At 30.4% G+C, this 57,076-nt stretch overlaps 2 protein-coding genes across 2 annotated transcripts; both read left to right on the top strand.

The window, feature by feature from the left end:
• Positions 1–36,583: 36,583 nt before the first annotated feature.
• LOC130982700 (protein SPEAR3) lies at positions 36,584–39,104 on the top strand. Its single transcript, XM_057906768.1, has 5 exons — positions 36,584–37,042; positions 37,136–37,255; positions 37,930–37,997; positions 38,191–38,260; positions 38,814–39,104. The coding sequence occupies exons 1-5, from the start codon at positions 36,800–36,802 to the stop codon at positions 38,904–38,906; spliced, it is 594 nt and encodes a 197-aa protein (XP_057762751.1). The 5' UTR covers positions 36,584–36,799; the 3' UTR covers positions 38,907–39,104.
• A 13,648-nt stretch (positions 39,105–52,752) lies between these two features.
• On the top strand, positions 52,753–55,399 carry LOC130981294 (aldehyde oxidase GLOX1-like). The gene is made up of 3 exons (XM_057904893.1): positions 52,753–53,268; positions 53,958–54,127; positions 54,223–55,399. Exons 1-3 carry the CDS (start codon positions 52,753–52,755, stop codon positions 55,397–55,399), a joined length of 1,863 nt encoding a protein of 620 aa, XP_057760876.1.
• The last annotated feature ends 1,677 nt before the right edge of the window (positions 55,400–57,076 follow it).

Below are 57,076 nucleotides of genomic sequence, written 5' to 3'. Positions count from 1 at the left end.
CCAAACTACTACATGCCAATAGCCTAGCATCGTCCGAGCCGACCGAGTCCAACAATAAGCTAAGGTTTGCCGGCATCATTCTCAGGTTGGCCGGCGGGGCTAGGATTTATCAATGCTGGATATGTAAAAGACTATATTGATGTGATGTAATTTATTTTCATATATTTATGTCCACCTTTTGTTTTCAATTAGCAAAAATTATTATCGTTCTCGCTTCCTGTATAACATTAGAGAAAGTATAGATAACCAACTCTATATGTAGTCAAGTGGTTAATTTAGTAGCTGACTTTTTTAAAAAACCTAATTTTCAAAAACTAAGTTTGCGCTAAAAAAAAACACACACACTACTACTCCAATCCATAGCGGTGTAACGCTGGGATCTTCCTCTCTAACTCCTGTTGTCACGACACCACGCCCTTCCTCTCCAAGTCGTGCCGTCGTGCTGCTGTGCCCTCCTAGTTTGTCTCCTGTTGTTGTTATGCCGCCGAGCCTCTCCTTTCTTAATATTCTCTCTGTGACGCCGCATCCTCTCTTCCAATCCTTCTCGTCACGATGCCGCCCCATCTTTCTCCAACTCTCTTGCCCTGTCGTGATGCCATCGTGTAGAAATCCTCTCGCTACTACGCCATTTAGTGTCTCTCCTCCACCCCGCGCATCCGCTGTGCCACACTAAATTTGCGCGACAGTGCCATGCTGCCCATCAGCGTTCGTCGGGCACCAGTCATCCATCGGCAGAAGCAACGCGTCCTCCACGGTCGACGATGCACGAGAGAGCGACTGCCACGTACTACAGGAAAAATGATGAGTACCGCTGGATTTACCATCAGATTTAGTGTCGGACGTTAGTAATAAGTTTTTCGTCGAATTTCATAATAAATTCGTCACCTGAAATTAATGTTCTAACAGTAACATCTACGGTAATATTTGGCAGGAAGAAAATAAGTTTTGGTGCACTTACTACCGTCAAATTTACCGGAGGCTAGATTCGACGGTAACGTTGTTTAGTAAAACGTTGCATTTTGGGCATGCAAATTACCGTCGGATTAAATCTAACGGTAAATTTGGGCTAAATTCAAAACACGAAGCCCTTCTCCCTCACTTTACGAAGCTATTTTCTTTCTCTCTCTCTCTCTCTCTCTCTCTCTCTCTCTCTCTCTCTCTCTCTCTCTCTCTCTCTCTCTCTCTCTCATCTGCTCACAACACCTCCGCGGGCAGCCATCAACGTGGCCACCGCCAGAGCTTGTCGCCGACATTGCCACCGAGGAGGAAGCACCCATTGTCCCTGCCACTGCACATGCTCGACGAATCTGCTACTGCTGCTGTCCCGATCTAATCTTCCGTCGCAGTTGAAGTTCACGTTGCCGTTACCACCGCCTCTGTCCCCACGATATCAATGAGAGACTGCAGCCACTATCATCAGAATGGTTTGTTGGTATGGTTATTATAGTTTTTTATAATATTTTGTTAGTTTAACATTTTGTTAGGGTTAGTTATTGTTAAATCAGTGGTTAAATTTGCTTAATGAAGTATATTATTAGGAATTGTTGTGTTAATTTTAGGTAAGTGAAAATTAAATTTGTCATGCCTCCTATTAGTTTGGTTAAGTTAAGAATTAGATTTTAATTAATTAGAAGAATGAGTTTTATGTATTTTTAAATTAATTATCGAATTAGTTTCAGCTTGTGAATTTTATAAGTAATCTTTTTTGTTAGGATGGAGCAATTGCCTCTAAGCTCAATAGAAGTTTTCTTCTTTTGTTGTCTATGCAGTAACTGTTCATGCCCTAGGTCGAGATGTACGACCCGGGCTAAGTTGGCCGACCTTCTCAAGACAGGACTACCCGATCTCTTCTCAAAGAGAACGACCAAATTACTAGGAGAGCCCAAAAAGAGCCCTAACAGAGAAACACGACCCAAGTCCAAAGGCAGCCCAAGCCTAAAAGGATAAGAGCGGTTCCCTTAAAGATAAGATAACCCTGCTTAAAGATAAGATAAGATAACTATCTTATCTCCAGAAAAGGTCACTCTATAACATTATAAATACACTGGAGCACCCAGGTATAACTCATACTCTGATTCTACTAAAAACTTGCTTAATACCCTTGCTAACTTAAGCATCGAAGTCCCTTGCAAGTACTACCACCCTCTGGTAACAAAGGGTCAGCACCACCACCAAGTCCAATAAGTTGGACACGGCGGCTCCGGCCACCATCATCAAGTCGGACACAACAGCTCCGACCAGTACAGAAGATCTCGTCCGAGATCGACCTACAGTTTCAGGTAACCCTTGGAACATTGGCGCTGTTGTCGGGGACCTGGAAGTCATCCCATCATCATGACGGACAATCTTGACAATGACCACGACTCTGATCTAGAGAACAGAACGACGCACAAGAACGCGGACGCCATACCAAAGGATACTCCTCAACCAAACAAAGATAAGATTCCACCAAATATAGAAATTCTAGTGGCACTTCAGGTTCAACAAGAATACCTCAACTTGAAAAAGAGGCCGAGCATCAACGAGAAGCCGAGAAGGACCTCAGAAGGGAAACTAGGCGACATAAAGAGTTGGAAGAAAAACTATTACAACTTGAAGCAGATCTAAAAGCCAAGACTACTCAATCCAACCACGAAGATAACTCCCGCAAAGACCAAGACCCATTCACCAAAGAGATTATGAAAGCCAAAGTCCCAAAAGACTTCAAAGCTCCCGACATGACCCCATACGACGGCACATCAGATCCAAGCCATCATCTCAGTAATTTTAGAAGCAGAATGTATCTCACCGATGCTTCAGATGCAATTCGATGCAAAGCCTTCCTAACTACCTTAACAAAAACAGCAATCAAGTGGTTTGATAGTTTGCCGCCCAGATCCATCGCAAGTTTTGACGACCTAGCCAAGAAATTCCTCGCTAGATTCTCCATCCAGAAGGACAAAGCCAAGCACGCCCCAAGCTTGTTAGGGATCAAGCAAGGAGATCAAGAAAGTCTTCGCAACTATATGGAAAGATTCAACAAAGTCTACCAACTGAAGCAGCCATTATGGGTCTCATCAATGGCCTACAAGAGGGACCTTTTAGTCATTCCATATTAAAGAAACATCCCACATCTCTGAATGAAGAACAAGAACGAGCAGAAAAGCACATCAACATGGAGGAAAATTCTCGACTAGGAGAGACCACGAAATCCGGGTCTTTTTACTCCTCCCGAGATAAGGATAAAGAGTCCAAAAAAAAGAAGATCAGCATGGAGAGAAGATTAAGAAATACCACAATTACACCCCCTCTCCGGGTGTCTCTCGTGAAATTATACCGAGAAGTATGTCACACTGAGAAGATCCCACCACCTCGCCCACTTAAAAGCAAAAAGGGAGGAGGAAATCGGACGGAATACTGCGAATACCATCGAATCTATGGACATCCCACCAACGAGTGCTTCAACTTGAAGAATGTCATAGAGAAATTGGTATGAGAAGGGAGACTAGATCGGTACCTAGCCAGTAAAACAGATGAGCCCAGAAAGAGAAGAAGAGATGAAGAGGTCGGGCAAACAGAACGACCACCTCGTACCCCGGAGAGGAATGTTCACATGATACATGGAGGATTTGCGGGAGGAAGAATCTCCAAATCATCTCGCAAAAGACACCTCAAAAAAGTATATCACATCGAGGGAGGAGAAGAAGCACCCGACCTCCCTACTATTACTTTCACTAAAGAGGACGCAGCCGGCGTCATCTCGGGACATGACGATCCCACGGTCATCACTATCATATTGGCCAACGCTAACCTCCATCGCACACTGGTGGACCAAGAAAGTTCGGCTGACATCTTGTTCAAAACTGCCTTCGACAAACTCGGCCTGGAAGAAAAAAGAGCTCAGAGCATATCCGAACAACTTATTTGGATTATGAGACACTCCAATCCAACCACTTGGATACATCTCGCTACACACAATCTTTGGAAAGGAAAACCGGTCAAGGACACTCAACATAGACTACATTGTGGTCGACGTGAGCTCAGCCTACAACGTCTTAATAGGTCAGACAACGCTAAATCAGCTCGGGGCAGTATTCTCGACTCCACATCTATGCATGAAGTTCCCAACTACAGAAAGGATCGCTACGATAAAAGGAGACCAGAAAACAGCACGTCGTTGTTACAATGAAAGTATAAACCTTAAGGGCAAAGGAGAAGAAACCCACGCCATCGAACTCGGGGGAATTCGAGGTCGAGAAGAACACCGTCCACAACCTAAAGGCGAGATAGAAAAAGTCCAGATCGGAGATGTCCCAGATGAAACGACCAATATTGGCTCAATCCTAAAGGGAGAAGTAAAAAATTCCCTCATACAGTTCTTAAAAGATAATGCCGACCTCTTTGCATGGAAGGCCGCAGACATGCCGGGAATATACCCCAAGCTAATGTGCCACAAGCTGGCAGTATATCTAGGATCTCGGTCAGTACAGCAGCGGCGTAGAAAGCTCGGACCAGAAAGATCCCAAGCTGTGAAAAAACAAGTACAAGCTCTACTAGAGGCAGGATTCATCAGAGAAGTCAAGTACCCACTATGGCTAGCCAATGTTGTCTTGGTGAAAAAGTCAAATGGGAAGTGGCGGATATGCACTGATTACACCGACCTCAACAAAGCTTTCCCAAAAGATCCTTATCCACTCCCAAGTATCGACACTCTAGTAGACGCCTCATCCGGATACAAGTATCTCTCATTTATGGATGCTTATTCAGGATACAATCAAATCCCGATGTACCCACCTGATCAAGAAAAAGCCTCATTCTTAACACCCAAGGCAAACTACTGCTACGTCGTCATGCCATTCGGGCTCAAAAACGCAGGAGCTACCTACCAAAGGTTAATGAACAAAATCTTCGCAGATCACATTGAAAAACTAATGGAGGTATACGTGGACGATATGTTAGTAAAAACACAAAGCGAGGAATCATTACTGTCTGACCTCGCCTAAGTGTTCAATACCATAAGAAAGCATGGCATGCGACTTAACCCTGCGAAATGCACCTTCGTAGTAGAAGCTGGCAAATTCTTGGGATTCATACTCACACAAAGAGGAATCGAAGCAAACCCGGACAAGTGTCAGGCCATACTCGACATGAAAAGCCTGACCTGTGTCAAAGAAGTGCAACAACTCAATGGGCGACTGGCAGCCTTGTCCAGATTTCTAGCCAGATCAGCCATAAGATCTCTCCCCTTCTACGCTACGCTAAGAAAGGGAAAGAAGTTTGAATGGACACCAGACTGCGAGCTAGCTTTCTAGGATTTCAAAAGATTCCTAGGACAACCACCCATTCTTACCCTACCTCGGGAATGAGAAACACTCATATTATACCTCGCAGTAGGAAGCCGGGCAGTAGCTTCAGCACGAGTCAGAGAGGATGAAAGCGGACAGCAACCTATATACTTCATCAGCAAAGTGCTACAAGGGTCCGAACTGAACTATCAAAAGATAGAGAAGTTCACCTACGCTCTCATATTAACCTCTCGACGACTTCGCTCATACTTCCAGGCTCACACCATCAAAATTTAGACCAACCAGCCTATAAAAGGTATTCTACAGAAAACAGATTTAGCGGGGAGAATCCTACAGTGGGCAGTCGAGTTATCCGAATTCGACCTCCAATATGAAGCTCAGACGGCGATCAAATCACAGTATATGGCCGACTTCATTGAAGAGTACACTGACACCCCAGAAACCCCTACAAATTGGAATCTTTACGTGGATGGCTCCTCAAATAAAACCGGGAGTGTAGCAGGTGTGATAATAGAAAGTAATTAGGAAACCCAAATCGAACTCTCACTAAAATTCGAGTTCCCTGCTTCCAATAACCAGGCTGCGTATGAGGCGCTATTAGCTGGCTTGAAGCTGGCTAAAGAAGTCGGAGCCCAAAAACTTGTCATCTTTAGCGATTCACAGGTTGTCACCTCATAAATAGCAGGGACCTACGAAGCCAAAGATCCTGCTATGAAAAAATACCTGGACAAAACCAGGGAACAACTCGGGCAATTCCAGGAATATGAGATCCAACATATACCTCAGGAACAGAATGCTCGAGCTAACGCACTCTCAAAATTAGCCAGCACCAAACTAGGGGGCAATAATAGGAGCCTCATCCAGGAAGTACTGCGGAACCCGTCAATCTCAGAAGAAGAAAAAATCCTAGCCATATCAGGCCAGGATCAAGGATGGATGACTCCCATAATCAACTACCTCAAATTAGAGATACTCCCTGTAGATAAGAAGGAGGCAAAGAGGTTAAAGCGGGAGGCACAGTATTACACCATCATAAACGACATTCTATACAAGAGAGGAATTTCGACACCTCTGCTAAAATGTGTACCGACCTCTAACACAAAAGAGGTCTTGGAAGAAATACACAATGGCACCTGTGGAAACCATCTTGGAGCACGAGCCCTTATAAAAAAAGTACTCCGAGCCGGATTCTTTTGGCCGACTTTGCAAAAAGAAACCACCGAGTATGTTAAGACGTGTTCACCATGTCAGAAACATGCCAACTTCCATATCGCCCCACCAGAGGAGCTCATTAGCATAACATCACCTTGGCCATTCGCAAAGTGTGGACTTGACCTTCTCGGGCCCTTCCCCCAAGGGTCAGGACAGGTTAAGTTCCTCATTGTAGAGGTAGATTATTTCACAAAATAGATTATTTGACGTTATGAAACACTTAGCAGTCCACCTACCGTACGAGGCAATACTATGTGGGTCAGTCCAATTTAGGCGAATGTACCCATTTGAGAGGATGATTGGTTCCTTCAAGCCCACCGTGAAGTACAAAGATTGGATTGAGGGCAGCATATAGAAGCATTCCTAACTAAGAAAATATCTACATTTTGTTCATTCTATTTTCAGTCTCATGTAGAGCCATGTAGAACAAGGGTTGCAAGAAATAATGAAAGGGAAGATTCCTCGTCAAGTGGAACAACATACCCAATCTTTTTGCTGGAAGGAGCTGCAACGAGTGCGGGTAGTGACTATTGGATAGAGTAGAAGGAAATTGATGCTGCACATCTGCATGTGTTGCGTAACTGTGACCAAATTTTATCCTACCTCATGTGAGTTTTTTAAGTTTTGGCAAATACTGCGATCAGTAAAATACTAACTTCTTAATCTAATTAAAACTTCTTTATCCTCTAATGAATCATGCAGGTTATTCCAAGATGCAAATCCTGATACCTCATTAAATAACTTTTTACATTGGTTCAGAGAATACGTCAAGGTGCAGCTAACTGACACAATAGATTCGGAACTAGTTGTACTTAGTTAGGACACAATGAATAAGGACACTAGCTACCTGATGTACACTGTTAATGGATATCAGTTACATACCTTACAGTGGTCGATCGGAAAGAAAACAGTTAACACCAGAGTTTGGATTTGCAGAAATTCAGGTGGGGTCACTCTGATTAGTTTGGTGTCTTGCACAACATAGAGTTAGAGTATTTCTGTTGCACTACATACAAGGTGTGCGTATTTAAATGTGAATGGTATGATCCCAGTTCGTGACAAGGACACGAAAGCACAAGGACTACGATATCCCTGAAGTTAATATAACCAGGAAATATAGGCACTATGATCTTTTTATTCTCCTCAAAATGCACGACATGTATACTATTTGTCTTATCCAGGTTCATGCAAGTCTAGTTGGCTAATTGTGATTAAGACTAACTCAAGAGGCCGTATCGAGTCTAAGGATAGGACATAGGGTCAACAACCTTACCAGATTGATGACCCTACTCCTACGAAAACGGTGGTTAATACTGGTGAACCCATCACCCTTAGGTCTACTGTTATGGATGATGACATCATTGACCTTGGACTAGATGTCCACGCACTTCCGCCACAGGACAAAGATCTTTAAGAAGAAGACGGGGTCAATGGCGACGAAGAAGAGCAAGACGAGTTCGATGATAATAAAGAAACTACATTGGAAGAGGAGGATGATGAACCAGAGGAAGAAGATGAGAATCTGATTAGGGTTAATATAAACATTGTTCTGTAATATGTATTTCTTTAAAAAACCTAATTGTATTTGTATTAAATATTTCAGTGACTGTAAACATAGTTTTGTGATTCTAAAATAGTTAGCATTGTTTCAGATATTTCAGTTACCATCATTCAGTATTTGTAATTTATATTTTTTGTGCTTCACATCAGGTTTAAAGCATTATCTCAATTGTTAATTATTATGGTACACTATAGATTGACGGAAAAGATAATAAAAAAATCTACTGTCAAAATATTCCGACAGTAACATTATTTTTAAAAATATATCTCCGGCATTACCATCGGATGAATCCGATGGTAATGTGGCAGGAGAAGGAATGATGTGGCGCCAAATATTACTGTCAGAAATTTCTGACAGTAACGCTCAACATGATTCATTTTCGTATTCACGACATTCCGCCGAATGAAAAAAATTTGATGGTAAATATTTACTGGCGGGGTTTGTACCGTCCGATTATTTTCGATGGTAATTCTAACAGTAAATCTGACGTATTCAGCATTTTTCTTGTAGTGATGGTTTTGCCACACACAACGTTCTTCTTCTTTTTCTCCTCTTTCTTCTTCTTGTAGGTTTTGGATGATTCATTTTACTAGTTATGGATATTTCTTTCTCCTATATTTTGGTTGTGTCTTTTTTATATGTTTTGGATTTTGTTTTCTTATGTTTTAAATGTTTCTTCTTTTTAGGTTATGGGCGATTTTTTTTAATAGTTTGAGATTTTTTTTTCTTAGTCATTGGATGTTTGTTTTCGTTTGAGTTTTGATTATTTTTAGATTTTGGATGCTTCTTTTTATTTGGTTTTGAATATTTCTCATGATAATTTGAATTCGCGTTTCCTTCAAAGAGAAAATTAAAAAAAGGACTTAACGGTCAGTGATGGACAGCGCAGATAATTCCGAGCCGCAGATGGTGGTGGGCGGCGTGGACAACTTTTGAGCAAGGAAAGGTGGTGGGCGACGTGGCGCAGCCGCGCGATTTCGGATTGCGGTGTGTGGATTTAGTTTGTTTTTCTCTTTGTTAGATTTCTTTTACAATCTTTCTATTAATTGGTTGTAGTTGGCTAATACCCTACTTAATTATCTAGCAAAATTAATAACATTATAGTGTTCTCCATTATTTGCCACATTTATTCAATAATGTTAAAAAAATAATATCTAAAATTATCTTATATAACATATCTATAATTTTATACACATAATATGTGTAATTATGTATTTACTACATCTAAACTTATATAATTATTCTTACGATAATTAATAAATGTTAAATGAAATAATTTTGAACTGTTTAAGTTAATTTTTTCATTGTCTTTCAAATATTATTATTTTTATTCGATCATATAAAAATGAAAGAAAAGAATATATACATATATTAATCAATGTCCAGCTTTATTTAACAAGTAGGTTGAAAAATAGCCACAAAATAGTAAAAGAGATAAGAGTATGATGAGCACATGCATGCATGGAATAATAATAATCAAGACTTTATTAAGAGGAAGCTAAGTATGGTTTGGTTTTGTTAGGCACCGGAACTAATAAACTAATCAAAACTAAGCATAAAGCATCCATGTTTTTAAAAACTCTTGAATAATAATTAAGAATTTCACCGTTAAAGGAAATGACATCATCCATATGGTTGAGATTTTGTTAATTTAAGTGTAAGTACCAATTTGTCATTTAAATTTATCCAACTAAATTAAATTTTATAAGTTAGACGCTTTGATTTCTTTTCTTTTTCTTTTTCTTTTTTCTTTTCTTTTTTTGTTGGTAGATATGATTTTTAAACAGACCAAATTGAAGTATACATGAGAAGAAAATCTAAACGCACGTGAAAAGAAGGGACGTGGATGCTTCGTGAGTCAAGATTCGAATACTAGACGTAACTGATTAATCAAAACAATACGATTAAGTTTTCATTAAACTCTTCTATTTTTCAGCCATTTTTAGAATAATTTCAAATATATAATTACAATAAATATATATTGATTTGACGTTTTTTTTTCTCTCTAACATTAAACAAATCAATTTTAAAATTATTATAATTAAATTATTATTAGATTCAAATGTTATTTAAAAATTATTTTCAAAGGATGAATAGCATTTCTTGATTTCAAATTATTTTATTTATTGGCTCCCACTTTTTTTTATTTTTCATTTTTACTACTAAAGAAGGTAAAAGAATTTAATTAATACTTGTTAAGCTTGTGTGTGTGTGTAATATATATATAATTGGAACAAGAATAGAAGGTGTCAAAAAATGATGATAACAATTAACAAAGGTATTTTTTTTTCTTTTTTGTCGTGGTGGTTGATGATAAAGATTCTTGATACTGAACGAGAAAATTCAAAATCTTAATGCATGTAACGACTTTCTCTGAAGAAACAAGAAGTGCAACAAGGCTCATAAGACCATCTTTATTGAGAACTCATTCCAGTTCTTATGTATAATTCACTTGTCATAAAAAGTAATTTCATATCAATTTTTATGTCATAAATAGTAAATAGAAACTTAAAATATCTTTTTCTTTTTCATTAGGAAGAACTAATTTTAGTTCCTATTATAATCTCACTTAATTAATTAATTAAAATACTTAAAACTAATATAATTATTTTTTTAATAATATTATTTAAATTTATAAATTTAAAAATAATTCACTATTAAAAGATATTAATATTAAAAAATTTATATATAATAATAATACAGAATATATTAAATTTAATTTTTTAATATAAATAAATTTAATTAATTATAATTTAATATAATAATATAAATAATATTCAATATTAATTATGAAATAAATAATTAATATAAATTATTAATTAAACAAAATTAAAATTTAAATATTTAATTAAATTAATTATTATAATTATCAATAAATTAATTATGATTTACTTATTTAATTAATTATTATTTAAATAATTAATATAATTATTATTTAAATAATTAATATAATTATTTATTATAATTATCATTGATTTAATTATTATTTAATTATTTAATATAATTATTTAATTATTTTAGATTTTATATAATTATTTATTTTTATAATAATTTGCCAAATAGTAAGTTATTATTGGTGAATATGAATCCCCATTCAGAAGGACTTTTCCTTCTCAAAAACTGTGCAGGAACTCATTCTCTTATCTCTCCAACGGTGCTATTTGTGTCAGAAATAGGGCTTCAACTTTTTACTCATTGGAGTTGCTCTAACTATAATAAGCTATATAGCTACTAGGGGTGGCAACGGGACAGGTAAAGGCAGGTTTTTGCTCTATCCGACCCCGTCCTGCCGTACAACAACCCACATAAAATCCGTCAATCTTCTACCCGTGAATAGTAAAACGTTGAACCCTAATCCACTCCTATAGATACCCGTCCTGTCCCTACTCGCCCTTATAATTATTAAAATTCAATAAATAAAATTAAATTTTAAAATTTATATAACCATCATCACATATATAATATAATTAAAAAAAATTTAAATATAATATAATATTATTAATTATTTACTAATTATTTTATATATATTATACATATTATATATTAAAATTATATATATTATATATATAACGGAACAAATAAAAACGGATATTACCTAAATCCAATCTCGCTTCGTTTCTCCCAAAAACTCACTCTGCAAAAGACCCATCCCAAATAAATAAAGACAGAATGAATACCTGCAAATTCAGATGGTATTGCCATCGTCCTAATAGCTACCAGTGCTAGCAAGGGAGAATAATAACTTAATCAATATATATAGTGATGTTCAAGCAGACCAAGATTCTTCCATATATACCATAATTCTCTTATACGAAAATGCCATATGTAAATATAATAACTCATTTTTTTTTATATTATGGGATGAAATATAATAATCCTGCCTTACATTGACACAGCAATTCATCACCATATATTTATGTTGATGACACTATTTCTTTCAATATAAATATATAATGAGTGCAACAAACTCTTTTTTAAATTGGTTTATTCTATTGACTTCAAGTCAATTTGGTTTAAGTAATAATTTAGACTAATCTATTTTTCTATGGTGCAACAAACTCACCCAAGTCCGGTGTTAGTTTTAAATTTTTTAAGCTTATTCCTCTATATTAATAATACCTTGCTTATTCCTCTATATTAATAATACCTTATATATATATATATATATATATATATATATATATATAGGTAAAATTATTAATTTCGTTCAAAATAATAATGAAAAATATATAAGTAAATATATTAGATGTATTTTGATAATTATTCTATATATATTTTCAGAATGTATGATATATAAACTAAAATTTTTTAATTTACTCATAAGAATTTTAAAAACATTCACAAAAATTCTTAATGCTAATCAGGGGCGAAGCTACATACATAGAAAGGGGGGGGCAATCGCCCCCCCTAATTTTAATTTTTTACATATAAATTATATGTAAATTTCAGTTTAGCCCCCCTTAAAATTTTATTTTAGTCTTTTTTTAGTGTGTAAATATTTTTGGCCCCCCTCTAATATTTCTTCTAGCTCCGCCCCTGATGCTAATGAAGTCTAGGTCTAAACAAAAAATATATATTAATTTTTTTTAAATATGATTTAACTTTCAAGCAAGTACCAATAAGAAGTTAGAACAATTTTAATCCAAATTGAGAACAATATAACAATATTATCATTAATTATTGTACGATGTAAAGGTACATTTCAAATTAAACATATATTTATATGTTATTTAATTTATTTTTAATATATATTTTATATATATATCTGATTTAATAACTAATTTTTTATATATACATAGTATAATTAAAATAAAGACAAATACATAATGATAAATTTAGTTTCTTTATAGAAAAGATAATAATAATTGATCCACACAGAATAATATAATGCAAAGCGGATATTGCGCTCTCCAAATCAATACAGCGCACATAAGAAATGAAATTTAAAGCGTACCAAAAAAAATTAAAAGATGGGAGATTAAGTTAATAATAAGGTGGAAATTCAGGTACAACGATTTTATGTGAAGTTGATAATTGAGAGCTGTTAAATAATTTAACTGATTTGATTAAATTTTTATCTAAGGCTCTCAGTTATCATTTCACGTGAAATCGACTGCAATTGAGTTTTTACCTCATAATAATAATAATAATAATAATAATAATAATAATGATGGTTGATATGATAAGAATGAAGTGTATCAGAAAATGATATCCAAGATAGATTATAAGAGCACTGGGGGATGTTGGTTTTGTTAGACAAGGAGGCCCAATTGCATTAATGGTGCCACATTTCCAAGTAATGAGTGGGACCTTACGAATATTTTTATAATAAGGTTTTCATATCTAAATTGCAAACAAAATGTTTGAATTTTGCAACATGTGGGTCATCACCATTTCCTTGTAGCTTCCAAGGTCCCAATTCCAGTTGTTCCAATACGTATACTCCTAATTATTGTTATTATCATCATACTATAATAATGTGTATAATAGTACATAGAGACTTCCTATGCTTATATTATATTCCAAGAAAATCTTCCATTAAAGCAAAACATGGATTGCATGAGCATCAAAATATTTCTTAACATCTTAAATAATATACGGAGTTCTAGGTTATATTATAAGGTATCCTGCAAATTTTAAATTAGACATATGGATCAATCATGCATTTTAATTAAAGAGCATGGCAGGGGAAATGGGGGGGGGGGGACCTCATTGATTGAGAGATCAGACATCCAAAGTTTATATCCAATAAATAAATAAATAATTTTATTTAATTTAATTTATACAAATTTTATACGGATATCTCATTAAATGTTATCTTTTCGTGTTTCATAAGTCAGTAATCATTTATTAATGAATAAGTTTAATTGAATATCATTTGTTACTACCCTGACCCAACGCTATGGCCCAAGTCCAAATACGCCAAAAGGCCCAATCCAAAGATTGGCTTTCGTTATTCACCGACCTCTTCAAAAGAGGTCGGACTCAACACAGACTTCTTTCCAAAGAAGTCGGGCTCAAGAGATAGCTGGCAGATAACACTTATTCAAATAAGTAACTGCCCCTAAAATCTCTCTAACCACTTCTAGAAGCCATATCCCAACAATCCTTAGATAAAGGGACGGTTATCCACCTAAAAAGGTGGCACTACTCCAACGGTGGTTATTGGATCACCACTATAAATACCCTGACACCCCTCAGGTATCTCTAAGTTCCAATACATTCTAAACCTGCTTTACCCCATGCTGACTTAGGCATCGGAGTGTCTTTGCAGGTACCACCCCCATCTCTTGGAACACACAACTCGGAGGCGGCTCCCAGACATAACCAAGTCGGAGACCACACTCCCAGCGCTTGGGCCTCAAACAAGTCAACCACCGTCCGGTTCTAGGTAAGCCCCGGAACATTGGCGCCGTTGCCGGGGACCCGGAGCTCAATCCTTGATAATGGCGGATGATCACAAGATGGTCGGACAACCTCTCGACATGAATAAGATGAAAGCATGTTAAAAAGAAGCTGGAGTACAGCTTCTATGGATACCAGAAATCCCGTAAAAACTTCTCCCAATGGGCAGAGGATATCAAATAGGGATGACGATTCTACTTCTACAGTTAAATTGGATTAAAAGAGAAGAAAACACCGTCCCAAGGCCATTGTAGAAGGCAACCAAAGACGACTTGAAAGCCAATTGAATAAAAGAATTTCAACTCAGAAAATTCAACTGGCAAAAGAAGTTACGTGAAGAAAAAAAAAAAAAAAAAAAAAGGAAAAGGGAACGTGACTAATCCCAACCTCTTCGTGAATAGGATGGACAATGAATCTGTGCCGACTTACAATCTCGAAAAGTCCATGATACCCATGGAATGGAGCAGTTGCATGTTCCAAATTCACAGGTTTTATAAATAAATAAAATATCCCATATTAGTCAGTAATTGAAGAAGAAGGAAAACGTTGTTGATAAAAACAATGAAACCTTTCTTTTCAACTTATGCCAAAAGTGCAGCATCAATCCATTTGAATGCAACCCAATCCGACAATGAAGTGATGAATCCAGTTTTTTCTTCGTTGGATTCACATATCAATTAAACAGAGTAGTGAATAACACGAAAAATTCACATGGTACATCTTTCGTTGGTTGCTCACAAATTACATCACTGCCAATGAATATGGAAAGAAATATTCCTGCGGTAGAATTTGATGTTGTTTGCACACCAATAAAGATGGATGTTCCAGGAAGAAACTGGAATCTGATCCAAAGAAAAAAGAAAGTCGGAGCGACAAAGGCCCAGTCTTCATTGGAGGGAATAATGGTCAGACTTTTCTTTAAAGGTCGGATGAGTTGGGAGCTCACCAAAGAAAATCGACCTCTTTTAGAGAGCTCACAAATAAAAGTCCGACCTCTTTTAAAGGTCAGACTTTACAACAAAGTCGGATGAGTTGGGAGCTCACCAAAGAAAATCCGACCTCTTTTAGAGAGCTCATGAAGAAAGTCCGACCTTTTTGAAGGTCAGACTTTAAAATCCGACCTCTTTTAGAGAGCTCACAAATAAAAGTCCGACCTCTTTTAAAGGTCAGACTTTACAATAAAGTCGGATGAGTTGGGAGCTCACCAAAGAAAATCCGACCTCTTTTAGAGAGCTCACAAATAAAAGTCCGACCTCTTTTAAAGGTCAGACTTTACAATAAAGTCGGATGAGTTGGGAGCTCACCAAAGAAAATCCGACCTCTTTTAGAGAGCTCATGAAGAAAAGTCCGACCTCTTTAGTATCCGACAAAGAAAAAATCCGACCTCATTTTGGAGTCTGTAAAAAATCCGACCTCTTTTACGATCAACTCTACAATGAGGTCAAAAACCTCGAAGAATATCAGAAAGAGGTTCCGACTTCTTTTAAAGATCAGAGTCTACAATGAGGTCAAAAAACCCCAAGCTTAGAAAGAAAGCCCGACCTCTTTCCAAGCTTAGAAAGAAGAATCCGACCTCTTCTAAATATCCAAGCTTATGAAGATAATTTGACCTCTCTGAGGATTCAAGTCTACAAATAAAAACCCGACTTCCTTAAGAGCTTACAAAGAAAAGTCCAACTTCTTTCTTGAGCGGACGAAGAAAACCAACACCAAAAGGAAAAGATCCAACAAAGTCACTTAAGACTTGAAAAAGAACTACTACAACATACTCAACTTATTCGAAAACAATCTACCTAGATTGTGCCATGTTTACAACAAAAGGGATACTACAGCTAGAAAGTGCACCTTACTCTAATGCACACTTTTTCTGACTTGAAGTGATGAGATCCAAAGTGGCATAAGAAGTTTAAATGCAAATCGTGGTCCGACCCCATTAAGCCACTTGTACTAAATCAAACTGGCAAGGGGCAAAGCCTAAAACGAATTGCACAAATAACTTAAGGGCAACGTGATCATAATCAAACATCAACACGAAGAGGATGTAAACCCGACGTCACAACAATTTGTTTAAAACAAATTGAGAAAGGATGGCGATTTATAAGGATGCCTCCTCAAGCCAAGAGATAAGTATCCAACCTTGCTAAGTTGACACAACAAGTATAAAACAAGTTATCCGACCTCCCAAAAAGAGAGTCCAAAATAACTTGTAAAAGTCATAGCAACAAATAGTAAGATTCAAGAATGGCATGACTGAATACTCGAGTCCGACTTTATGAAGCTCGACCTCGAGTAGGGGCACTGGCTTATCATGAAAGCTAAGTCCAAAATTATTAAAAACTAAAGACAACATTCTACAATGATGCTAGAGCACGAAAGAAGAACGTGGCCCCCTTCCAGAAACCTGAGAGCAAACTCAGATAAGGAAAGAGCTCTTGAGACAAAGGATGGCTACGAGATTCGCTGCAAAAGACCTCATCTTGATAAGAAAAAATATCAGGCTACTGAGTTCGGGCGAATGAAAGCTGACAACAAAAAGGATAGGACCCTACAAGATTACTGAGATCTTAGGAAAAGGTTATTACAAGGTGACTGACTTAAACAGCACCGAGCTACCAAGGTCGTGGCATGAAAAGGTACTAAAAACGAACTCTACTCCCTGATGTACTCTTTTTCCAACTTCATGATTTTTTCCCCAAAAATTAAAGGATTTTTTCTGAAGAAGGGTTTTTAACGAGGCATCGTAGTAGAGACTAAGGGATCATAGATAGTGAGAAACCCTTAGTAGCAATAAAAGTACCTTCGCAAATAAATAAAGATCTTTTATCTCTTATAAATTCCTTCTCGTTTTTCTTTCTTTCTACGAAACGCGCCGACTTAAGCTCGACAAAGCGTGAAAATCCCATGAACCGACCTAGATGGTCGTCAGGATAAAACGACGAGGTACAAGTCGGTGTAAAGAGGTTATAAAAGTCGATCGTAATAAACTCGGAAATTATCTGACTTACAAGTCAGAAAAACCGAGAAAAAAGGAAACGCATCGCAAAAATAACCTAAATCATAAGAGCTCAATAAATCAAAAATTGAGTGTAAGGAATACCAAAAAGAGATTAGGAAACCTATTGAAAGCACTAAGGCAAAAGGCTGTCCCGAGTTGTTAAAGAAAACTTAAAGAAAGGGACAGTCAGCCAAGTAAAAGGTTTTCCAAAAACAAAGATCAAAAAGGTTTTTTCTAAGATTACTGAAATCTTAGAAAAGGGCTACTACAAAGTGTCTAACTTCGAGGGTGAAAAACTACCCAGGTCGCAACACACCTCCAACATAAGGAGACAAAACAATTCCTTATGAAAATTGATTTTCTACAATTAACACACACCAATTGAAGCTCGATAAACCGCAAAAATCACGGGCCGATCATATAGAAATCGCCTGGATAAAGCGACGAGGAACCAATTGGTGGAAAGAAGTTACATATGCGAATTGGAAAGAAAACACCTCGAAACAGCTCGGGCCAAACGGGTTGAAAAAGTTGTGTTTAGAACAAGTCGCAAAAGTAACTTAACTAAATATGCCCCTTGAGGCATAAATACGATCTAACAACTCGATCCACATAGATAACAAATGGATCGTACAAAATCTCAAGCCCACAATCTCATCTCTACAAGTTCTAAAAATAAACGACCTAGTCGTATAAAATGGAACACTTTCACAAAAACAAGTTGTTCCAAGAAAACTCGTTCTAGCATTCACAACAACATAAGGATAACTTGGATAAAACGAGTTATGCCAGTCAACCATATTTTCAACGAAGTTGTGTCAAGCACAAGTCGTGTCTATCTAAAAGCAAAGCTTTAAAAGTGATTTGTATCAAAATGAATCACTTCAAACGACTCGTATAGAAACGAGTTAAAAAGGAAGGATTGTAAACGTTTTTGAACAAAATCGAAACGTAAAAACTATCCTCCAAAACAACTTGGATAAAACAAGTTGTATCATACACAAGGACGACAACCTTGTAAAAACTAGAAAAGGGAGGGAATAAGCATATAATCCCTTCACCTAAGGCGCCAATTTATGCCCGATAAAGCGCAAAAATCACAAGCTGGCCTTTTCAATGGTCGCTCGGATAAAGCGACGAGGTATAAATTGGTGTCCAATGGTTATAATACGGCTTGATGATTTAAAACAACTCAAGCCCATGAGTTGAACAAAATCGAGTAAAAAATAACCATATGATCCAAGTAATTTAAATTGTGCAAAACAACTTGATATATAACGAGTTGTGCTTCAAAAAAGTGACTTGTATAAAAAACAAGTCATCTAGAAAACTCAGAATGAATGAGTTCAACAAAAAAAGGGTTCATTCGAAAATCCTTTCTGCTTGATTGCTCGAGTCCGACTTCATAAAGCTCGACCTCGAGCAGGGGCATAATGGATAAAGCAACGAAGTCCGATGGTTATAAAGATGATCTGATAGTTTAAAAGGACTCAAGATAAACAATTTGTACTTGAAACAAGTTGTGAAGTCCTAAAAAACAGCTCGAATTTAAATGAGTTGTATGAAATTAGATCAAGAAATAGCCACGTTTTAATTAAACGATTTGAAATAAAACAAATCGTAAGACCTTAAAACTACTCGCATCGAACGAGCTAGATGAGGTTATACTAAAAAATAATTACGAGTTTTGAAATAAACGATTTGTATCAAAACAAGTCGTAAGAAATCAGAATAAGTTTCAGAAAGGTGATTTGTATTAAAACAAGTCATGCATCCTCAAAACAGCTCGAACTGAACGAGTTGTACAAAATTAGGATAAGAAATGTTTTCTGGTTAAGCACGATGTGCTAAAACCAGTCATACAAAGCCTACAAGCCTTAAATAACTCAGAAAGAACGAGTTGTACCAATCAGTCTTAGAAAAAAGACTTGGCCAAAAACAAGTCGTTTAAAGAGGGAAAAGTATTTATAGCACGCCAGGGGCATAAGGGTAAATTGACGCGATCATTAAAGAAACGCGCTGTTACCAATGTAACTGCTCCCACGTGTAAATGCGAAAACCCCAACAGACGTGACGTTTGATTAGACTTGGCGGTTAAGAAATTTAAAATCACGTCAGTTTTAAAAGTCACGTCAGCTACAGACCAAGTTCAATACTCGAATCCAACTCATAGGCAAAAGAGATTGGACTCGAGTAGGGGCACTGTTACTACCCTGACCCAACGCTATGGCCCAAGTCCAAATACGCCAAAAGGCCCAATCCAAAGATTGGCTTTCGTTATTCACCGACCTCTTCAAAAGAGGTCGGACTCAACACAGACTTCTTTCCAAAGAAGTCGGGCTCAAGAGATAGCTGGCAGATAACACTTATTCAAATAAGTAACTGCCCCTAAAAATCTCTCTAACCACTTCTAGAAGCCATATCCCAACAATCCCTAGATAAAGGGACGGTTATCCACCTAAAAAGGTGGCACTACTCCAACGGTGGTTATTGGATCACCACTATAAATACCCTGACACCCCTCAGGTATCTCTAAGTTCCAATACATTCTAAACCTGCTTTACCCCATGCTGACTTAGGCATCGGAGTGTCTTTGCAGGTACCACCCCCCATCTCTTGGAACACACAACTTGGAGGCGGCTCCCAGACATAAACCAAGTCGGAGACCACACTCCTCCAGCGCTTGGGCCTCAAACAAGTCCAACCACCGTCCGGTTCTAGGTAAGCCCCGGAAAATCATTATATCAATATAAAATGTTTCACATTATTATTAGAATCTCGTAATACACCTTATGGGTGCAACTGCAAATTAAATTCAACATATATTATTATTATTATTATTATTATTATTATTATTATTATTATTATTATTATTATTATTATTATTATTATTATTATTATTATTCAGGCTAACCCCATGTTTTTTTGCACATGCAATAGTTTGGCAGATGGTATCTTCATCACCAAAACCGAAATGAAAAAAAAAATCTTAGAATTGACGGATTCCTAGTTCAGAGTTGATTGAGAACCACCATTGAAATGATGAATGACAGTGAAATCTGATCCATGGACGACACATTCTTTCCCCACTAATAGCTCATGTTATTCGTTCATAGATTTAGAAGTCAATTGATTAAAATATCTAATTCATAATAAAATAATATATTTAACTTTATACATATATAATTCATAATATTATGTTATATATTATAGAATAATTAATAAAGAATAATATATTACTGAAAAATATCTTTATTAATTTAATAGTATTTTTATTTTTTTCTTCAAACAAAATTATATCTCATATCTTTTTTACCATAAATTTATTTTAAATTATATGTATTGTATTAGTATTTTAGGGACAAGTGTAATTCAAGATAAAAAAAAGATATTACCAAAAATAAATCAAGCCTTATGAAAAAAAAAATAAGTGTTTTATATGAAGTCTAAAGAGAAAATTGATATTACCAAAAATAAAGGTTTTATTAAGCCCAAATGCCAATTGACATTAAATGTGTAAAGAGAAATCTTAGTTTTGTGATTGAGGTTGTAAGAAAATATTTGATAATCAAAGAAAATCAATCAAAAACAGTCATAACTTGCCTTATTTAGTATTTATTAATTGTTGCGATAATCACATATAGGTTTGAGACAAAAAGTTAGAGACGAAATTTTTAACCTTGTATAGAGTCTCAAACAAAAGAATTGTAATATTAGTGAGTGTGGTATATAGATTGGATCATCATAGGTCTAACAACTTTAATGGAAGAGAGAACTTTTCGAGAGGGAAAAAGCACAAATTAAAAGATTAGAGAGTATTTTAAATTCTGTTTTTCTTTGTGTAGGTTACAAAGATAACATGACATGGACACATAATACAGATGGTGAGTACAACTCTTAAGTCATTCTATGATGCTGCGCTTGAAAAAATACATGAAATTTCAAATAGGAAGCATATCTTTGACGGATTTTAGAGATGACTAATTATACCAAGGATAGATGACGACATGGTTTGCAATTTTGGATGGTTTGAATACAAAAGAGAAGCTATTAAGGAGAGAAGTACTTGCTTAAGCAGATAAGTGAGCTTACTACTCGACCAATTCAAATTAGTTAATAATTCATATGATTTAGTTAAATATTTTTTGGGAGGTATGATTACTGAAAAAATCTAATAAAAAAGTTATTTTTGCAAGTCTGGAAATAGTACTACAATTTATAATTGAGGATGTGAGACTAAAAGAAAAAAAAAAGTGGCATTTATACTAGAGAACAAAGATATTCTAGATTGGATGAATGGCAAAATAGGAACAAGTTGGGACTTGAAAATAGTGAAAAATAAAACACATATGGTTCGGCAAGTAATACAAAATGTGGGAGTGAAGTTCATGGACACTAACATATTCAAAGAAAAAAAAAGGCAAAAGAGTACAGTAAACATTGAGTCCATTAGAATCATGAAGGTGAATAAAAGTGGCTACAGGACAACTCCATGGTGATACAAATAGGTGGCTGGAAGTGCTATATTAATTGTAATTTTGTTTTTGCTTTGCTTGTTTGCATTTTCTTTTTGGAACCACTTAAATAGACGCTGAAAATCTCTCTTTATAAAGATATTTTTTAATAATTAAAATTTAACATTTATAATTGATTAAATCGTGCTATTTTTGTCAAAATTAAGTTAGACAAATTAATTTGACTAAAAAATAGTGAATTAAATTTTGAACTGGTCTAAATTAATTAATATTATTTTTTATAAAAAATAACTACAATACCTTATTATAGAAAATAACTAAAATATTTCTATTATATATATTAATTTTGAAAATTCTATATTAATTTTAATCATTCTCTATAATAAGGGTATTGTAGTAATTTTTTATTAAAAATAATATTAATTTAGACCAGTTTAAGATTTGATTCATCATTTTTCGGTCAAATCAATTTGTCTAGCCTAATTTTGACAAAAATAACATGATTTAATCAATTATAGATGTTAAATTTTAATTATTAAAAAAAATCTTTATAAAAAGACATTTTCAGCGTTTTTATCTGAGTGGCTCCTTTTCTTTTTTCTTTTGGTAATACTGAAAGGAATAGTCTATCTACTTCTGATTCTTCTACTCCTCTTTCATGGGTTGAGTTTCGTTTGAAGTATATAAAAAAAAATTTTAAAAAAAAACTTAGTCCATCTCACCATTATTCTTACGAGTAAATGGTCAAATTAATTTCTAAAATATCACTCATTTTTTAAATTGGTCTCCAAAAATTTTTTTTAGTCAAATTCGTCTTTTAAAATTTTTAAATTAGTCATGTTAGTCCTTCTGTCACTTTATTTGTTGATAATGTCAAAATTTATATGTGACACTCCAATACATAGTTATGAGTCTTAATTGACTATTAACATAATAAGTTTATAAAATTAGATCAAATCAAAACCTACTTAGGAGGAGAACTTGATATAATTGGAATTCCTCAATTCGAGATTCATTTTATCTAATTTTATAAATTAATTATGTTAATAGTCAATTACGACTTCTAAGTGTATGTTATAGTGTTACTTAATGTGTCACATTAGTAAATTTTGACACAATTAATAAATAAAGTGATGAAAGTACTAACATGACTAATTTAAAATATTTAAAGATAAATTTAATTAAAAAAAATTTTTAAAGACCAATTTAGAGAATAAATAATTTTTCAAAAACTAATTTAATCATTTACTCTTATTCTTTCCTCTCCCTCAAAACTTCACTTCTCCCTTATGGATGTCCACTGTCTTCCTTCTTTCATCGTCTATCCTTTCAAGTCATTCTCGTTGCTCTGCTACCTTCTCCCTCTTAGGCTCACTCATTATTACTCTGCCTCTCTATTCCACTCATGTATATGTCGTTGTTGTCCACAATGGCAGAACTTGAAATAAAATTTTGGGGGGCCACATAGAAGATAATTGTCAAAATGCTTTTGATATGGACTCCATTTAAGATAAGCTCGTCTAATCTCATTTCTCTGGTTTTGGTGATATTGCCAAATTTAAAGCCGTTTTTCAGGGTCTCGTTCCAAAAAATTAAGGTCAAACTTATCAGATGTAACTTTTTGAACTTTTAAAAGTTGTATCTCACTTTTTTCGCGATTCATTAAAGTAGAAAAACTATTTACATGTGTTGATATTGTAAAAATTATATGTTCTCCTTCTTAAATATTAGTCTTCCTCTTAAAAAATGCATCAATTCTTTAATTTTTCATTATTATTTTATAATAAAATTTGAATATATATCCTGTAGAATATGTAAAGAAGAAGTTAGAAGAACAAATATTAAAATTTATAATATTTATTTGAATATATATCCTGTAGAATATGTAAAGAAGACATTAGAAGAACAAATATTAAAATTTATAATATTTATTGAATTTTTTATTAATTTATACAAATACAATAATATTAATACTTATTGAATATTCAATTATTTTTTATCATATAAAAAATTAAATTAAATAAATAGTAAAATATAAAATAATATTAAATTAAATAAATAAAAATATCTAATTTTTTATATTTAAACTTAAAGGTAGAAAGAGTGTTGCTTATTAAATTTATTGGGTACTTTAAGTCATAATAAAGTATTTAAACCAATTGAATTATTTTTTATCTTTTGAAAAAGTACTACTAATTTTTGTATAAAAAGTTTGGGGGGCCGTGGCCCCCTCTTGTCTGAACTAAGCTCCACCACTGGTTGTCCACATATCTATATGTACCTTATTCATTTTGTTCTCTCTCAACGTACGCATTTGAGGTCATAGTGTTTGCCACTCTCTGATTTGTAGTCAATTTGTTGTTGAGCTTCTAGTCTTTTAAAAATATGTGTTTTTATTCTACTCCTGACAAGAGGAGATGTGACGGAGTCTTAGAGAAACAAAGTAGAAAGAGGTATTGTTCAAGGATGTTAAGAATGAGTTTGGTGGGTAGATGGGTTAGGGTTGGAAATCTTCTTTTTGTCCCTTTTTTTTTTTGTTAAATTCAAGCATCATCTAAGTTCTAATTTTTTTTTTTACTTAAATAAACTAAATAAAAAAACTGCTTAAATAAAAAAATAATTTTGTTTAAGACTATTCTTAAACTCCTCACAAGGTGAAGAAAGCTCCACATGAGGAAGTTGTAACTTCATCGCCATCTTTGTCATAGTGTCCGCCACCATGTTTGCATCTCTCATAATCAAACGAAAGTCAACATGCTGATTCCAGTGCATGATATCTCTTATTTTGAGCACCAATTGATCAATAAACCCAAAATCATCTTAGTGATTAGTAACAAGATTAAACACTTTCACACAATCCATCCCACAAATAACATCTCGTTAACCCACATCTCAAACTAAGAGATATCTTCTCCAAATAGCAAATAATTGAGTAAATTCCATTTCCAACTTATTAGTCTACTCCAAATCTTATCCAGAACACTATTAAAAACTAAACGGATCACCTAAAATCTAAGTTTTAGTTTCGTTTGATTTATTTATTCTCCATCGATTTTTTAGCTTTTCATTGGTTCATTAATGCTGGGATAGTTTTGGTTAAAGACCAAATCATATTAAATATCGTTTTTTTGTTGAACTAGTGGTTTGATCGACCAATTTGCTTCGATTCTATTGGCGAATTATTATAAAATATATTTACGATATATATGAGTTTCAAATTCAAATTTTATTACTAAAAATACATTACAGGAACCTAAAATAATTGTCACGATTTTATAAGAGTTTTGTGACGGTTTCAAACTATCACTAAACAGTTTATGACACTTGATGAAACACCTTAAGTTAATAAAGGATTTCATACCTATTTGCATTAATCTCTAGTATAACCACTACTATTTTTTCCTTGTTTTTAAAAATAAAATTGTATGTACAAAAAAAATAAAATAAAATTGTGACAATTTATAACTATCTGTTTTATGCAAGTTTTTCTTTTTTTTTTTTTAAATTAATTGTTATCCGCCAATTTGATCCTAGAAAATAGAGGATCGGAGTTGATGTTAGATCTAGTTACAGTGAGGAACGATGATATTGATTCACGGTCGATATATGTTCTTAAAAGAATTTTGGAAGATTCTTTCTGTTATTCTTCTTTTTTTTTTTCTGTATATCTCCAAAAGTACAGATAGTTGTGGCATAAGGATCTGTCAAATATTATTTTGGTCAGTTAGGTAAACAACTTAATTAAATTTATTTTGATAAAATAATTTAAATAATAAATAATTATATTAAAAATAATTTATAAATAAATTATTTTATGTTTAAATTTTTTATTTTAAAAATATTTATTTTATAAAAATATAATAAAAAAATAATAATATTATAAAAAAATTATTTTTTAACTTTTTTATAAAATTTTAAATAACTTCTTAAAAAGTTATATCAAATATTAATACTGCTACTTTCAAAATTCAATAATTCTTAATAACTCTCAACCTTAACAATTATGAGATATTGAAAGTTAGGCTCAAGTCCCCGTGTGTATAATATACACATATCCGAATCCAATTAAAATAAATAAAATTAAATTATGAGAATCTGATGATATATAATATACTAATTAAATGGGATTTTGGTTGAGTTGTTTGGATTTGGAACTGGTGGTGGTGCTACGTGGTGGAAAACTTTTATAGTTTTATTATTATCATTAATTCATTACTATTATTGTAATAAATATTTTTTTATTTTAGAAGTGTTTTATATATCACAAATATTTTATAACAAAAAAAATTAACTAAAAATAGTTAAAATATTAAAATTTATTTTATTTAATATTTATTAATTATAACAATAATTAATAAATATAAAATAAAATAAATTTTAACTTTTTTTTAATCTCTCTAACATTATATCATTTTAATATTTGGTTTTCTCTTAATATAAAGCATGTGTAAGAGTTTGCATGTGCCTATAAATCTACAGTAGATACCATATATTCCCTACATCTCTTTCCACTTCCTCTTGTCTTCGTTTTTTTTTTTTTTCCTTCTTATATTACCAAAGCACTAATTAAATAAACCCTAGAAAACAAAATCAAATCCCAATCAACATAATCCCTTCTTTTCATCCCTACTTTAATTATATGATTATTATGGATGATGAGATTGTGATTGTGTCTTGATTTCTCTTTTCTGAGTTTATAACTTTATACAGAATCTATTCTTTTAGTTTTTTAATAAAATAAAATTGGCTAGAACTTCATTTCAGCCATTTTGTAATATATATAATGGAATCAAAATATTAAATCTTAAGGAAATGCACATTACATGAATTTATGGGAACGTAAAATTGATAACGTAAAATTCTTTTATTGAATGTGAGTGATTTAATTTAGTGCTTGTTCACATATATATAGCACGACCTCATCAGTTTTGAGTATGTATTTAATTTCCAATAAAATTGATAACTTTTTTTCAATGATGATTGACCGACACAAACTCGATTCAAACTAGGTAGAGTTTTAAAAAGAATTTAATTTTGATATATTATCAGTATAAAATAATTTTAAATGTATATTTAATTATATAATATTACGTTAATAAAAATAGCTATTTTTTATATTAACTATGTGAATGATCATCTAAAAAAATGAATATGATTATATAGCTGTATAAAGTATTTTATATTATCAGTATATTAAAATTAAATTCTTTTAAAAAAAATAATATACCAACATTGCATTTATAAAGTCATAGAGACAAATTAAGAAAAAAAAAAAGAGAGAATCGAAGAGACAACCCCACACATGTTTTTTGAACTAAATTGATAAGATTCATACTAATAGACTAATATATATATAGGATATGGTCATGGATAATAGTATAAAAAAAAATTTAAAACAATGAATGACATACAGTTTCTCATTTATATTATATATGCTAAAGATTTTTACTTAAATTGAAAGAAAAGAATATTCAGTCTTTATCATTAATCATAATTTTTTTTTTCCACAGAATAAAAGTTATCAAGTATTTATTTGGGTGTCATTATTGAAATATGAAAATATTCTTTTAATAAGAAAATTTTAAATATGTTTGAAAAATGATTTTTAATAAAAAATAGAATCACTAAAAAAAAGATTTTAAAAAGGAGCAATTTTTTTTAAAAGTAACCATTTTCATCACCTAACAAATATCTTTTTGACAATCATATAAAAATATTCAAAGGTAAAATAAGATCTTTTAATATTATATTCAAATAACAAACAACTCTTATTTTTTCAAATATTAAAAAAAATATTTAAAAAAAATTCTTTAAGTAATAATAAAAGTTCATCTAAAAGATTGACAAATAATTACATTTATAAACGACTAAGAATATCAACAGGATAAGACGGATGAAGGGGGTGCCTTCTTGCTTAGTTCCCTGTCCCAATCGCGTTCCAGTACAATGAAGAATGACGATTTCGCAACTATATGAAAAAACGGTAATACAAAATGATAACTAATAATAAACATAAAGATAAGAATTGAAATAGAGAAAGATGAATTGAAATTGTAAAAAATAAAAAAATAGATTGAAATTAAATATAAAAATAATTATTTATTTTTTATCTAATTTTTTGGTATAATAAAAAAATAATTTTTCAATTTAATTTGTTTAAACTATAGTTTGAAAATTAAATCAAAAAGACTTATTAATTTTTTATTCAATTTCTTGATGTAATAAAAGAGGAATTCATTCAACCTCACTTATTCATACTATAGTTTCATCACGAAATTAAAAAGTGTTTTGGCACTCCTCTAATCTCTCCGATCCGTATGACGATTATAATAATATATGAAGTGCTTATAAAGGTTAAGTATGATTTTGGTCTTTAAAATATATGTCGAAAATTTTTTTTGTTTTCAACCTTTTTTTGCATACAAAGAAATGGCGGCAGAAACGGAGGTAGAAGCGGAGGTAGAGATGGATTGTGGATAACTTCTTTTTCTTCTTTTTTTTTTCTCTTTTTCTTCTTTTCTTTCTCCTTTACAAGAGTAGAAATACTTTTTTATTTTTTATTTTATAATTTTTTTGTTATAGATAATTTGGTCCAAAATTTTAAAATTTAAGTAAAAAATACGATTTTAAAATTTTGTTTTAAACGATTTTATATAAAAAAAATTAGAGACAAAAAAAACTTTTGACCTATATCTTAGAACCAAAATCATGCTTAATCCTATTTAAAACTTCTTATTAAATTAAATTAAAGAAAATTCTAAACCGACAAATATAAAACTTGATTTAGTAATTAAATAAACAAAATCAAAATAAATTAAATTAAATTAAACATTCTAAAAATATAAACTAATAATTTTTAAATAATACTTAAATTTGTTATATCACAAATATTTATACTACGTATCAAAAGAAGACCGATGATGTGGCACAATGGCAACAATAATGCAGGCAGAGCGGTTGGAAGGAAAGCACGACAATGGTGGCTAGATTCTTGGTGAAGAAAAAAATTTACATTGATTAAGGGTAGTTTAGACATTTCACATATTTGAGGTTTTCGTAGAGTGAGGACGAGGATAACGATTTGTGGGAGTCCCTGCATCATGGTCTTACACACAAAATGGATTAAAATACACACATATTCAAAATAAAAAATACATGTTATTAGTTAGTTATTCAGTTCTTAGTTCTTACTTTAATATGTAAGCGGTCCGTTTTGATCATTTTGCTTTAATTATTGATGATTTTGGTTAACTAATAACTCTTAACTCTCTTAAGACCTTATTTTTCTATGTTTTTACACATTATTCAATGCCTTGAATTGTAAGCAATAATTGAGATGGGGAAGCATGACCATCGTTTTCCAAAACTAATCAACATCAATGTTTATTCTATGCTATTATCTCAATTGAGAACTATACATTCAACATCCAGAATCATTACATTTGTTTTCACACGTAGTACTTAGAAGAATATTATTATTTAATGTTATCAAAACATGAACACCAGCAGAAAGACAAATTTGTTTCTTTTCGGATGCTGAAAATGAAGCTTAAATTAATGACCCAATTTACAAATAATATTGACATTAAGGGAGAAATCTTGGACTGTGGCAAGGGGACTATATAATTATTTATTTATATTTATAAACCTCTTCATTCCAAACCAAACCATACTTTAATTTAAACTAACACAAAACATCTAACATCATTTTTTATTATTTCGAGATCGCCTCTTTATTTTCTATTACCATTCCCTCATAAATAAATTTTTATTTTTATATACTTGTTTCAAAATTCTCACTTTCTATTACACAATTAAAATATATAAAATTTCTTTAAATTGTTCACTATTCAAATTCTTTATTATTAATATATTGATAAATAGTCATTTTTGCGGTATAGTACTTTGCATTTTAAGACCGAAGTATGATCATTTGACCTAATTTCTTTTAATTTATTTAAGTTTAAATATTTATGGTTTATTATATTTTTAATCACCGCTAAATATTACTATTTGTAACTAAATTCTCATATAATTAACTAGATAAATATATAAAATTTTATAATGTAACAATTATCTACAAAGCATAATAGTAAATATGTAGATAAAAATAATATAAAAATGAAATAAATTCTAACATAAAACAGATAAAAATTTTATCTAGTGTTTATATAATTTTGTCTACTTCCAATTAAGTTTAAACATATAATATATTGGCATATTCTATGACAAATTTATTTTATTATATTTTTTATTATTAAAAAATAAGGTATACGTACTACATTTAATTTGTTACTTAATTAATTGATATATATAATATATATATATATATATATATATATATATATATATATATATATATATATATATCTAATAGAGTAAAGTTATACGTAGTCCGTTAAAATGGTCTAAATCTATCGAGTTAGTTTATTTACTCATTTAAATAAGCGGATTTTGTCTCTAAAATTAAGTCCGTTGAAGTTTCAGGCTAAACGGGCTGAGCCTGATAAATTCAAAAAAAAATGACGGATTAAACGGGCTAGCTCGTGGACTAAACGGTGACCCGTTTATTTTTTTTTTATATTTTTTCAAAAAAAGTAGTAATTTTAGCTAATATTTCTCTCGATCCGATCTATCAACTGAAAAAATATTATTTTAAAAGTTTTTTACTTAAAAGTGGTATTTTTTATCAAAATATTTTTTAAAAAATAAAATTAAATGATAAACGAGCTGGTCCGTTTAACCCATCGGACTGATCATAAACAATCCGGACTAAAAAATTCTGACCCATAAATAAAATAGAATTAAACGGATCAGACCATTTAACCCATATACTTAACGGATCGGGCCTAAATGGGCCGAACTAACCCGTTTGATAACCCTAACTTATACACCTCCTCTTTATCATATACTTTTATATCGTTTAAGGTGTTTTAACATTATATGAGAAATCCAATGGTTTAACCAAACAAAAAATTGAGGAAGAAAATCAGAGTAACAACATATAACTGGTTTAATAAGTTTTTTTTTTTTTTTTACTGGTTTAATAAGTGGTTTGAATTCCAGTGACAAATAATGAACCATGTCTAACAATATGATTAAATAAGCTTACCCAATAAAGAATGTCATAGCGGAGTAGACTGAATAATATCTATATATATAATATATATATATATATATATATATATATATATATATCTCAGTGGCAGTGGAAAGAAATTTAAAAAGACAAATAGAGAGAGGAATGCTAGATATAAAAATTAAATTCCAACAATTTTAATTTGCTGAATTAATACTTTTTTCTCCCCTTTCTTTTAATATGTTTAATTATTTAATTTTGATGTATAATTAATATTAAAATATTTTATAATATTATTCAATCATATATTGTTCTATGAGAGTCAATTATTTTTAATGATAATTAAATAATTTTTTATATAAATATATTGAAGTTAAATTTATAAAAAAATATCATACATTAATTCAAAATGGTGCCTTCTATTTATTGACTTTTACTGGCTGTTCATTTTGGTATATTGACTATTGAAAGCTTGGAATTTATAGCCAAGTTGTTTCACACACAAACAAAATATTAGTAGGTGATGATAGAAAAATAATATTCAAAATTATTTTATATAATATAATATTTATAATTTTATGCTTCTTTGCTCATCACAAAAATATTTATAATGATATATTTATTATATTTAAAATTATAAATAATTATTTAATATTAAATAAGATAATGATTTTTTACTGTCTTTCGAGCATTATTGATATTCAACTTTGTTCCATATTTTAATAGTTTAATGTATCAATTACTTTTGTTCCCTAAATTGATTGGTGCAGTTTAAACTTTAAACTAATCAAGTTTTTGCATTTTGAAGTCATCACCAGCTGATTATTAGTTTCAAAGTGGAGGAAGCAATGGAAAACCAAAACTAATATAAATAAGTAGTGCCTTTTAGGTCAGCAATTCCATCAGCCACACAACTCTATATATGTAGTGTCCAAGGATATTAGAAGAACAAGAAGAACAATAGAAAAGGTAAATAAAGATTTTTTAAACATAAAATAAAAACCAACTATATATACAGATCTAGCTAATATAGGTGATAATATAAAATTTTAAAGAATAAATTATCATTTATACCCATATCAAAGATATAAACGCCGACAAATGTATTTATATAAGAATAAAATAATAATTGTAATTACTGAAGATGGCTTCTGTGTGCCAAAAGTATTCTAATAGATTAAGTACGTAACCAACATTTAAGTATTCTTGGCACACAAAAATTATCTTTCGTAGTTACAATTGTCATTTTATTGTACATTTGTCAATGAGTACAAATAATAATTTATTTAAATTTTAAAATATTTTAATTTGTAATGACGTGATTTTGGATGCTTTTTGTCACTGTAGAAATATCTTTGGTGTATATATAATATCTATAAGTATTTTATTTTATGAGTAAATATATATATTTTTATTATATATATGTCTCCATCTCATACTTTAGATTTTTAGAATCATGAAATGATGATGATGTAAAAACTTCTATTTTATAACTAAAATTTTGAAATTCAATCTTTATTTGTCCTATTTTTCTAAATAGAGATACAAAGATGCATGAATTGATTAGTACTGAACCTATTTAAATTTTATTATAAGATAAAGATATATAAAGATAAAATATTGTTTTGATATTTAATGTTTGTGCTAAATTTTAATATAGTTTTTAATATTTTTAATATTTTATTATTATCTTAAAAAATTTTAAATAGGTTCAATATTATTTTACTATTAAGTTTATTTGTTACAAATAGTTAATAAAGTGAATGATATAAAGACGGCTAACAATGTTATTAGTTAAGTTATATCTTTTTATTTTAATATATTTAAAAAACGTAACCAAAATTTTTTTTGTAACATTTTTTTTTAATTCTCCTTCTTATAAAAAAAATCACAAATTCTAGTAATTAAGTATCAATCCTTGAAAATTAAAGAAAAAATTTTTAGATCAGTAATTATTGATGGTTGATTTTATTTACATACTAAAATTAAATTATTAATTTTTTTAATATGTTAATTGTTAATGTTAAATTTAAGGATGAGATAATATTAAATTTGTTTAAATTTTTTAAATAATTAAAATTAGACATTTAAAACGTTAATAACTAAATTAAAATTTGGTCTAAATGTTAAGATTAAAATAATATTTTATTCTTAAAAAAAAAAAAAGAAACAGATCTCCAAATAATATAAAGCAACAAAATATTATATTTTTTGACATTTATGTTTATAATTTGTCATCTGTTTAGGCAACAAATGAGTTACTTTTGGTGGGGTTAGTGGGGTTTCTTGTAATTTGCATGGGGGGTTCACATGTCTCGTTAGCAAATTAAATTTTGGAGGATATTCTCACTTTCCACCACACACACAACTCATAAAATATGACCCACAAAACCATGCGTGAAACAGCTCAATTACATCATTATTTGCTATCCCTAACAATCAATTAATATAATCTTATCTTTTTTATTTTAATTATTCTATATATATATTTGCTTGATTAAATTATCACAATCTACCACTATCTTGGTCAATCCCCGCTTCATTAACTAGTAATTAAGCAATATATTGTTATCTTGATGACTTCTAGATTTTATAGAAACAAGTCAATCAGAGATTAATTATTAATTATTTGTAGAACTGAAAAATTGAAAAAGATTTTGGGATCTGAGATGGATGCTATACGTGATTTGGTCTCAGATTAATAATATTACTATAAATATATAATAAAAAGAACCTTAATAATGTGCTTAATTTTACAGCTGGGGCTTTTCAATTCAGGTACACTATCAGCTGAGACAAATTGACCGAGAACTTGGAAACCACATGCAAAGTGGAACCTACTTAATTAAGCCTTTACTATCTTTTTAATTATTTTTATATCTTTTTTTTTTGGTAAAAAAACACTGTTATATTATATCTACTTTGTAAAAGAGGTAATTACTCTCTCTATTTTTTTTTAAATCTTGAAATTCAGCAATTTTTAGTATTTTTTGTCATTATTTGATTAGTATAATATTAAATTGTTCTTAACAAATAAATTTTACTAATTTATGTGTACAAATTTTACTAAATATGAGTACAAACTATATTAATTCATGTGTATATAATTCTATTAAATATAAATACAAATTATATATTTTTTTATGCCTAAAACATATATAAATTATTAATATATATGTGTATAAATTATTACTAAAAAAAATTATATTTAATAATCTTGTACCGTTGCTATTTTTTTAAATCTCTCTTTCTCTTACTTTTCTTTACTAATAAAAATGTTTTATTTCATTTTTTAATTGATTAGGTATTTTCCCTTTTGCTTAATTTGTTTCTTTATTTTTGGTAGAAATGTTCGTAATTTCTTTTGTGAAATATCTTTATTATATCGTCCCTTTCTATGGGTGTGATAATTTTTCGTTTTGAGAGATTTTGGTTTTCTCTTACAGGCATTTCTCTTATAGTGTTGAAAAAGTTATTGTATCTATTTTCCAAAGGATGTGTGAAAATACTTTTTTTTTTAAACTATACTATTAATAGTAACATGCTTATATATTTATATATTTGTTGTTTTTTACTTTTTAATGTGAGATGTGTTTAGATATTTTACAATTTTTACACGTTAAACATATAGTACAGTCTCTTTATTCTCATTTATAAATCTTGTGTTTGAGTCTCACTCCTAAATTTAAAAAAAAAATGTAAAACATATAACCTTAGTTAGTTCAAATTATAAAATATACCTTTTTTATTTAATTTGGATATGATGTATTTATAAGTTGTTGATATTAAAAATATTAATCATACTACGTGTACATAAAAAGTTAATTATTTATATAAAATATATTTTAAAATATAAAATATATTTTAAAAATAAGTTAAATAATATTAATATTTATACACAAATATGTATGATGGTTTATTTAATTGATTTTTTTGTATATACATAATATTTTAAAAAAATATTCTTTTTTAATTTATTTTTTATTTTTTATTGTATCTTTTAATTTAAAATTTTAAAAATAAATTTATTATAAATTTAAATTTTATTTAAATATTTATTATTAATTAATAAATTATATAAAATTTAAATATTTTAATATTTACTTAAATGAAGAAGCTAAACTGATTTCTTTATCAACCTAAATCGCTTTATTTGATCATCAGTGTAATGAATATAATCTTTATAGAAAAGTAGCTTATAAAAGAACATGAAATAGTGAAGAATCAAATAGAATTAATTAATCATGGCCTATATATGCTGATTGCTGAGAGTGATGAGAAGTGGCAACCCTCATAATCATGCATCCTGGGCATAAAATAATAGCGTAGCATACACCAATCAATTTTTTTAATAGAAAGAAAGTTTGAACAAACATCTATATGAATAATTAAAGAATACAAATAATATTCAATAAATAACGTAGAATTAAACAATGTTAATATTGCAACCTACCTTAGCTTGTGGCGCGTGGCTACTAAATGCACACAGATACAACATTATTTATCATTTTAAATCAGAGACAATCGCTTTCAGAGATAGTCTCCAAAGTCCACGTTATCAAATGGGCACAAAAGTAATAAACAATGTAACCATTATTATAATTAATTAAATTATGGCATTAAAGTAATAGAAGCAGCCAATGATTATTGAGTGCAGTATTAGGTGAATTGCACTTCTGTGAGAAGACAAAGGTCCTAGTAATAAAAATTATCACTTACTAGGACAACTTAAATCTTGGTTAATATATCAAGTATTCGGTCATACATTCATAGTTTGGGAGTTCAAATCTATGTATATAATAATTTATTGATTAATAATAAATTATTAAATAAAATTTTAATTTATAATAAATTAACTTTTAATTTGTAAAATTAAAAAATATGTCAAAGTATATACATAAAATTACTACAAAAACACACATTTTAACTTTATCTGACAAAAAAATAAAATTAAAAAGGAAAACGTATATCTCCAATAATTTTAAATTAGTGTGTGTATTATTGAAATATTTTTGTATTATTTTTACTACATTGAAAATAACAAAATTTAACCTTGAAATTTTATGTATAGTTCTTGAATCTCTTCCACTGGACAACTCATAATATATAATATCAATTTTATGTAAGGGATCAGGATTTAAGTTTTAAATATTAAAATAAGGTGAAAAACACATTAGTATAGTAATTATTCTAGAAGAGACTTAATAAAATTTAGAAAACCGTAAGTATTACTAACATATATATTTATATATCTAATGTTGTATACGGATAAATAGAATCTCTCTTAACATAACAAATATTTTGCGTTTAAATTTAAAATACACAACTTTATTTTATTATAAAACTAAAAAAAGTACCCTGAACCACACCACGTTGATAAACACATAATCTAATTATATTGGTAATTGATAATAATTTTTTTAAATAACTTAGAATAGAGGTGATCTAATATTAAAAGAAAAAAAGAAGAATAATAGAGGGTAGAGAGGGTGGAGAGAGAATAAAGATGAGAGAATCTAGGTGTATATATAACATAAGTTTGAAATCTAAACACAATCTTGATCCAGCGATGCTGGGGTTCTCATCATAGCAATAGAAAGAAGAAGAAATCAAGAATCACCATCTTAGAAGAAAGAGAGATCCCTCATTATTATTATTTTCCCACCTTTAATTTTTCTCCAAAGCACAAGAACCACTTCTTCCGGGATTTGCAAAGCTTCTTTCTTTCTTTCTTTCTTTTCTCTCTCTCTTAAGGAAAGAGGAAGAAGAATCAGCAAGAATTGAAGCATGGGAAGCAGTTATTTTGGAGAACCAAACATGAACAATGAAAGTAGTAGAGGAGGATCTTCAAGAAAAGGGAAGAAGAACAACCAAGAGAAGCAACCAAAGCAACCACAAAGAGGACTTGGTGTTGCTCAATTGGAAAAGATTAGATTACATGGTGAAATTGCTTCTACTTACAATAATCCTAATCACCCTCCTCTTCATCATCATCATCATCCATCTAATTACCCCTCTAATTTCACCAATGTAACACTTCTTCTTCTTACTATTCTTTTTTTTTTAATTTGATTTAATTGGATTATATTATTTTGTGGCAATAATTTTATGATGAACATGCAGGAAGATCCAAGAGTGCAAACACCATACTACTCATCAGTGCCATCATCATCATCATTTTCTTACTCATCTTCATCTACATCATACTCATCACCCTCCTATGGATTCCAACCCAACGTTGTGGTATGTCTAATTTTGACTTTTATATAATTTAATTTGATTGATTGATTCCAATAATTAGATTTGCTTTTTATTTAAATTACACTATTGCTTAATTAGCTTGTACTATATATTTAACTTGTTTTTATTTCTCATTATTACTCTCTCTTTTTTTTTGTGATGAGTGAACATGCTAGCTAGCTCCACATGTATGTGTTATTTATTTACACTATTGTCATTTCTGATTTGTCACAACTCACAACATAGTAATTAATAAAGCCCAAAAGCAATAAGCAATCAAGGATATATATAGTCTTATTTTGTTTTTTCTATCCCTTATGATTTTATTGATAATCATCATCTGATGATTACATGAGAATAATATATATCCAATTAAAAAAAAATTAATTATAGCATATATAACCCTAGCATTTTTTGAACCTTGGTAATTACTTAGCTATCTAATCTATATATGTTTGGTTAATTATTGAATTTGAAAGTACAAATTAAAGGGTATGTATAGAGCTAACCCTAGGTGATGTAGGATGAAAAATCATATAAATTGATTACATATATCATGTACATTAATATAATGTTCATCATATATGAAAGTACATAGTATTATTAGAGAAAAATATAAATGGCATGAATAATATTGATGAGTCCTAAACTTTGGAAAACATTGTTTGGTAGTGCAGATGGGCCTACAAGAATATGAAAGGACAAACATGAGATATGGAGATTCTCAGACAACTAATACAGCAAGGTACATACTTAAAAAGGATTCCAGTACAATTGGATCATATTCATATCCTTATTAGCTTTATTATTATTTCTCTCATTCATAAATCAAATACCAACATGTTTCTAAGTATACAAGTTGGATTTTTATTTTTTATTTTTTATTTTTTTAATTCTGATGAGATCGATGAAGATCTTATTATGTATGTCCAATTCAGATGGGAACATGCAAATGCCATCATGGAGCCTCAGCACAACACTACTACTATACCTTTTCTTAGCCTATATGTAAGGAATCTTTTCAACATGAATCTCATATTATTCCATACATATATAAAAGATATACATTTGACACTCAAATACTCTACTAGTTTAATTTTGATATGATGTTAATTAGTATGATAAAATGTTACACTTAATTATTGTTGGTTTTGTTTAATCATTATCATTCTTCGCATTTGATAAACCCATCACTTGTGTAATAATGAGTGATGATTTTTAGAAATTAAAACGAAATAAAGTTGCATCCTTTTTTATCAACTATACCTTTTACTCTAAAACTCTCTCTCAAAAAAAAAATCTTTAATTTTAGTCTAATAATAAATAACAAAATTATTAGTTTATTTAACAGGGCATTAATCTTGATTCACTAAGATTATTCTTCAGTCATATTTCTTCTTTTAGATGACCATATACAAGTGTATTAGATCTATAAAAAATAATTTTTTTTACTTATTTTATATTCAATACATGATTGAATTTCAATATAAACTATTATTTTTATAGTAATTGTATAAAACAAGTTAATCTATAATCTGTCTTTTTATTTTTAATGAATTAGGACTCACAAAAGCATAGAGATGGTTCAAGCAGTCAGAACTCTGAATCAAGTGACAATCAAGAACCAGATTTGGAGCTAAGATTATCTCTTTGATCAACTGCCACTTGCGGTTCTAGTAATTGTAATGTGCTATTTTATTCAATCACATAACATTAGAATTGCAAAAGGTACAATATAATATAATGATGAACAGGCCAATTTGTTTTTGGTTTCAAAGTTTCATCCAAAGATTATTATCATCATATCATATACATCCCTTAGCTTGTGTATTGAAACATAGATTGACTCTTTGAATGAAAATGCAAACTTTCTTCTTTATTAGCATAGTTTCTCAAAGCTATATGAAAACAAAATTTATTGTTATATATATTCCTACTTGTTTTTGTTAAGTCCACATTATTAGGTTGTGTCATTAATTGGTTTTTCGATCTATTTTTATATTCCTTGTTTTTTGTTTTTAAGATTTTGTAAAAAAAAAAAACAAAAAGAATCTTTTTAAGGTTTTTTTAAATTGATATAGTATATATAGTGTGATCTTATTATATATTTTTTAAGTGAAACTAAGAATAAATATGCAAGAAAACTATTGTATGATAAAAGATTATATTTTACAAGCATGAAGAAAAATTAAAAAGATTTATTATAATAACAAAAAGTAATTTATTTTATTTTTATTTTTTTAATTCTTAAAATCAGAACATTTTGAAAATAAAATTGAAAACAGAAACCGATTACACCCAACAGCAAGGGCATTCTTTGAAGTCTTGATTCAAGGATTTATCATTGTTTGAAGTCTTTGAAAGTCCACATTATCATTAATAGTAGGTTAAGCTTTCTTGAACTTAGATTTTATTGAGAAAATAATGTGTAAATTTAAATATTCATTTTCCCTTTGATTAATAACTACATTTTAATAATTCAAATTAAAATTTAAAGTGGTTAATGGTTTCACCTTTTTTTTTTCTTTTCCTTAATCATCACCTGTAATTGGTATTCAGTTTCTTATATCTCATTAAATATTGATCTTAATTTAACTTGAATTCAATTTATAGCTAAATTCCTACATTATTAGTTGATCATCATCTTTAAGCACTTTTGCTACTTTTGTAACTAAATTTAATAAATTTTCTGGCATGCCTTGATATTGATGATGGAAGCAAGCCTTTCACTCATCAACTTATATTATTTTCAGTTGTTCAAAAAGAGTTTAGATTGTATGATTCATCAGATTTTAGATTTTGGACTTTATATGAGTATTCACATGCATGTACCCTTTAATGATTAGAAGTACACAACAACTTTTTTTCTCCTTTCCAATATAAGACTATAGATACCAAGATTTCACTGTTAAGATAATTCAACACACTTTGTTAATTAACTAAGCCCAGTTCAACTAAAAGTTTAATTTTGATAAGGGCCAATTCAGTGCATAAATATCTTGCGTTAAAATATATTTAGATTCGTAAAAAAATTGCACACAAAAAATATAATATAAATAATTTAATCTTAAGATCATATAGAAATAACTCAATTGTCGCTTTAATTTTTTTTAATTTGATTTTAAATATTAATAAAAAATTTTATACAATTATATAATCAAATTCACGTATTTATATAAATTTTAAAATAATAAATTTAAAATTAGTTACTTTATTAATATGACAATTCACGATGGAATATCTGTAACCAACTTTTTAGAATGTTAATTACTACCTGAAAATTAAATTCCAAAAATATAATAAAATAAGTAACACGTTTTCAGTACACTTTAATTTATTTTCTATGGAATGTGTGCAAAAGAAGCAACCTCAACGAAACTACTTTCCCATTTATGAAACATTAAACTTTTCCATAAAATGTGTTTGATGATTGAAAGGTAGTTAATATATAAATAATAAGATTGAAGCACTGTAAATTTTTGTGATGGATTGCTTCCTTCTACATACATGAATCCCACTAATTGGACTAACAATAATAATGGATATAGCAGCCCGTAAGAAACTCATTGTTCACGTGTTATTAAGATCGTTTAAGATTAGGCTTAACTTTTCAAGTTTTCATACGTTAACTTCATTTTGATCCAATCAAAACAACTTAATTATAATGAAAATTTTATTAAAGTGCCTTTCTGAATCAGTTTTCCCCTCAAAGAAGAATATAATAATATAGAGAATGAAGTTCAGTTTAGTTTAATAAATTAGTCACCTATCTAAATGTCTTTTCTATTTTTGGTAACTTACTAGAAAGATGATATCTAAAATTATTTTATATAATATAATATTTTTAATTTTATATAAATAATATCTGTAATTATATATTTATTATATCTAAAATTATATAATTATTTTAATATTAATTAATAAATATTAAATAAAATAATTTTAGACTGTTTGAATTTATTTTTTATTATCTCTTAAACATTATTTTTCTCGTTATTATTTATGTTTTCTCTAGTTTATGAATATAATAAGTGCAGCTTTAATTTATACGCTTATTCTTTTTAGTTCCTTACATGAGTCTTTTTTCCTATATTATATTGGAGGTAATTTTATTGAAAAAAAAAATCGTACATCAAATATACTTGACCACTTTTCCGATTATAATTCAAACTTCGCTTCTCATGGTGTGTTACATACGGGATTTTAGCTTTCTTTTCTAGCATATATCCGTGAGTCTCAAGTAATTTAATTTTAAATATTGTGCATGGAAGCTTCAAGCTTGCTTTGTATGTTTCATATATAATTATGTTGATAACATATGGATCATCCAATACAATGAATTGAAATAATTAAGTAATGATTGGAGCGAAATAATACAAAAGATAAATAATTGTATACTTATACAAATTATATATGATATTTTTTTGTTTATTTCAATATTTCTTGTTAATAATTTTTGTATAATTAATCTTTTCTCTCCCAGTTAACTTTTTTTTAATTTTATCATTAATTTTTTTCTCCTATTATTTATTCTATACTAAGAAAATCTAGCTTTCACCCTTAGCTTGATGATGAATTTAGGTGTGAAAACATGTTAAATTAGGAAAAGTCACACTCTTAATAGACCAGGCTTATATAATTAATAAGTGTTGGTTAACTTGGACTAGCCTGAAACTTGTTTAGAAGATGTCTTTTGTTATTAGTGTAATACTACTTACTTTTTTTTTTGGGATCAATTTCATTAACTAAAAAATAAGGCCTAGAACCTAGATTCAAGTAGCTTTTAACAATAAAAAAAAAAAAGACAATCAATCAAACCGAACAAAATCTACGGTTTTAATTAATTAAATAAAAATCAATAAAATATTAAAAAAAATTTGTTTGGTCAGATAAATTGGACAATTTCCAATTCTAAATATCATAATACACTTAAGCCAAATACTTATTCACATAACACTAAAAGATTCCTTTTTAATATTTGGTGTATTTACCAAGATTTAAATCCAAATGCAACATATTAAAATTGATGTACATGGATAACTATTTGAATTAAGCCTTAGCTACAAAATATTTTAAAACTTTAGATCTAGTTATAATTCAATATCTCAAATTGGGCTTCAAATGTCTCATCGGCCCAAAATGTATTTATTGGGACATTATTAATCTCTAAAATAACTAAATCAGATCATATCTTACTAAATTCGATTAGGATGTAACGTAAATTCTTCTTTAAATTTACAAAAAAATGTACTATAAATATTAAATAAAACACTCACTTCGAGATATATGCTATCTTATCCTAATTCTTATACATTTTAGATTTAAATTTATGAGAGTTCTTTGTAGATATTAATTCCATCTGGCTCGAAAATTGTAGCAAAATAGAGAGTTAGGAGGAGAGTGAATTTTTTTTAGTGAAAAAAAAATTGGATGATGTTCAATATTTAGTTTTATCATTTATTGTTCTCTCTCCTATTTAATTTTGGTCTCACTTATAAAATTAAAGATGAGAAATCACACTTTATTCTCTCAAATGTTCAAAAAAATGGAGAGAATCTATTTCCGAGTTAGGAGACATGTAGTCTAGTATTATATTTAATTGAGCAAGATACTTTAGGTTAGTAACTTGGTATGATTTCAATTCAACTGTATATCTTTTAAAAGTTATACAATATTCAGTTTTTTATTATAATAATTTTAAAAAAATAAAATAAACACATCAAAAAATTATAAATAAATTTAATATTTTTTTAAAAATTAAATACACATTTAAAATATAAATTAAATAATTTTTAATTTTTAATTTTTTTTCAAATTTAATATATTTAATTATTAATATATTACAATTTAAATGCATATCCAAAAATCAAATTTATTAAAATTCAAAATTTCGATTTTAAAATTCTAAAATAAATCTTAAACCATTTAATTATTAACTAATACCATACCAAACCCTGAAAGAAGTAGAGCAGTCACATTCACCGCACATCGTAAACTCAGAGGCGCACGCCATCCGTGGTTTGTCATCCTCCGCCACCGTTCGTCTGCGCCACCATTCTCCTCAGCGCTCATCTTCGACGCCGCCTTCCTCCTCTTCGGTGCTCATCCACAATGCCGCCTTCTTCTTCCTCGACGCTCATCGTCGTCGCCGCCTTTCTTCTCCTCGTTGCCGTTCGTCCGCATCAGCATCGCCGTTCGTCTGCGTGCGCCAAAAACGTTCCTAAGATTTGGATGGGTCTCTGTTCATTGAGTTTTTCTTTGTGCATTTTCGACACTATTACTTTTCTTATTATTCTGTATATATAAGTTTTTTACATGCGTTTTGAATGTGTTGATAAAATATTTAGAGTGCATTCTTACAATTTTAGATGTGTTTTTGTTGTTTATTATGTTCTTATGTACATATATAAGTTTTTTTACATAAATTTTAGACGTGTTGATAAAATATTTAGAGTGCATTCTTATAATTTTGGATGTGTATTTGAGTTTAATTTTTTCTGTGCTCAATATGTAATTTAAAACTACAATGACAATAATTTAAATGTGTTAATACATAATTTTAAATGTGTTTATGTTGTTTATTTAATTTTATATGTGTTTTTTACATGAGTTTTGAATATTTTAAGTAAAAAATTGAAGTGAGTTTAATTTATTTTAAAAACTTCACTAATTTTTAAAAATCAGTATACAAAAAGTTGTTACAAGTTTTATGGTTTGGTTTGCAAAAAATTAATATTTCGTAAGTGATTACAAATTTTATAGTGATAAGTATTAAAAATAAAAGTGATTCCTTAAAAATAAAAAATATCATTAATTAAAATAATAAATATTAAATTTAAAGATTGAATAAAAATTAAATTTTATTTTTCAAATAGCATTTTTTGTATGATTTATAGGCTTTTCATTGAAGAGCTTGATTTTCTAGAAATTTTAGATGGTTGGTTATGTGTCTTTCTATAAGACATAAACATGAATTCCATTAAAGTAGTTATTGGTCACTTTGTAACAAAATATATGTTTACAGTATGTTAAAGCTATCAATGACTTACTCAACTTCTTAAAGCAAATGATGGGAAAACAACTGTATTTGTTGTCAATCAATGAAAACAATAAGAATAAACACAAAATAGTTAATAGAAATCATTCCAAGTGGATGTTTAATTTGTCAGATAGAAATTAGAGTTAATATATAGGAAAGTGCTGTACATACAAGTTATTTTGATTTATAAGTCATATAAATTGGACTAAATTCAACAAAAACAATGCTCATCTATTCAAGCATGTCAATACACGCGCTATTCAATGGTTTTTATAGCGTGTTTCGCGTTCTTCTTTCTCCTCCTCTTTCTTCTTCTTCTTCTTCTTCTTTATGTTTTTCTTCCTTTTTCTTTACGTGTTTCATTTTTATAGTCATATTTTTACTACTGTTATTGTTGTTGTATTTTTTTCCTCCTCTTTCTATTGATTTTACAACATTATGTATTTTTTCTTTTTTGTTTGATTTTTTCCTCCCAAAAAAATTATGAAAATATGAAATAAGAAAATGAAGAATAAGAAGCAGCAGAAGATGAGGAGAAAGAGGAAGAGTTTTGAATTATGCAAAACTTATTAGAATAAAAATATACCCAAATATCTTCGTGTTACATCCAAATTTGCTACAAATATAAAAAAAAAATTTTCTCTAATGCTGCATTTTTTTCTTTTTTTTTCCCTTATTTATTTCTTTCTTTTAGTTAAATGAATGTAAGGTCATGCTCTTCCAAGTAATTTTGCAGCATTATGTGTTTTTTCTTCTTCTTTGTTTGATTTTTTATTTTTATTCTTGTTAAGAGAGTAAAACAAGAAGAAACTTGAGAAGGTAAAACAAAAAAGAAAAGATGAATAAGAAAAAAAGCAGCAGAAGATGAGAATGAGGAAGAGGAAGAGTTTTGAATTATGCAGAATTTATCAGAATAAAAATATACCCAAATATTTTTGTGTTACACTCAAATATCTTCGTGTTACACCTAAATTTGCTATAAATATAGAAAAATATTTCCTCTAATGCTACATTTTTTCCTTTTGAATTGAATCACACCTCAGCCACTTGATTGGATTCAAAAGAATATTCAATTTCATTCTAGTTTAATTGACAATCAGAACCTGAATTATTCATTATCTTCAATAATAAAATAACTGGTGATGGAGGAGAAAGAGAAAAAGAAAGGAGGAGAAAAAATTTCAATGAAAAAAGGAGGAAGAGGAGGAAGAGGAGGAAGAGAAAAAAGTGGTGTTAAAGACGACGATAACGAAGAAGAAGAAGAAGAAGAAGAAGAAGAAGAAGAAGTGCAGTAACAAAAAGAAGAAGAAGAATGTACAGTAATAACATAAAACATGTGAATATAAATGACTTGTAAAGACTTATATAAAAAAACATTTGTATATAGAGAATAATTCTATATTTATAAAACAACATACATTAACTTCCCAAGATGTTCCTGATAGGAGTTATAGCACGTGTGTAATTTTCTTGTGTAATTTTCTTTTCACTCTTTTTGTCACTTTCTGTTATTGCTGTTAGATAGTTAGTTAGTTGAGAAATTGTTAGAAGGTGCTGGAAGCTTCTCCTGCAGCTTCTCTTTTCTCACCTTTCTATATAAGCAACCCCTCTCATCACTGTACACGAGCTTTTCTTTCAATCTGAGTTCAATCAATGAAATTCCCTTTCTTCTCTCTGTTCTCTCTGTTAATACCTTCTCCCCTTTAACTCTTCTTTCACCCAAATTATCCTCTATGGTCTGGTACCCGCCAATGCTGTATTGTGACAATTTGAGTGCTGTTTTGCTTGCTGTCAATCCCATCCTTCACTCCAAGTCCAAACATTTTGAAATAGATCTGCACTTCGTTCGAAACTATGTCTACACCAAGACAATTCAAGTTAGTCACATTCCAGACTCAGTTCAAACAGCAGATATCCTTACAAAAGCAGTCCCTTCTGAGAGCTTCCTTCATTTTTGAGGCAAGATGAGTGTTTGTGATTAGCAACAAATCATCAGTCAGAATGACAACAACCAGAGATGATGAAGAAAGGAGCTGAAGTGTTAACTGATATTCAGTATTCAACAAAAGCTGATAACTAGAGATGATGATAGGAATTATAGCATGTGTGTAATTTTCCTGTGTAATTTCTCTTTCATGCTTTTTGTCATTTTCTGTTATTACTGTTAGATAATTAGTTAGTTGAGAAACTGTTAGAAGGTGCTGGAAGTTTCTCCTGCAGCTTCTCTGTTCTTACCTCATCCCTGTACACGAACTTTTTTTTCAATCTAAGTTCAATCAATGAAATTCCCTTTCTTCTCTCTTCTCTTTGTTAATACCTTCTCCCCTTTAACTATTCTTTCATCCAAATTATCTTCTTTGGTCTGGTACCTTTCAGTTCCAATTAACATATATATTTATTTTTCAATTAATATCAACACAATTTGAAATAATATGCATTTAACATTTACTTCAAGAATTGAAGATGATCCTTCAAACTATCAGTCTATCACACTTATTATTTATTGTGATAATCAAAGTATTTGTTTTCTAACCATAAATAATCTCATACTTCATAGTATGTATAAATACTTAGAACAAGATCTTTCACTTTATACTGGAATTAATGAATCAAAAACAAAAATAATGAATATTCAATCTTAGGATCAAGTTGTAGATGTATTGATAAAATCATTATCTATTAGATAATTTGATAAATTTAATATCAAATTCAGAGAATATAAATTATTTTCTAAATTTAAGAAAAAGAAGCGTATATATTCATGTAATTAATAAATAGTAATTATACACATGATTTTAAAAATTGAACCGAATTAATTGATTTAATCGAATTAATTAAAAATTAATTATTAGATAATTTGTTCGGTTTAGATAAAAATTTAATTGACAATGAACCAATTAAAAAATAAAAAATTAGTTAAAAAATTGATTAATGGATCAAATTAGTATAATTTTTAACAGTTAACTAGTTTAAAATAATAATGTACAAAAAAAAATTACTTTTTAGCAGGTTCTACCTAAGGTTTTTGTAAGATATTGATCTATGATTTTTAATACAATTCGTTCTCCTGAATTCATTCATACCATGCTTTGCTTCAATACTCTTAATTAACAGTGATGATATTAGTTTGATTGAATGGCAAATTATACTACTTTTAATTTCTTTTAACAACAGAGCTCAACATAATAAGTGGAGCAAGAACAACAACAAGCAAATAGAAAAGTTAAAAAAAAAATTCCAAAAAAACTCATCAACTATTTTTTGTGCTCCTCTTTCTTATAGTGTACTCCTCATTTTGTACTCCTAATTTTGTACTCGTGAAAACATCTTCAACCACTCTAATCTTATTAAAACTCTGTCAATCTAATTGTAAGATTGCTAAGCAAAAGTCCACCAGTTACCTATCTTCTTTTATCAATTCTTACTAAAACTCTGTTAATCTGACAGCATCCTTTCTCCCGTTCACCTGCACAGTCTCGTTGAAGTCTCTCATAAAGGCTGACATAATTCTGCAATATAACTCAATTTCTCACACACAATAAATTTCTCTTCTCTTGTATGAACTCCATACACCCCAGAAAGCTTAATTGAAATTATTATTAGTAAGACCCCTTCAATACACAACCAAAACTCCCTTTTATGACAACGACTCGTTTTAAACATTATTTCATCCCAAATTAATAGTAAACTACTTGAGGCACCCTCCGACTCAACATATTCTCATCCCGCAGCGTCACTCTCCTAAATTTTTATTACATCAAATTTTGTCACTACCCGCCACTTAATCTCAAACAAGCCCAACATATTCAACTTAAATTTTTTTCTTGAGGTTTTTGACCATGTTCAATTTTCCATCACCCATTAGCCCCTACCATTCCAAGAACAAATTATTTTAATAAATTATTACACACCTTGTTTTTATTTTTGGGCCTGCAGCGTCTTGCTTTCTCTTTCTATTTTGCCATTCTTTTTTTCTGAGCAATTTCTTCATTCTGTGCTTGGAGAATAGCCATAATATCATCTTCTTCATTGTATAAAATTGCATCTGATTCCAATGCTAGGTCCTAAGTTTTTCTATTTTCAAGCATTTGCTCCTCCAAAATATTATTTCTGTTTCCCTTACTTCCTTCATTCTTGTCCGAACCACCATCATCAACCACCCTCTTCCCAACTACTTCTTCATCATGTTTCGATAGCTCTCCCTGTCTCTTTGTCAATATTGTTCCCTTTGTGGCGAAACCCATGCCACTATTATTCACAATGTCATCCCTATCACACGTTTCTTAATCAACATCTTCTGCACCATCATCATCAACATACACACTCAACCCACCAGTCCCTCCATTCAATGTCACCGCTGGAAGAGTAGCGGCTTGGTTCTCCGTCACCAACTTTTTCTCGATCTCATGACCCAATATAGGTGGCGTTAGGGTTGCACATTTTCCTTGCCACATTGAACCTCCTTTACCGTGGCCAGTCTTTAGCTTACTTCCTTCAACACCATTAGGTCTCCCTCGATCTTCTCCGCACCGGTTTCTAGCGCAATTTTGCAGATGCAGCTTTCTGCACAATTGTCGTAAACCCTTCTCTAGCGTGCCCATTCCTACCATGAAAACTGTGCTCTATTTCCATCAAACCTGACTCAGATTTTAGACCCAACCCAACATCACCGAACCGGTTGATTGAGGAAGCCGGGTCCAAAGATCCTTCTCTATCTTTTTTGGACATCTTTGAATTGTTGGGCCTAGCACAAAGCCTACAAAGAACCTTCTTTTTCTTATTCCTTTTGCCCCTCCTTTCTAATCCATTAAAGTTACCTTCATAAATTCATGTTACTGTATCTTTAGAATCAGCTTCATAATTAATATGATCACATCCCACACAATTCGCTCTCCCTTCAATTCCTTCATAAATTGGTTGATATGTTACTGTTTTTACCTGATTTTGTTTTGAATGATCATTAATCCACTCATTCATAATAATTTTAGGAATTACCAACCTGCCCTTATCTTCTCCGTCTTTCCTCAGCTCCCCCATCACCACATCGGCAGCCTGGTCGTTGAAAACTACCGATTTTGTAGCCCGTGCACTCATTAAGCTCATACCCACACTCCTTTTCCGCAACTGTTCTTCGTTGTTCACAACTATAATCACTTTTTAATTTTCATTAGCTTCTTCATAACAATTCAATCCAAAAGTCTCCCGTCCCACTTCTTTCACTAGCACATCAAATTCACTGATACCTATTGTGATATGGACCCATTCATTAATCATATTTATGATACAAGTATCAATTTGCACTCGTCCAACACTAAAAGACATGCACGATTCTATTACTTTGTCACAACCGACTACTTCCCCCTATTGACCTCCTAACATACTAAAGGTATCTGCTGACCACGCATGTAACGGAATCCTGTAACATTTTAACCACACTCTTCGAGTTTCACATTGCTCCGTCTCATCCCATCTCCATATACTATGGAAGAATTGCAAGAGACTATACATTTTAAACGTATATGCTTCTTCTGCATTCAATACAGAATCAAAAGTCAAAAGAACTTTATATGCTCCCAATTTCCGTACTTGGACAACTTGAGGCAGATTTTTTCCAATCATTTTTTCAAGGAACTTAAATCAATTGCCTTCGTCGTACTGCCGACCAGACTTCTCTGTAGCCACTCCAGATTCTCTTTCACCACTGATACTGCCACTTTCTTTGTCCACCCATTTTCATGCGAGTCTGGCTCTTTTTTATGCCTTGTTAGTTTCTCTACTTGCCTTTGGTTATCTCCTTCTTGAGGTTGAGAATTTGTCTTGTTCCGACTATCACCTTCTTTCTGAGCTGTCTTTCGGACCTTTGTCTCAGTTGTTCGTCTATACTTCGCTTCTCTCACGTACACAATCTTCCTTCTCGACCTCATACGATTCATTTCTGTTATAGCCTTCAGAGCTCCACCTTTCATTGTGTATCGGATGAACGCAAAAACATACATATTACCACCTTTTTGTTTTCGTGATATATAAATGTCGTTAATGCGTCCAATCCAATTAAACAGATTAAATAATTCATTTTTTGAAATATTTTTGGGGAGATTATCAACAAAGATAGAGAAAGACTCATTTTCCAACCGTTGATACTCTTCTCGATTCCAAATCCTGTAATCTTTTACATATTCTCTAGTTCTAACTCACTATGTGTTTCTCACCCTATGTCTCACTCCTTCTCTCATCTCTCACTCCTCACCAATTTCTAACACTCATATGAATAATTATTCACCGTACTGTTATTATGCTGCTGTAATATACCTTTATGCATCATATTAAAAATAATTTGTGGTCATTATATACTGTCCATTTATACTACTATTAATTAAATTGATAATATTAAGGAGATAAAAAAATTGTTCAAATTTATTTTGTTTAATATTTATTAATTGAACTGTTTTGATTACTTTTTTGTCTAGCTGCTAAATAATGTACTATACAGACAAATGTACATAGATTACGTTCTTGTGTACTATAGTTTTGAAGCATTATTAATTAAACACGCTTTCTTTAATAAAATAATGTTCACCACAAAGGTAATTAAAGTGTAATTTTTTTAATAAATTGAGACAAGTGATCGATGCAAAATTGTCGGTCCTGGTTGATACATATATAGTATTATTACCTTATTCATTGATCATATAAAGGTAGAAATAATAGTAAATTAAACATAAGTGAGTCAATCAACATTAAATCATAATAATTTCCACTAAGAGTTTATTTATTAATTAAATTAAGGAATATAATCTGGTTATGGTGTCCACATTACTCAAACAAAACACTGACATATAGTTGTCACTAAAAAGACAAAGTCTAAGAAAAAGTTATGAACAAAGTATGAAAAAGTTATGATGATCCAAAAAGATACGTTTATTTGGTTGGTAACATTTGCTTCTAAACAAAAATCATACTGTTTGATTTAATTCTCATGATGTTTTCCTTTAAATTAATTAAAGTATTCGTCCAATATGCAACAGTTACAATGCGTACGGAATTATATGGATGCATTTTTAAATTAATCAAACACATTTTTTTTTACGAAAACAAATGGTATTTTATATTGGACATGTTAGGGTCATTCTTTTAAATTGAAGATAGGAAACTACTTTGAAAAATAGTTTAATTATTTTGTTGATCGATGAAATTTCATTCAATTTTTAATTAGATATATAATTAAAAGTTTCTAATCAAATTTCTATTATAGTATAGCATAACTTTCCAATCAAGTCCTTAATTTCATCAGCCAATATAAAAATTTCAATCACAATAGATGAAATATTTTGTGAATTTTCATTGCGCCAACTATCTAATGTATTATTGTGTCTTAATAATAATAATAATAATAATAATAATAATAATAATAATAATAATAATAATGTTAAGGTGTTGTGTCCTAACAACGTTGATTAAAAAAAATTTATTTTTAAATACATTAAATAAATAAAAAGCTTTTAAAAATCAATGTTTACTTTTATTTTTAATAAAAACTTTTTTGTTTAGTGTCTTTAACCAGTGTCTTAAGAACACTCGTTAGCAAGTTTCTAATAATATAAGTGTGTAACTATCATGTGTCTACATATTTTCTAAGGACACATGTTAAAAAGATTATTGTTAATAGAAGTTTTAATTTAGATTTTTTCTTTTGATAAATATATAATAAATATATTAAAAATTTAAACTTTTTTGTTTTTAATAAAATTATTTTAACTTATATTATGCATATAGGATACATGTTAGTTATATTCATATACTATAACAAAAATTATTTTTAGTGGCAAATTTTTTAATGACAATTATATATTTTTTGTGACTATTAAATTTTTTTTATTAGTAATTATATAATTGTCACTAAAACTTTTTAGCGATAAAGTATAAGAAATCGAATTAATGTCGAATTGGTGTTAAATATATTAGCAATTATTTTTATTATCATTAAAAACAAAACAAATAGTCACTAAAATAATTTTTCGAGTTGTGATGATAATAGTAATAATACCAGTAATTAAGAACCATTATTTACTTTCACACAAAAAAAAAAAGAAAAACAAGCTAAGGGAGGGTCCCAAAGCCCAGCATGTTTTCCATTACAAGAGGCTTGTCAAATAATGTGCATGGTTATTCATCTGCCACAAATACTGATGTTAAAAAAGAAATGGTTACCATCCCTAGTTACTAATAAACATTGGGTTTTAAATCATTTGCTATTTTGGCCAAAAAAAATTCCTTTAACATATCAATGGTTTACACAACCCTAACCTAAAAGCAACTAAACAAAACTACACACATCAAAATCCACCCCCCCCCCCCCAAAAAAACAAAAACAAAAAAAAAGTAAAAATCCCCATCAAAAATTAAATTAAAGTACCAAGAACAAAAAAACACACAAAACCCATATCCCACAAACTAACTAACAATGGAAAATTATTTGTACAAAGTTCTTTTGATTCTTACTCTCTTTTTATTCTTCCTTGTTGCCGTAGATAGCAACATACTTAACAAACACCACAAACACCATCGCAAGTCAAGGTTCAAACCCATTTATCCCGATCCAAGGTTTCCAGTACCCTTCCCAATAAATGACCCTACTAACCCTATAAATGATCATAATGACAATAATAACCCTACAAGTGATGGTGGTGATACCACTATTGATGAGGAAATTACAAGGGGTGATTTTGAGACAGATTTCAATGGGGAATGGGAATTGCTTTCACCAAACTCGGGTGTTTCAGCAATGCAAATCAATTTGATGCCAACAAACAAGATTATTGTGTATGATGCCACCATTTATCGCATCTCTAGGATCCAATATCCACCGGGGGTGCCTTGTGTTCCATTCATGGATGAATTCACCCACCAAATGAAACAAGATTGCTTTGCTCATTCTATGGAATATGATCTTGACACAAATCAAGCTAGGCCACTCAAGGTTCTTTAATTTCTCTCTTCTTTTCAAGAACAATTCCTATGTATTTCTATGCCATAAATGTTTTAGTAATACTCATAATTATACTTGCTTTTTTTTTATAAGTTTTTAAAAGTTATATATATATATATGACCAACAAAAAATAAGTAATAATTATATAAAAAGTTAACTTAATGACATAAAACTAATTACTTTTTACTATATTTATTTCATAAATCTTTACACTATCAATATATTAAAATTAAACTAAATAAAAAATGCACATTAAATATACATTAAAAAAAGGTACATTCATTTTTCTAATAGAACTAAGTGTGTTCAAAGTAATAATTTTTTATTCTCGTACTAAAGTTTCTATTTGTTGATTGATTGTGTGAAACTAATAATTAGAAAATTTATGGACGAGGATAAGTTCAATAACTCACAATTTAAACACATCTACAAAAAGATTTTGTAGAGAATTTGTTAAGAATTCAGATATCTATAACAAATATATATTAAAATATAAATATACATAAAAATAAATTAAATTACTTGTATTTATGTACAAATAAATTGATAAGTGATTTTAGTGTAGGAATAATATTTTTATTTTTTAATAAAAGTAAATTAGAATTTTCCTTAAAAAACCCATTAAATATAAGTTATTGTTAGAGTGTGTTTTACAAGAATGTTTGAAATGATTATGAAGGTAACGGCAGATCCATGGTGTTCATGTGGAGGGCTTGCACCTGATGGAACCCTAATAAGCTCTGGCGGTTTCAGAGATGGATCAAGAACCATCAGATACTATGGTGGACCTAACTGCCAAAAAGACTGTGATTGGAGGGAACATAATGAAGCTTTGAAAGAAGATAGATGGTATGTACCCTACGCTATTTCTACACTACTAATTAATTTTTCAAGTTATTGAGTAGAATATATTAGTTACAATATGTATGTTGTTGTGTTATTAGGTATGGAAGTCAAACAATTCTTCCGAATGGTGATTTCATAGTGATAGGAGGTCGCAGATCTTTTAGCTATGAGTTCCTCCCTAAAGTAGAAGGTCAAATTACCGATAAACCCTACTTCTTCCCATTCCTCTATGAAACCTCAGACCTTGATGAAAACAATCTCTATCCTTTTGTCCACCTTATTCCTGATGGAAATCTCTTCCTTTTCTCCAACAATCGCTCTCTCCTTCTCAATCCAACCAACAACAAGGTTGTCCGCACCTTCCCCGTCCTCCCCGGCGGCTCCAGAAACTACCCGGCCTCCGGCATGTCCGCCCTTCTCCCCATAAACCTCAATAATAATAATAATGTTACCGCCGAAGTCATCGTATGCGGCGGCAACAACCCCAATGCATTTTTCTTAGCCGAAACTAGAAAAACTTTTCTTTCAGCTCTTCAAGATTGCAATAGGATGGTCATCACAGACCCTAACCCTACCTGGGACTCAGAACGAATGCCTTCAAGGAGGACCATGGGGGATGCCCTAATACTCCCCAATGGACAAATCTTGTTCATTAATGGAGCGCAAGTGGGTACGTCTGCATGGTGGGATGCAGACCAACCCAATTTGACTCCGGTCTTGTATACTCCTCAAAAGGCGAAAGGAAAGAGATTTAAGGTTATGAAGCCTACGACGATTGCGAGAATGTACCATTCAACCTCCGCAGTCATTCCTAATGGCAAGATTTGGGTTGCTGGTAGCAACACTCATGACACTTACAAAGATCATGATAAGTTCCCAACTGAAACTAGGGTTGAAGGATTCTCTCCTCCTTATCTTGACCCTAAGCTAGACAACTTTCGACCTCAAATCATTGAACAAACTTCCACCAAGGATTTGAAGTATGGAGTTAACTTTGAGACACAATTTTCAGTCAAGAGAGGATTTCATTTGACCAAGAATGATATCAAAGTTACCATGTACTTCCCTCCTTTTACAACTCATGGAGTGTCTATGAGCCAAAGGCTTTTGGTTCTCAAAAATGAAGGTTTTGTTCAAGATTTTATTAAGGGGGTTTTTAAGTTAACCTCGGTGGCGCCGCCGGCCGGTGAGGTTGCTCCTCCGGGATATTACTTGCTATTTGTTGTCCACCGTGGGGTACCTAGCAAAGGAATGTGGGTACACATTCAGAAATAGGATATATAAGAATTCTTGGAAGCCATTGCCATTGGTATTTTGTGAATAGTTATGTTCTAGTTTTTGTTTTGAAATTCCTCATTTCTTATATAAATGTAAATTAATTACATGCGTTGTTATTTTAGTTCAATTCGTCCAACTTCTTGTAGAAGAGAGTTGCAACGCATAGGAGGAAGTAGTTCATATTAGTGTTACGTGAAATGTAAATAATTATGTTAATGATTCAGAAAGGATAGTGGTATCATTTCTCCCTTGAATACTATTCATCAAATTTTCCAATCCCTTTAATTATTATTATTATTATTATTATTATTATTATTATTATTATTATTATTATTATTATTCTCACACTATCTCTCATTCTAATTGGACTAATCAAATCAAAATTTCATTTAAAAATTTATTATTATCCAATAAATTATTACATACATAAAATATAATTCAAATCACTAGTATTTATTTAAATAAATGAGCCAACCAATTAAATTTAGTTATTGTTATCCTTTAAAAAGAGAAAGTTCCTCTTTTGATGAAATTGGGTTCAAATAAGAGATTGGGCATGTTGGACTTGTATGTTCTTTTATCTTTTGTATATGATTCCATTGGCCCTTTTCTCTCTGTTATTTTTGGAACTGGGCACCCAATTTTATTTCGTGTTTGAGCCTCCGAACCCGTGTGTTTTATTTTTAAAAAACTGTATTAAGTGCTCAACTGCAAGATCGAAAAAAATACAGTTAAAATCTCAATTTAATTTGCACTTTTTATATTTAGATCTAATTAAAATTACATATTTGCAAATCAGGTCTGATATTAGATATAGAATATATTAAAAAAATTTATTTTTATAAGAAATAATAAATTTTTTTAGTTTATTTAATAAAATCTCTTTTTATTTTTTTGATATGTTTATTCTTAAAATATGATGAAATTAATTTTTCTAAAATAAAAAAAATACAATGTATATGAATAATTATTAGAGAAAGTCTAAGAGGCTAGCACTTTTGTTGAAATCTGGTCCGCACTTAACTATCAAAAGAAAAATGATTAATCCTATATCATTAGATATTATCTTACACTATCAAAAATATTGATGATGGCTAATTGATGGTTAAACTTCACAAATTCTATTGGTCCTTAGCACTCCTCTAATTATTATTATATAATTGAAATAAAATATAAATTCAATATATATTATTTATTTATTATTTGGTGCCATACAAATTGGATCTTATACATATATAGATATGATATTCGCAATATGATCTTATTAGATTGAATTTAATGGAATCATATTCGTAAATTATAGATCAAACATAGATAAATACTGTGAATTTATAGATATAATGAACACTCCAAGAGAAATAGCATTAGCTTTCAACGGCGGTGGTGACACGGCTGAAAGCAGTGCGACCGACGACTCCCCAGGTCACGGTGTGGGGCGACGGTGATATTCCATGTAAGAATCATGAGCAGCGTTTAAGACAAGGATCGGAGGAAAAAGGTTTTTCACTTTCTTCATGTATGTCATGTTCTGTGTTGGTCAATGTGGCGTGCACGTCCCATATTAATTTAAGTACATACCCTTCAACTTAATTTATTCCTTCATAGACAATTGAATAAGTGAACTAGTGATCGAATTGAAAATCACTCTCAAGACTCAACACTAGAAGCTGTAAC

This window comes from Arachis stenosperma, chromosome 5, assembly GCF_014773155.1.
Source record: "Arachis stenosperma cultivar V10309 chromosome 5, arast.V10309.gnm1.PFL2, whole genome shotgun sequence".
Taxonomy (NCBI): Eukaryota; Viridiplantae; Streptophyta; class Magnoliopsida; order Fabales; family Fabaceae; genus Arachis; species Arachis stenosperma.
This window is presented reverse-complemented; position numbering and strand designations above follow the sequence as displayed.

Bases quoted from the DNA above. Each gene is read 5' to 3' on its own strand.
- LOC130982700 (XM_057906768.1), top strand. From the start codon at position 36,800: ATGGGAAGCAGTTATTTTGGAGAACCAAACATGAACAATGAAAGTAGT. The intron at 37,256-37,929 runs GTATGTCTAATT...TTGGTAGTGCAG, and splicing joins GATTCCAACCCAACGTTGTG to ATGGGCCTACAAGAATATGA. The intron at 37,998-38,190 runs GTACATACTTAA...TGTCCAATTCAG, and splicing joins CAGACAACTAATACAGCAAG to ATGGGAACATGCAAATGCCA.
- LOC130981294 (XM_057904893.1), top strand. From the start codon at position 52,753: ATGGAAAATTATTTGTACAAAGTTCTTTTGATTCTTACTCTCTTTTTA. The intron at 53,269-53,957 runs GTTCTTTAATTT...ATGATTATGAAG, and splicing joins ATCAAGCTAGGCCACTCAAG to GTAACGGCAGATCCATGGTG. The intron at 54,128-54,222 runs GTATGTACCCTA...TTGTGTTATTAG, and splicing joins GCTTTGAAAGAAGATAGATG to GTATGGAAGTCAAACAATTC.